The following is a 72089-nucleotide window of genomic DNA, read 5'->3' on the forward strand; positions in this document are numbered from 1 at the left end:
AAAATTGAAATCATATCAAGCATCATTTCTGACCACAACGCTATGAGATGAGAAATGAATTACAGGGAAAAAAACGTAAAAAACACAAACACATGGAGTGTAAACAATGCATTACTAAATAACCAAGGTATCACTGAAGAAATCAAAGAGGAAATCAAAAAATACTGAGAGACAAAGGACAATGAAAACACGGTGATCCAAAACCTATGGGATGCAGCAAAAGCAGTTCTAAGAGGGATGTTTATAGCTATAGAAGCCTACCTTAGGAAACAAGAAAAATCTCAAATAAACAATTTAACCTTACACCTAAAGGAACTAGAGAAAGAAGAACAAACAAAACTCAAAGTTAGCAGAGGGAAGGAAATCATAAAGATCAAAGCAGAAATAAATGAAATAGAAAGAAAGAAAACAATAGCAAAGATCAATAAAACTAAAAGCTGGTTCTTTGAGAAGATAAAATTGATAAACCATTAGCCAGACTCATCAAATAAAAGAGGGACAGGACTCAAATCAATAAAATTAGAAATGAAAAAGGAGAAGTTACAACACACACTGCAGAAATACAAAGCATCATAAGAGACTACTACAAGCAACTCTATGCCAATAAATTGGACAGCCTGGAAGAAATGGACAAATTTTTAGAAAGGTATAACCTTCCAAGACTCAACCTGGAAGAAACAGAAAATAGGAACTGACCAATCACAAGTAATGAAATTGAAACTGTGATTAAAAATCTTCCAACAAACAAAAGCCCAGGACCAGATGGCTTCACAGGTGAATTCTATCAAACATTTAGAGAAGAGTTAACACCCATCCTTCTCAAGCTCTTCCAAAAAATTGCAGAGGGAGGAACATTCCCAAACTCATTCTATGAGGTCACCATCACCCTGATACCAAAATTAGACACAGACACTACAAAAAAAGAAAATTACACACCAATATCACTGATGAATATAGATGCAAAAATCCACAACAAAATACTAGCAAACAGAATCCAACAACACATTAAAAGGATCATACACCATGATCAAGTGGGATTTATCCCAGGGATGCAAGGATTCTTCAATATACGCAAATCAATCAGTGTGATACATCATATTAACAAATTGAAGAATAAAAACCATATGATCATCTCAATAGCTGCAGAAAAATCTTCTGACAAAATTCAACACCCATTTATGAAAAAAACTCTCTAGAAAGTGGGAATAGAGGGAACCTACCTCAACATAATAAAGGCCATATACAATAAACCCACAACAAACATCATTCTCAATGGTGAAAAACTGAAAGCATTTCCTCTAAGATCAGGAACAAGACAAGGATGTCCACTCTTGCCACTATTATTCAACATAGTTATGGAAGACCTAGCCACGGCAATCACAGAAGAAAAAGAAATAAAAGGAATACAAATTGGAAAAGAAGTAAAACTGTCACTGTTTGCAGATGACATGATACTATACATAGAGAATCCTAAAAATGCCACCAGAAAACTACTAATCAATGAATTTGGTAAAGTTGCAGGATACAAAATTAATACACAGAAATCTCTTGCATTCCTATACGCTAATGATGAAAAATCTGAAAGAGAAATTAAGGAAACATTCCCATTTACCATTGCAACAAAAAGAATAATATACCTAGGAATAAACCTACCTAGGGAGACAAAAGACCTGTATGCCAAAAACTATAAGACACAGATGAAAGAAATTAAAGATGATACCAACAGATGGAGAGATATACCATGTTCTTTGATTGGAAGAATCAATATTGTGAAAATGACTATACTACCCAAAGCTATCTACAGATTCAATGCAATCTCTATCAAATTACCAAAGGCATTCTTAATGGCAGTAGAACAAAAATTTTTAAAATTTGTATGGAGACACAAAAGACCCCGAATAGCCAAAGCGGTCTGGAGGGGAAAAAACGGAGCTGGAGGAATCAGACCCCCTGACTTCAGACTATCCTACAAAGCTACAGTAATAATGACAATATGGTACTGGCACAAAAACAGAAACATAGATCAATGGAACAAGATAGAAAGCCCAGAGATAAACCCACGCACCTATGGTCAACTAATCTATGACAAAAGAGGCAAGGATATACAATGGAGAAAAGACAGTGTCTTCAATAAGTGGTGCTGGGAAAACTGGACAGCTACATGTAAAAGAATGAAATTAGAACACTCTCTAATACCATACACAAAAATAAACTCTAAATGAATTCGAGACCTAAGTGTAAGACCAGACAGTACAAACCTCTTAGAGGAAAACATAGGAAGAACACTCTTTGACATAAATCACAGCAAGATCTTTTTTGATTCACCTCCTAGAGTAATGGAAATAAAAATAAACAAACAGGACCTAATGAAACTTAAAACCTTTTGCACAGCAACGGAAACCATAAACAATACAAAAAGACAACTCTCAGAATGGGAGAAAATATTTGCAAATGAAGCAAGTGACAAAGGATTAATCTCCAAAACATAAAAGCAGCTCATGCAGCTCAATATCAAAAACACAAACAACCCAAACCAAAAATGGGCCAAAGACATAAATAGACATATCTCCAGAGAAGACATACAGATCGCCAAGAAGCACATGAAAAGTTGCTCAACATCACTAATTATTAGAGAAATGCCAATCAAAACTACAATGAGATATCACCTCACACCAGTGAGAATGGGCATCATCAGAAAAATCTACAAACAACAAATGTTGGAGAGCGTGTGGAAAAAAGGGAAAGCTCTTGCACTGTTGGTGGGAATGTAAATTGATACAGCCACTATGGAGAACAGTATGGAGGTTCCTTAAAAAACTAAAAATAGAATTACCATATGATCCAGCAATCCCACTACTGTGCATATACCCAGAGAAAACCATAATTCAAAAAGACGCATGCACCCCAATGTTCATTGCAGCACTATTTACAATAGCCAGGTCATGGAAGCAACCTAAATGCCCATTGACAGATGGATGGATAAAGAATTTGTGGTACGTATATACAATGGAATATTACTCAGCCATAAAAAGGAACGAAATTGTGTCATTTATGGAGACGTGGATGGATCTAGAGACTGTTATACAGAGTGAAGTAAGTCAGAAAGAGAACAACAAATGTCATATATTAACACATGTATGTGGAACCTAGAAAAATGGTACAGATGAACCAGTTTGCAGGGCAGAAGTTGAGACACAGATGTAGAGAACAAACATATGGACACCAATGGGGTAAAGCTTCGGGGGGGTAGGGATGGTGGTGTGATGAATTGGGTGATTGGGCTTGACATGTATACACTGATGTGTATAACATTGATGATTAATAAGAAACTGATGTATAAAAATATAAATAAAATTAAATTAAAAAATGAAAAAAAACATTCCCTGATATAAACTGTACCAATGTTTTCTTAGATCAGTCTCCCAAGGCAATAGAAGTGAAAATAAAATAAACAAATTGGACCTAATCAAACTTATAAAAAAAAAAGGAAAGATTGAAACAAATAAATGAATTTAGTAACCATAGTTGAATACTGTAAACTGGTGTAGGTGTAATAGAAGTTGTGCAGATTTTGGAACCAGGCAGGAGGATAAGTGGACTCTACTACTTACTAGCTGTGGGAATATGGACAAATGGCAGACCTTCTCAAAGCTGATTTCTCCATCAATGAAACATTTTGAATAAGAATGCATTTTGATCGTCAAAGCTGGTTCCCTGGCATTTCCTAATTATCTGCCTCCATTGCCAGTTCTATCCCCTTTTACCATTATGAGTATTCCAAGTTAGTATAGTCCTAGGGTAGTTTCACTATAGGTTAAAATTATATGTTTAAGAAAGTACTCTGATTTGGAAGCTACCCCTGAATAATCATTCCACTTGTGTGGGAATGATCTGATCTTAGGCAAAGGATCAGATTTAAGAAAGCAGTGCAAATTTTAATCTGTGCAAAATATGATCCCAGTAAGCTTAATTCCCAAGACTGATGCCTTAGATCTGTTGAACTGAAATCAAAGTGAAGTGTACACGTGTGCTGGGGCCTCCTGTGGGGCTTCGTTCTGGGTTGGGGTGTGTGTGAATGCAGGGGTGAAGAGTGGGGGCATTCAGACTGGATCTCATGTTTGCAACATCCACCAATTTACCATTTTAGATACTGTTTTACAAAAATACAATCATTGTAATATGTGTTAAAGTGCTGATTTGTTAAATAAAACTTTTTAGGTAATATTCCACAAATTTTGTAACTCTCTTTTGGCATTCATGTTTGAAAAATAAAGTTAGATCCTTATATAAATGGCTTTCTTTCTTTCAAGTTTTGAAAGCTCAATCCTGTGTGAGGCCACTTTTGTGCTTATGTGACCAACTTTTTCACAAGATGATGTGCTCTGTGACATGCCATAGAATTGCTTGGATTCCTTTTACCTCTGAGAAAACTAGGGCAAAGATTCCTTTACCACATTGCTTTTTAACCAGCCAATCACTATCCAGTAGTAAGATCAGTGATGGTTAAACCTGATGTGAAATTGAGTGCTCTTGACATGTTGCACAGCTATCCCTAGTCCCTGAATGCCAGAGCCAGGAGTTCCCTGGAACTATCTACTAACTGGGTGTTGACATGCAGAAGCCTAAGCTCTTAAGAAATTTCATGTGAAACATTTGTTTCTGGCAGTGGTGGTTTGGACCAAATTGACATATTTTAGGAAGATGTTTTTAAAATATGTGGACTTGTCTATTTTTCCACATGTCAATTTTGCTTTATGTACTTCGATGTCAAATTAGTGTGTATAGCATATATATAAATTTAGAGTGTTTCTATCTATCTTCCTGATGAAGAAAACATTTTACCATTATGAAATGACCCTCTATCTGTAGCAATGCTTTTTGCCTTAAAGTAATTTGTTACCTTTCTCTATAGCTTTTCTAGATCTTTTAGGTTTCTCTTTTTTATTTTTTTAACATGTTTATTGGAGTATAATTGCTTTACAATGGTGTGTTAGTTTCTGCTTTATAACAAAGTGAGTCAGTTATACATATACATATGTTCCCATATCTTTTCCCTCTTGTGTCTCCCTCCCTCCCATCCTCCCTATCCCACCCCTCTAGGTGGTCACAAACCACCAAGCTGATCTCCCTGTGCTATGTGGCTGCTTCCCACTAGCTATCTATTTTATGTTTGGTAGTGTATATATGTCCATCAGTGAGCCACTCTCTCGCTTTGTCACAGCTTACCCTTCCCCCTCCCCATATCCTCAAGTCCATTCTCTAGTAGGTCTGTGTCTTTATTCCCATCTTACCCCTATGAGTTTCTCTTGATTGAACTAAAAATATTTTGTGATATTCCAGAAGTGGAGATCATAAGACTCATGCAAAGACAGATTAAACTTATTTTATTCAAATATATTCACCACTGATGCTCTGTGAACAACCATGATATTTTGTGCTCTGTACCCCTAATCCATATGGCTATTGTAAGAGCTGCCTACTCTCACATGACCTTATCCCTGTGAGTGGGCATTTGACCCAAAGTGAGGCAGTACTATTTTTTCCCCCCAGATTTTGAGTAGAACTGAGAATTTCAGTCTTTATTTTGTGCTAGAAATTGTAAAAAGTAATACCTGGGAGATTTTGGTACCCATGTTTCCCATGATGGGAATGTCAACGAAAGAGAATAAAACTTACCTGTAGAAAGAAACAGGTAAGGGGTAGAGAGAAGGGGTAGATGGGATCCTATTTGGGTTGCTAGTTACAGTAGTTCCTGAAGCCAGCTGTACATATGATATTGCAAAATCGTCTTTTGTCTCAATCTTTCCTGGATTCTGAGACAATATGCCAATCTCTAGCTCAAACTATTGAATTGAAATTTAATAGACAGAAATTAGATTTCTATCATTTGCAACTAAAAAAGTCTTTATTAATATGGTCAGGGATGAATTAGCCATTTTGGCTATAGGAGGATATTAGGCCATGGTTTTCAGAAAAAGAATTTCAGCAGGAGGCGCTGTGGTACCAGTTACAGCTTTGCTCTGGGATTTTAAGAAACAAGATGGCAGGCAGTGCCACACAAGGATTGTCACAATGTAACTTCTTTTAAGCAATGATGTCTGGGAAAAGTGTTTTATTCCATAGGGTGCTCACACAAAGCCTCACCTTTGGCTTAGTGCATAACCTGAAATCAGTGAGCACCAGTCGTGAAAAATCACCCTACAGGCATGATCCCAAACTCTCTAGGCAAATGGAACAGCCAAGGGGATAAAAAACAAAAAAAATGTGCATGATTAGGTGATAACTAAATGAGTTTGGATTAGTCTCACTTTGAGGCTTGAGTATTTATCAAATCCTATTTCTTCCTCTTTGAATAAATGAAAATTAGTTTCAGTGGTTGAGATCTGCTTTGCTCTTTGAAGTCTTGATCTGTTACTCTTGCTTCTCTCTCTGGATTCATAGATAGCTGCCTGGTTCCTGTAATACTACTGAAAGCACATCCTGCCAAGGGGTTGGTACCGCTTCCTGTGGCAGCAGAAAAATAGCACAACCAATAAATCAGAAACATTCCAAACTGACTCTGAGTCCAATATTTGTTTGTATTTATTTAATTGTAAGAATATTATGTTTTTCTTTTTGTCAAGAATAAGAGAGAACTATTATAGGAGTTGGTGAAATCGTAAGAAATGAGGCCAAGACATAAATCGGTCATGAATTACTCTTTTCATTTCTGCCTTTTACCCTGGCCTGTCAAATTAGCAGAAATTAGAAATTCAGATTATATAATATAATTGGACTTGAGAGAAATATTTACTTCAGTAATCCCTTATGAAACTGTATTTGCAAACTTTATTTGCTCACTTTGAATAGGAATGCAAATTGCATGACTCAAGCTGGCACTGGAAACCACCAAAGTACACAAAAAATAATAAGTGACAATAATGATGGAGTAGCTCCTTATCTAGCTACCACAATTAGAAAATGAGATATGCTGTCTAAGTACATTTTATAAATAACTGCATATTATTTTTTAAATCACTGAACCTTAAAAATTAAAAATATTTTTATAAAATATTTCTAAGACAGATTACATATTTCCTTGTCTTACCATGTAGGATAGTAACTACAATAAAATTTATTTATTCAGTAAATACTTATTAAGCACCTACTATGTGCTGAGCACCGGGAGAGGTCCCCAAGCTATGAAGAAGAGCAAGACACACATTGTCCTTGACCCCATGGAGGTACATCTTAGGCACTATTTAATGACTCATTTGTTATTATGAATATGCAGTATAAAAGTGATGTTTTCAAGTGCTTTTGACTTAGGAGTGAACATATTTTAACAGTTAATTTTGTTGCAGTCTAATCCCAAAACTTTTTTTTGTCTCATGACTTCTAATTTTGGAGTTTTGTTTTATAAGACTTTCTACAAATTAGGTTACAAAAAGTGTTCTATATTTTCTTTTTTGCTTATAGTTTTATACAGCTGGAGTCAAGTTCTGTATATTGTACAAGGAAGAGATACAATTTTCTTTTGGAATTTTAAAAATTGAGGTAAAATTGACATATCACATTATATTAGTTTCAGGTATACAACATAATGATTTGGTATTTGTATATGTACATTGCAAAATGATCACCAAATAAGTCTAGTTAACTTGGGTCATCACACATAGTTACAAAAAATTTTTTTCTTGTGATGAGAACTTTTAAAATCTACACTTTTAACAACTTTCAAATATAATACAATAGTAACTGCAGTCACCATGTTGTACATTACATCCCTATGACTTATTTATTTTATAACTGAAAGTCTGAGCCTTTGGACACTCCTCACCCATATCAACCACCCCCTGAGGGGTACAGTTTTGTTTTTTTTCCCTATCATCAGCCAGTTTTTCTGTTAACACTTATTTAACCATTTATCTTTTCCTGTAGATCTGTGGGGCCAACATTATCAGTTGACAGTACTCCATGGATCTATTTCTGTTTTCCATTCCTGTTCCACTGTTTGTCTCTCCTTGTGCTTCTGCAATCCTGCTTCTTATTACCCTGGTTTTGTAGGATGACCTAACCTCTAACAAGCTAACCTCCTTTCTTTTCCCTTCCTTTTCATAGTTGACTTAACTATTAATATATCTGTGTTCTTCCCTATAAGTTTTAGAAAGTCAAGTTGCCCCAAGAGCCTATTGTAATTTAGATGCGAATTGCATTAAAGTTAGAAATTAATTTTGGGGAGAACTGACATCTTTACTACAACACATCAATCCTCCGGGAACATGGTGTTTTTGTTTCATTCGTTTATATCTTCTTAATAATTAATTTTAGAACTTCTGTTTTTTGTAAATGTCCTATGTATTCTGTTAAGTGACATCCTAAATATTGTATGGGCTTTATTGTACTTGTAAATGATATAATATTTTCTAACTGATTATTACATGTGTATAGAAATTCTATTGAATTTTGTAAATTGATCTGTCTGACAATAAAACTGACTTCCCACATTACCACTTTGATTTGTTGATTCTGTTGGGTTTTCTGGTTATATGATTATATCACCTTCATATAATGGGAGTTTTAGGTATTCTTTACAATCTTTATATCTCTGAACATTTTTCTTTGTCTCATAGCTAACTAACCAGGACTCTGAAGAACATAAACAGTAATAGTAAGCATCCTTGTTTTTTTTCTAATCTTAGTGGGAAGTTTTAAAATTCTTCTGCTAAGAATAATGTTTGTTTAGGTTTTTGGTACATGGTCTTTATTAAGTTAAGGAAATTCCCTTTTATTCCTAGTTTTCTGAGAAGTGTTCTAGAAATTGTAAGTAGTTATTAAATTTTATCAAATTCATTTTTCTACATCCCTTGAGCTAATCATATGATTTTCTCCTTTAGTTCATTAATATGGTGAATTACATTGATATATTTCTTATATTGAACCAACTTATGTCTCTGGAATAAACCGTACTTAATCATAATCTAGTATTTTTAATACACTCTTGGGTTTGCTTAGCAAATATTTTTATTTAGCATCTTGTACTAATGTTCCTGAATTGCCCTATAATTTTCTTTCTCTGACTTGTTTTTACCTAAGAATCAAGATTATACTAGTCTCATAGAATGAGTAAAACAGTGTTTCCTTTTTTCCTACATTTTATAATGACATATAAAATAAGGATATGTTCTTTGAATATGTGATAAAACTTAGCTATTCAATTATTGGGGATTGAAGCTTTTGTTGCATGGAAGATTTCATTATCATTTCACTTTTTATTTTTATCTTTTAAATTTAAGTATAGTTGATTTACAATGTTGTGTCAGTTTCAGGTGTACAGAAAAGTGATTCGGTTCCATTTCACTTTTAAAATTACTGTTTGTTTATTCCACTTTTTAATTTTTTAAACAAATTTTGACACTATATTTTCCTTTGTGTCTACATTACCAAATTAGTTACTGTATGATTATTATTCCCTTAATTTCTGTTGCAACTATTGTTATTCTCTTTTTCACAATGTAATACTTTGCTATATTGTGTACTTTTGCAATATATACTATATATATTGATGAATTAGAGGTAGTATATGATACACACAATACTATACAAAATACTACATATAATATATGCACAGTATGTGATGTATATTCCAAACAAATGTAAAAATACATTGTATTACATATGATACTATATATTTCTATATACTAGCTCCATTACCATAAGTACAATATATAATAGAAATGTAAGTGTAATATATATACTGCATATAGTATAAATGAACGTTAGAAGTTATTATATACATTATTCAAAGTTATTACTTTTCATTCTGTATTTATTTATCTCTGCACTAATGTTCTCTTTCTCTCTCCACGCCTCACCTCCACACTCCCACTCTTACTAATGGTTTGTTTATATTACACATTTTTTCGTATAACCAGTTTCAGGCACAGTTAATCTCTACTGTTCTTTTGTTCTATCTTTCACTGAGTTCTCCTTTTATCCTTACTGTTTCCTATTTTGTTCCTTTGGGTGTGTGCTTCTTGATCTTTTTTCCAGATTCTTGAGTACTTAGTACTTGTTTTCAATTTTTCCTGTTTGTTGGCAAATGTATTTCAAACTAGAAATTTCCCTTTAAGTATTTGTTTGTGTTCCAAAATTTTGGCATATTTCTTTGTGTCTCAGTTCTGAGTATTTTGTAATTTTCTTTATGGTATTCTTTACAATCCCAGGGTTAGTTGATAGTATGTTACTTCATTACCATGCATATGAGATTAGAAAAAATCCTGTTGTTGGATTCTAATTTTACTGTATGATGAACAGAAAATATAGTCTGTATGATGTTAATTTTTGAAATTTAATACATAAAGAGTTTTATGGATATTCCATATTTGCTCAAAAACAATGTTCATCTCCGTTTGGTATAAATTTCTATACATCTATTGGTTTATGTTTATCAAGCATGTTATTTAAAACTGCTATAGTCCTTTGCTTGTTTTTAAAACTTGATTTAAAATTTCTGAAAGAATTGTGATAAAATCTACAATTATTGATTTTAACTCTGTATAATAATGTTTTATATATTTATATATTTACCTTAGGCATGTATATGTTCATTATCCTTATATCTTTTGATTTATTTTTCCTTTTACTAACATATACCATCTCATATAACCCATGCTTGGAGACAACAAGGAAGAGAGAAAATGCTAGATGGTATAAACATTAAGGGATTTGGTGGCCAATCATATATGAATGAGAAGGTGGCTTCATGAATTACTCTCCAGTTTTTAGCTTGGAAATCTGGATGGATGACAATATTAATTACTGTGATAAAATACACAGAAGGTTTTAAGGGCAGGAAGGGGTGAAAAAGATGAGATGAGCAAACATTTATTCATTCATTTCTTTCCTTATTAAGTAAATATTTACTGAGTGCTTATCATATGTCAGGCATTATACTAGGCACAGTTTTGCAGAAAGTTTTCAGGGAAGGTTTAAGATGAATCAGTCCTAAGGCTCCATAAAGGTTTCCTCACAAAGCACCAAAGTGTAGGGACAAATCATGATGTAGATATTCATATGCAAGAAATTGAATGTGGTGGGTTTTATATAGTGCATAATGGAAGTCAGTTCAACAAACTCTCCAATCATCTTTAGGGAAGTTTTCAGGCTAAATAAATTTAAGGCAACAGATTAGCATTCTTTACAAACTACAACTTGATTCCAAAATTTTAAAAAAATTCAATTTACTCTTGTATCTGCAATAATCCCAGCTGTTAGCATGAGACTTGACCTACAATACAGTCTCATAAAAGCAGCGGTTTTCAAACTTCAGTTAGCCTATGAATTACCTGGATGCTTGGTAAAAATGCAGTTTCCTAGACTGCAACCTCAGGAGGTCTGGAATCAGCCAAAGAGTCTGTCTACATTTAACAAGCTCTTCAGCTTTACATGATACTAAAACTATATTTTGAGAAATGCTGCAGTAAACTTTACTACTTCAAATTATAGAGTGTTAATAAACAAACAAAACCTCCCAAAACTTACTGCCTCCCAGGCTAGGAATAGACAATTGTAATACCTGTAGACTTATTTGGATGTGATCTTGTTTTTCAGGTGCTGCAAATTTGCTTCTTAAATACATTTAGAACAGTTTTTGCAGTGTATTAATAACCTAAGGGAAATATTCTTCATAGAAAATATGAAGAACATAATTTTCTTACATTTCCAGCTGCACAGTCTCCAAGATGGTCTAATTTCTATACTTGAGTAAAGGCTTTATTTTCTACTCAGATATTCCTTTTAAAATAATCTCAGCCTCAGTGGCCTCACACATTCTTTACTAGCTCATTCCATTGTGGAAGGGGGGCATCTTGTTGGTAGTTTCCTGATTTAGGGAAAAGAAGGTAATGAACAATCTTTCTAGTTTTCTTCCTTAGCTGAGAAGATTAAATTTACTCATGTTGACCCTGCTAAAATCTTATTTTCCCCTTCATATATCAGATATACACAGCAAGGCACAGTGCCCTTTGATTTCTGTAATCATCTTGGGAGCATTTTTGGGGAAAACACCATGTCACCCCTTATCCATAAAGAGATTATTTTTTCCTCCCCCACTTAGGAAAACTGCCTTGAAATTGCTTCCCGCTGACAATTGAAACAAGTTTGGAAAGCTATTCAACTTTAATAATAAGAGATTCTATGTAGATTAAGACCTGCTTAAATTCAGAACTGTTTTAAGATTAAGAGGCAGAAGTATAACTGAAAATAAGGTTAAAATTGAATCTAATTTAATATCCATGGCATTAAAGGGATAAAGTCAATCATCATGTATTAGCAGACATAGACCTTTGGACTAGGATAACATGATTGCCCCCAAACTGAACATTCAATAGATAATGTAATGAATAAGCATATATAATAGACCATTGTGTTTGAACTTAGAAAATTATAAAAATTTATGGTCAAGCAATGTACAAGTGGTTTTTCATAAAATATCCTGAGCTGACAACTAGATTAAATGGAAAAACACATAGAAGATTGGAAGAGGGCCATTGTGAATGGAAAAGTACACACTGAAACAGAAATTAGAGTCATCAGACATGAGGCTGTTGGAGGACCTGGATTTAACCCAACGACAAATGAAGAGACCCTGCTGTGGCAGAAGGAGAGTGAAGAGCCATAGAAGGCTGGAAACCGAGGAGGACACAGAGATGTTAAGGACTTGGAAGCCCAGCAGCACACAAGTATTTCCCATAATGAAAACAACTGTCATGTTTGATGACTGTATTTAGTATTTGTAGCCTACATTGTCTCTCTTATCTGCTGATCTAGTAATGCCTGATCAAAATATTAATAATCTTTGCTCAGTGTGAATTGTTGATAGAAGGCCTAGGTTGCAGCTTGTGATACTGCCAGCCTTTTCTAACTATTTATTAACCAGTTGGTTGATTAATTGTTCTGGAATTTTGACAGGGACTAGTATTGACTTTCCTGTCTTCTCATTTTCATATTCCATTTGATCCTTCTCTTTGAAAAGCAGAATAACATTTGCCAGTCTTAAGTTCTGGTTATTAGAAAATGTATATTGAAAGCATAGGGAGATACACAAACACATATTAGAATGGCTAAAATTAGAAAGATTGACCATAACAGTACTGATGAGGTTGTGCAGTAACTGAAACTCAGACACTGATGGTGGAAATGTAAAATGAGTAAAGACCATTTTGAAAAACACTTTGGAAGCTTCTTAAAAAGTTAATGTCCACACTTACCATAGGATCTAGCCATTTCATTCTTAGGTGTTTACCCAAGATAATGAAAAGCATGTAACAGAAGACTTGTGTGCAAATGTTCATAGCAGCTGTATTGGTAACAGCTGGAAACTGGAGACAATCCCAACACCCATCAATAAGTGAATGGATAAACACATCTTTTATATGGATCGATATGTTATGGTGTATCTATGCAGTGGAATACTACTTGGCAATAAAAAGGAAAACTATTGATACATGCCACGACATGAATGAATCTCAAAATTTCTGAATGAAAGAACCAGAAAAAAAAATATGCTCTATTATTCCTTTTATTTGAAATGCTAGAAAAAAATGAACAAATCTATTGTGACAGAAAACAGTTCAATGGTTTCTAGTGCCAGGGGTGGGTGGGGAGAGAAGGGAGAAATTACAAAGGGACACAAGGAAACTTTTGGGCTGATAGATATGTTCTTGATTATGACAATGGTTTCATGGATGTACATATATGTCACCAGTCATCAACTCGGATACTTTAAATATGTGTAGTTTATCATAAGTGAAATAGGGCTCAATAAAGTTGAACAAAAAGTAAAAACAAAAAAGTTACCATAAGCTTTCACCATCAGTATCAGGAAAAAATAGAATGCATCTGGGTAATGTATGCATAGGTGGCCCAGCAGTACGTGTGGAAGCCATAAGGGTTTCATGAGCTCCATTCAAATTGGTTTCACCTGTAATATTTTTAGCTAACAAATGTATATATACTTTGCTGGCAAGCAAGGTAAATTGTATGGTGACCATAAAAGCTTTGGTATGGTGATAGCCACAAAAGCAAATAACTAAGTAAGTAAGTAAGATTGTCATGGTTGGTATATAAAAATAGCACCACCTGAAGTGAGGGCTGACCTGTGCTCCTGTTGGAGCTTCCTCTGACACATTATTGACAAGCTGCTAGTGCTGGGCTGGGGGAGACTCTGTTTTCTGCTCTGAAATTGATTATTATGTATACAACTGCATAGAGAAATAGATGTGTGAAAACCCTCATTCTTGTGAAGCTTCTTTGCTCTAACTTCTAGCACAGGTTGTTTGCCTTTTAGACCCCAAATGTATTCCCTTTCGGTGGCTTTTAAACCTGTGGTTCAGATTTCAAATGCAGATTCTGAGGCCACTGCCAAGATATTCAGGAAGTCTGAGGACAGAGAGGGGAATATGCATTTTATAAATAGGTGGTGTGACACAGAAGGGCTGAACATCATGCTTTATCTGCAGCCAGATAATAAAAAGTTTATCTCATCTCTATCATTTCTCCAAACTATAGATTATTAAAGCTATTACACAACTCCTCAGTACTATCCCAGCTTTTAAAATTATAGGTGAAAGTCTTTCCATGTCATATCCCTTCATGAGGAAAAGTTTTTAAACCAATTTTATTGTTTCATCTACCAGAAAAGTCAGTTAAAAATAGAAACATTTTTCACAGCATTTATTGCTCTATCATCAGCCTTTGAGTTTATAGATTACTGAAATAAATGCACTATCAGAAGATGGGCCCCCAGTCTGCATCTGCTATAATCTAATTACTCTGCAGGTGTAATGACCTTGATAAGCTTGTGCATTAGCAATTCAGTTTCTAATGTGGGTTGGTTAAGGAACTGAGTACCCTAAGTACAGATTCCAGAACATGCTAGAAATAACCACTACAAGATATTCTGGAACTGAGCTATAATATTAGCTTAATAGATATTGGCAGGCATTCTTTTATTTGATAAAACAAATAAGGCAGTGGAATTTATTGTACTATTCAGTAGGGGGAAAAAATAAAAAAACCTGTACAGAGAAAACAAAGAACCTCTTTTGCTTTTAATAGAGGCACTAAAATATGTGCCTAATAAAAGGGGCTGCTTCCACATCTTGACCTCAGCATCCTCATGGACCTCCTCCTCTGCCCCCTTCCCCAGCCCTCTCTTCAGCCAATCAATTGCAACGTTCTTATTTAATTGACCTGCATAGCATCTCTCAGCTTGTTCTTGTCTCTCCATTCTCACCTGGGTCAGACCTTCCACGCCTCTCACCTCACCATGTACCACAGCCAAATCTAACGCAGAGTGTGTCTCAAAATGTGGTCTTCAGACCAGCAGCATCACTTGGGGACTTGTTAGAAGCACAAATTCTCAGATCCCTCTCGAGACCTCCTGAATCAGAAATTCTGGGGGTGGAGCCCAGAGACTCTGGCTTAAAGAGTCCTCCAGGTAATTCTGATACATATTCAGTGAGAACCATTGCTCTAACCATTCTCCCCTTTGCCAAGTTCTCCTCTCAGCCACAATTATTTTACTTACCACTGTCGGAGAGTTTCCAAAGCACAGATATGATCATATCACTCTCTAGGGTAAAGACCTTCAATCCCTCCTTGTGTTTATACCAGTAAAATGTATCATCTCCTGAACCCTTCCTTTGTGCTAGGCAGTGCAGCTCCCAGGTGGGCATAATAAATATTTGAGAAATGGGTGATGCATGGATGTCTGGCCACCTGCTCTTGTGTGGTGTCAGAGTGCAGTGGGCCCATCAGTAGTTCTTAGCCCTGGTTACACATTAGAATCACCTTGGGGGCTTAATAAAACCACTCCACCCAAGAACAATTAAACGGGTCTTCCATCATATTTTTAAAAGCTCCCTGAAGTGACGTGCATGAAACAGGGCTTGAGAGCCACCAATCTCTGTGACTCCTGCCTTCTGGACATGTTTCTCCCACAGTGAGAGTTGCTTTGTCCCCCATCTGCAGCACCTACTGCCTTGCTCCTGGCTCTGTCATCAATCTTGTTCTTAGACAAAGGAACATAAGAAACCAGGGTGCAGTGGCTGAGCTGATTCAGCATCATGTCATCCACTACCTAACTAATGTCTTGAATTTAGAAACTGCCCTGGCTTCCCTATAGTCTGCTATCTACAGAGAAGCAAGATTGAGCTTGTTTAAATCTAAAATCATGGCAGTCCTCTGCTCAGAACCCTCCAGTGGGCTTCCCATCTCACTGACAGCGAAAGCGAAAGCTCACTCAATGACTTATGTATCTTCTTTTCACTCTACCCCATACACCCATTCACCCTCTGGCCTCAGCAGCTACAATTCTCCCTCCAGCCACATTGATCTCCTTGCCTTTCCTTGGGCACACTCCTGCCTCAGGACTTTTGCACGTGCTTGTTCCGCTGCCTCTAGTCATTCTCCCCCACTTAGTCACATACCTTCCTCCTTTACCTCTTTCAGGTCACAGCTGTCACCTTCTCAATAAGGCCTACCCTGACCAGTCTAAACTTTCAAACATCTTCCCAGTGTTCCCTAACTTCCTTCTTTGCTTTATTGATTTATTTATTCAGTATTATGTATTTTATTTATTTTCATTTTTTAATACATCTTTATTGGAATAAAATTGCTTCACAATACTGTGTTAGTTTCTGTTGCACAACAAAGCTAATCAGCCATATGTATACACATGTCCCCATATCCCCTCCCTCTTGATCCTCTCTCCTATCTTCCCTATCCCACCTCTCTAGGTCATTGCAAAGCACTGAGCCAATGCTTTATTTATTTATAATGTTTATTATGTACCTCTGAGTGCAACTCCATAAGGGAATTTTGTCTGTCTTATTCATTGCTGTATCCCCAGTACTTAGAACAGGACATGACACATAGTGAGTGGTTAATAAATATTGATAGAAAGAATGAAAGTCTAGCTCCCATGGTCAGGCTGCCAGTTTCCTAGTCCACTGTAGAGCCTGGGCTCTGTCTTGACCCCTAGGTGATCTCTCCTCTACCCTGGGCCATCTAAGACAGGATCCCAGATCTCCTCTGGCCTGGCTTGTAGGAGATGTAGAGCTGCTCTGAACATCACTCAAGTTTGCATGCTCACAACTATTGCCACACCTCCTAGCCCTGCCTCTACCCTGCCTGTTGTATTCCTCTGTTAGCCCACATCGGCTCACCAAATTCTGTTGCCTATTTGGACAGCTGCCTATCTCTAGGTGTCATATGTAGTCTATACTAATCTGGTGGGGGACATCTGTGGGTGGGCCTAGTGTCCATGTTCTTAGCCTGTTCCATTTATGTCTTGAGCTCCAAACTCCTTTTCTGACAGAGGATCTGTTGTGTATTGGAAACATTCAACCAAGATCAATCATTATATTTATTTATCTATCTGTTGTCCATCTCCCTTGACTGTGAGCTCCAAGAGAGCAGGGATTTTCATCTATTTTTCATTCATTGTTGTTTCTCCTGTGCCTAGAACAGTGACTGACAATATTTATATACTGTAGTCACACAATATATAAAAATCTGTTGAACGAATGAATAAATGAATTCCACTGTTATTGTTTAAGATCTTTGCTGCCACTGCTGAATTATCAAGTTATAAAAATTAAGTAAGAAAATCAACACAAAGCAATGATTCTGTTTGAGAGAAGTTACAAAGTAAGCTGCCATGATTTTGATTAGTTCTTCGTCATTCAAACCCTTTGTTGCTTGGTCCTGAAAAGGCAGTAAGCAAGAAATAAATCAAATGTATGGAAAGTCACTTTAGGAGTGCTAATAAAGGTATAAACTAACATTAATGGAGTTTCACAGCCATAATAAAAAATCAGCAAGCATCTATTTTAAAATTTGAAAAATTGGCATCTAGAAGTTTCCAAACATCCAGATGTTAGATGAGATGCAGTACAAGCAGATATGTAATTGACACTTTTACTTTTCATGGTGAGACTCAGCCTTAAGGAAATTAGAAGAGAAGCAAGCTATTTTCTCTTATGTTGAAAAAATGGCAATTTGGGATATCTTCCTATGATGATATTTCTCAGGTACCAACAGCCTTGGGAACAAAACCAAAACCAAAACCAAATGAAACCAAAATAAAATAAAATATCCGAAGCTTCGGATGGTTCCAGAAGTGCTGGTTCTCCCTCTTGCCTCAGATAGGAAAAAGAACAATAATGACAATGACTCTTATTTGGAGGTGCTGTGCAGGACACTTACATACATCATCTCACTTGGTCATCCCAATTGCCTACTGAGAAAGAAGTCATCATCCCCAAGTAAAAGATAAAGCAAAATCTTAGTGACTTTCAGGGGGAATTAGTGGAGTCAGGAAGGAAAAACTCTTCCTTGCCCCTGGCTTCCATTTATCGCCCACCTCCCAGTCTCCCCCTCCTCAGCTGTTTTCATCTCTCTGCTCATGGCAGTGGACATCCTTACCCTAACATATAAGCATAAATTACTTGGTATGAATGTGAGACATATTTATACTAAAAAATCATTCGTTGTTTATCTGAAATTCAAACTTAACTGGATGTCCTGTGTTTTTATTTGCTGAATCTGACAATCCTATTCCTGGTTTCTCCTTTGAAAGAATATTATTTTGTGCTGTGATATACGAGAGTTAAAGAATAAAGAATAAGAAGGAAAACTGTAGGAAGACTTATGCATCTTCTTAATCTGCTATCTCTTTCACCTCATTTGCCTATAACACCATTTACCAAATTGGGTCTGAAGCCAACCTTATTTGTGACCCTTTTCTCCCCAGGAGATGATGAGCATCTGGGGACAGAGGGTTCTTTGGATGTCCTACTGCAGCCTCTCCCCAGTGCCTGGTTCGGTGCCTTCACAAAGGGGCTCCATCTGTTGGCTCCGTCCAAACCAAACTGTGCCAACCCAGAGGGGCTGAGCAGGACAGGAATGGGTGCCTGGTGGGGAGGGCTGATCTGGCCCCTTGCTAACACTTATTTGTGACCTCAGGTCAATACTTTCATCATCATTTGCAGACATGGCAGAGCTCTTTGAGTTACCTGACATGTGTGTTCCCAGCTGAGGGGAGCTAGGCTGGGCTCCACCTTCTTGTTTCAGCTCATACTGTAAACAGCTGTCCTCTCCACAGTGTATTAAGTGCCTTTTTTTTTTTTTTACATTTTTGTGGCTGATTTTGCTGTTTAAAGTGGCCTAAAACAGCAGTGCTGAAGTGTAGTGTGGTGTCCCTCAGCACACTAAGTGTGCCATATGGAGAAAATAGGTGTCTCACATAAGCTTCGTTCAGTCATGAGTTAGGCTGTTGGCTGAGAGTTCAATGTTAATGAATCCTATATATGGCCTTTAAACAGAAACACACATAAAACAGAATATGTATCCATCTGCTGATGAAGATGTTGTGACCAGAGGCTCACACAAACCTAACCTACATTTCCCTGAGGAGCAATGATTCTGAATTTTCTAATTTAGTGTTTGTGGTGACTTGATAAACATAACTGTTGTGAATAATGAGAATCAACCTGTATATCCTAATTTTCTCATTTCTAGGGTTGTGACAGGCAATTCATCATGCCGTCACAGACACCTTGAGGGTCAGAGAGACAGATTACTAAAATACTTTTCTCAAAAGAGGGAAAAAGCTGGTAGACTGTGATATTAAAATCTGGAGAGGGGATGTCAATGGACTTGCTAGTTTTTCCACACGTTGAAGGTGATCCTTTTGAGAAAATACCAGTGGCAAGCCTTCCTGTTTCTGGCATTTATTTTTCCTTTACAAACTTAATTTTTATTCCTACTTTTCTGGAAGAAAGTTTCTGGGCAACAGTTGATGCTACTTTTGGGATTTTATCTTGGAATCAGATATCTTTTTGTTCTGCTCTTAGAAAATCCAAGGAGAGAAAGAGCAATGGATTGCTTCAGAGCTTGACAAGCATAGGGTTAAGATGTTCCATGAGATTTTTATTAATATAGCTAGGGAGGGCCAGAAAGAGCAGTTTACCCACCTCAGTCCCCTTAACCCCATTTTGCCTGAATGACTCAGTTATCTATTGTACTGGATCTTGTTTCTTCTGGGAATTCTGAGGGGCATTAAAATTAAATCAACACCACTCAAAACATTTTATAACTGTTGCTTTCAAAAGAAAGCCTTGTCCAAATGGCCTCTCATCTCCTGAAGTGAGGTGCAGAGATCCTCGAACAAAACCACAGGTAGATTAGATGTTCTCTCTTCAAGCCCTCTTCCTCCCTCCCTCCCTCCCTCCTTCCCTTCTTTCCTTCCTGCCTGCCTGCCTCTCTCTCTCTCTCTCTCTCTCTCTCTTTCCTTTCCTTCTTTCTTTCTTTCCATTAAAGAGAATAAAGCACATCTCGCTGAACTGGCTTGTAATGATGTCTGTTAAACATGACAAGTTGTAGGAAATACATAGTATAGTTTTGTTGTAAGAAGAACATTTGTGCATAGAAAAAGTATACAAGGATAATACCAATCTGTTGATAATGGTAATCTTGGTGGACATTTGAAATGGGTCTGGGGGGTTGCGGGGAGGGGAGAAGTTGAGGGTGGCTTTTATTTGTATTATTTATATGTTTTACTGTTTATTTTATTACAATAAACATTTGTTACTTTTATAATGATATAAAAACTCCTGAAAGGTTTCCAAAAGTTTGATTTCTCATTCCGGGAACTTCTGTGGAGAGGCAATGACTACTTCCCTCTTGAGTGACCACACACGGCAGTGTTAGGCTGTCATCGCGTGGTGCTTCCATCATCCATTTAATTGGTGCTGTATGGATTTAGATGCTCTGCACCTCATTTCTGAGTTACCTGTATATGGGTATCTGTGACACATCAACACACAGGTATGCAGAATGTGTATCCGTGAAAAGAGCAGCTGGCAAGAAACGAGGTCCAGTTAAATGGCGCCTAATTGGTGTACGAAAGCTGGGAGCTCGCAGTGACCACCTGTTCACTGAAACTTGATGACCTTGACCAATGTGATTGTTTCTTAAGTAGCACGACTGAGAACTTGTCTTTGACAGATAGCAGGAGGGGGAAAGATCGCGATTAAAGTGCTGCACTGGCCTGAACCCAGAGTGAGAATTCCAGGAACTCTGCTTTTAACAGTTTTATCCATGATCAGTTCAAAAGATGTTTGAGGACTAGTCAGCATATTTGTTGAAATGGCATAATTAATTATGTGCTTTGTAAAAAGAAATATTCTTTGAGCTTTAATTGATTCATTCAGCTATTCAACAAGCATTTACAGAGTTCCTACTATGTGTTAAGCACTGGACACAATTTAAATATGAAATGGATTATTCAGTTGTGCTTAGCAAAGCCCACGAGGAAATATTAAAGTGTTTCAGTGCTGAGGAGTTGACTGCTGTTGAGGTATGAAACATGTGACTGCCATAACGATAAAACACACCACCATCTGTTATAATAAGAGAAACTCTTCTTTGCTTACTTAAAAATGTTAATGAAGAAACGTCCCCAAAGATATGTAAAGTCTTCATTCAATTTTAAGTTGTCACGTTATAAAACATATGATGAGTCAATATAGTAAAAGTTTTATTTTTGCCAAAGGCTGCAGACAGAACCTGGGAATGGTTTTTATTTCAGATCTCAAGGAAAATGTCAAAGAAGAGTAATTAGTTGCCCTTATTGGGGGGAAAGATTCCATACAAGGATCCTTGAAGGGAAGGAAGACAGGAGAGAAGCAGGAAGAGACAACGTAAGGACTCACGTCTGAGTAATTCAACATGAAATAGGTCAACACAGGTATCTCATATGTGGACTGATTTTAGAGAGGCTTCTGGTACTTTCTAGGAAACATGGTGTTTGTCCTAGCTCCATTATTGGTCTCTTCTGGACTAAACCTCACAGCCTCGTAGGGGAGACAGCCATGCCAGCAATAAATTACAGAATCACCCTTGGTTGTCCTCTTTCCTTCATTCTCAGCATCCAGTCTTGTTGTCTGTACCTTCAGAATGCATTCTCAACATGTCCACCTGTCCCCAGTTCTACTGTCTACATCTGAGTCCAAGCCCCTCTCTTTTCTCATCTGGGTAAACTGGTCCTCCTGCTGCTACTCTTATTCCCTACAATCCCTTTCCCTCACAGCAACCAGAAGAATCTTTAAAAGAATCCAAGTCAGGTCATGTCACTACCCTGCTAAAAACCTTCCAATTGCTTCCTTCTGAATTTGAAATAAGATTTGAATTCCTCACATGACCTGCCAGGCATCAATGGGTCTCTAACTCTTCCACTCCATCTGACATCACTTGGCTTGGTGCTCCCTGTACTGCACATGAGCCTCCTTTCTGCAGCTCATCCTCCCTCATTTGGCATTTGCTCCACTTCTGCCTGAGCAGTCTTTCTTAATCTTTGCATGACTCCTGTAGCTTCAGCACAAATGCTTCTTTTGGGGTTGTCCAAAAAGTTCCTTCAGTTTTTAAGTAAAAATAAAAGACAGGTTTTTCATTTCCACCAAGAACTTTATTGAACAACACATTCACCATGTTTTTCCACTACTTTCTGCATTTTTCAGGCAACTTCATAATTCCATCTTCCAAAAACTTTTTATCTTTTTGAGCAAAGAACTGTCCCAGGTGCCTTTTACAGTCTTCCAGGGAATTGAAATTTTATCCATTAAGTGAATTTTGTAAAGACTGAAATAAATGGAAGTCCGAAGATGCAATGCCTGATGAATATGGCAGATAAATCAGAACTTCCCAGCCAAGCTGTAACAGTTTTTGCCTGATCACCAAAGAAACATGCGGCTTTGTGTTATCCTGATGGAAGATTATGTGTTTTCTGTTGACTAATTTGGAATGCTTTTCGTTGAGTGCTGCTTTCAGTTGGTCTAATTGGGAGCAGTACTTGTTGGAAATAATTGTTTGGTTTTCCAGAAGGGGCTCATAATAGAGGACTTCCTTCCAATCCCACCATATACACAGCATCACCTTCTTTGGACGAAGACTGGCATTTGGTGTGGTTGTTGGTGGTTCATTCCTCTTGTCCCACGATCTCTTCCATTCCACATTATTGTACAGTATCCACTTTTCATCACCCGTCACAATTTGTTTTAAAAATGGAATGTGTTCATTATGTTTCAGTAGAGAATCACATATGGAAATATGGTCAAGAAGGTTTTTCTCACTTAACTTCTCTGGAATCCAAAAGTCAAAGCGATTAACATAACCCAGCTGGTGCAAATGATTTTCAACGCTTGATTTGGATATTTTGAGTATGTTGGCTCTTTCCCGCATGGTATAACGTTGATTGTTCTCAATTAATGTCTCGATTTTAAGGGAATTCCTTTATTTTTATTATTTATTTATTTATTTTTGCCTGCGTTGGTTCTTCGTTTCTGCGCAAGGGCTTTCTCTAGTTGCAGCAAGCGGGGGGCCACTCTTCATCGCGGTACGTGGGCCTCTCACTGTCTTAGCCTCTCTTGTTGTGGAGCACAGGCTCCAGACGCACAGGCTCAGTAGTTGTGGCCCACGGGCCTAGTCGCTCCGCGGCATGTGGGATCCTCCCAGATCAGGGCTTGAACCCGTGTCCCCTGCATTGGCAGGCAGACTCTCAACCACTGCACCACCAGGGAAGCCCTAATGTCTCGACTTGATCACTATCAACTTCAACTGGTCTACCTGACCATGGAGCATCGTCCAGTGAGAAATCTCCAGCATGAAACTTCACAAACCACTTTTGACATATTCGATCAGTCAGAGCACCTTCTCCATACACTGCATAAATTTTTTTTTTTTGCATTTCAGTTGTGTTTTCACCTTTCTCAAAATAATAAAGCATAATATGCCAAAAATGTTGCTTTTTTCTTCCATCTTCAATATTAAAGTGCTACCCCCAAATTCACCAATTTTGTTAAATTTTTTTTTAATGCACGCTAATATGACAGCTGTCACAATACAGTCTAACAAAATTTTTTCAAATGAAGTTAAAGACAAATAAGCGCTACTAGAACCATCTTATGCAAAAAAAAAAATGAACTTTTTGGCCAACCCAAATACCTTCGATAGGCCTTTCCTAACCACTCTCTTTAAAGTATGCCTCTTTTAATTTCTCTATATCACATTTGTCCCATTTTATTTGTCATGGTACTTATTGCAATCTGAAAACAGCTTGTTTATCTCTTTGCTGCTTGTTTGTAAGCAGGGACTGAACTGTCTGGTTCTCTATTTCCTGGGCACAGGCCAATATCAATATGTATTTGTGGAATAAAGGAATGAATATATGTCATGGGAGTATCCATGTGTATTTGCACTGTCCCCTGTACCAGCAGTGTTATTTGTAGATTAATCCTAACACTAACAGAAATAGAATCGTATGGCTGTTTACAGAGCTGTAAGAATGAGAAAGGGTGTTGTTAGAGGTTTATAATCCTCTGTCCTTTCAGAGTGTCCGTAATCAGTGGTTTGTTCCCATTTTATGACCTGTTTGTGGTTCTGAGTAAAGCCCTGGACTCTCTCTACAAGAAAATGTGCGTTTGCACACACACCAAAATTTTACACAATTTCAGTGAATTACGCAGGTTGACAAACTACCTAGTGAATCCAGGTCTGCAAGGCTTTCTGCGACACAGGACTTGCAGTTCTAATACCAGGACAGTCCTGGGAAAATTGCAAGGGTTGGCCACCATAGATTTATATCCCCGCCAGCAGCCCTTTTTGAATTCCTTACATGCCCAAGAATCCTTCCTGAAGGTGTTAACATATCAGAAATGTTTGAAGTAATTACTGAACATCTACAAAGAGCAGAGAGAAAAGTGGAATTGATGAAGGAAGTGTTGGATATGAGCAACTGTCTATGGTAGGACTACATGCAAAATAGGAACTTAGAGAAAGCAGGTGCTCCAGATGGTCATATCACCACTCTAAGTGACGTGATGAGCAGGGGTTTATCACTTTATGATTGTGTTAGCATAGTAATGCCGCCACTCTCATCCACTCATCAAAAATAACCCATAGTGCAAGTTTTCATACTACAACTTCCAAATATTGGTAGGAGGTGAGGATGCCCTCATAATGCTGGAAAATGAACATGATAAAGAAAATTTAGACTGTCTTTTCTGTAAAGCCTTCTTTAACATGTGGGAAATTGTGGAAGCCCAGTAATTATCAGATACCAGTAATTAGGAGATATGAGTGAATTGTGGAACAGTCATTTGATTAACACAAGCCCTCAGGGAGGCTAACTAAGTAATTCCTTGCTCTTGGGAGTAAGTCATGTATTAACTTGGTATGATTTTTTGACAAGTTACAGCTATGTGGTTTTCATGATACTTTTTATGGCCTGTCTCATTAAGAAAGTGCATTCATCTCATTGGGTTTGAAGAGAACTTTCAGGAAGTTTATTTGGGGCATGTACTGGAAAGTTGTCCAGGAAGCTCTAACAGACACCTTACAGGAGAAAGAATTCTAAGTCATTCTTTCTGCATAAAACTTGCTAGGCTGGTACCATGTGCCTGGAGAGTAAAGCCATTTCTACTGCCTTCACCAAGTTGCCAGGTGTAGGGGCAAGTGATTCTGGTAGACTTAACTGGTGCTCCCCATATCCAACCCTCTTTCCTTCCTGGTAGAAAGCTAGTCACATGACCTCACTTTTAGAAGATGAGGCCATTTGCTAGATCTGGCCAATGAATCTGTGAGATGTAATGCCCAACACTTCCGGGCTGAAACACAGACATTTCCAGGCATTCTCTTTCCCTGCCATCGAGGATGAAACCTCATGTCAAGTTGGTGGCGCCCCAAGATTGAAGTAGCCTGGATCCTTGAGTCTTTGTGTGAAGAAGTGCTGTCCCAGGGGGGTCACCTTGCCCCAGAGTGGATGCTGCATGTGTAAGAAAGGAATCTTTGTTGTGTCAAGCTCATAGAATTTCACGAGCTTTAATTTGCTTCCACAGTGTCATCTGGTTTATTCTGACCTATCCTGCCCCAAACCACAAAGTGCAACCACGGCTGACCATGAGGGAAACTGCTGCCTCTGAAACGACTTATTTCAAAGGTTTCCTCAACAGAGGAGTCCATCTGGGACATTAGCAACCCAATTCAACTTACACCTACTTCCTAAGGGTACCCAGGAAGGATGAATCATAGCTAGCTCAGAGTTTGTATCCCTGCAGGTGATCCTGGGAACTCCATGTGCTGCTCCATATCTCAGCCCTGGGGCGCTGGACAGAGAAGCATACAGCACCCCATATTACCCTCTAGTCCCGAGTCCTTGCAATAACGCTTCTCAAACTTTTCCAGCTACGTGCTGCTGGCATCAATGGAGAGAAAACAATTGAGAGCAGAGCTTGTCAGAAACTTAATTTTACCACTAATACTATTGAACATTTATTATGACACAGTCTGTTAAGCATTCCATATTTTTTTCAACTGTTTGGTGAAGCCTTCTCTGATCACCCATTTAAAATGGCAAGACCTCCTCATGCGGTGACTCTTATTCCCCTTCTCCACTCCTTTTCCCCCATGGCTCTTGTCATCTCCTAACCTACTGCATGTTTTGCTTAGTTGCTATGTGGACTGTTTGCTCCTCCCAGGAGAACATAATCTCCCCAAAGGCAGACAGTGTTGTCTCCTGTGTCATCATTGTATCTCCAGCACCTAGAAGAGTTTTTAGCACATGGTAGGTGTTCGTTGACTCTATTGAGTGCTCTGTAAGCAGTCAGAGAACATGTTATTCACCAGAAGTTCACTGTGTGGTTGTGTGGGGTTGGGAGAGGGTAAGGCACGTAGCCAGGCAGTACTGCTCCCTCCGCAAGGCAGCAGCTCGTGACAGACAAGCCTGCCATTCTTGGGTGCTGAGCATAAGCTTCAAAATGAGCTGGGAACAGGGGACAGGGGCTGAGCAAGGGGGCACAGAAGGTGGGAGACAGCAGCACAGCTGAAACCCATGTTGTCTGCAGTGCAATCCCCCTCTGCACCCAGGATTTCAGAAAAATCACTACACTTATGAAATGCTGACTGGTATTGACTTTCTTATGGAAAACAGTGAAACAATAGAGCTTTGAGTTTTGACTCGGGGTCCAAGTGCTCTGGAGAGAAGAGAGACAAAAGACACGTGAGCTCCTCCCTCATCCTGCTGCCACCCCGCCTGGAAGGTGAAATCTAGGTCACTACTTACAGTGCCACAGGCAGCGTGCTAAGCACTTGAGGAAAAACAGCCAACTTTTACTGAGCCCTCATTAAGTTCTGGGTCACATTTATTAACTGTTTTACGTAGTTTAAGTCACTTGATCATCCTAGCACCCTGGTAAGGTAGGTGTTCCTATTGTCATCTTGACTCAAAGAGGAGAGAATTGAGGCCCTGAAAGGTTCACTCGCTCGTCTGAGATAACAGAGCTGGGAGGCAGCACAGCCAGGATTTGAACCTGGGCACTCTGACTCCTGAGTCTGCCCCTGTAATGGTTGTGACAGTACCTTTTCACTTTCTACCCTTTATCTCACTTAATTCTTACACTGGACATATGTTTTAGGGACAGTTAGACCCCGAGTTTCACAGATGAGGAGGCTAAGACTTGAAAAGGTTGAGTAAACTTGTCCAAGGTCACAAAGCGTTTCAGCATTGGACTCTGGACTCAGATTAATTTAGTTCCAATTGCTGTCTTTTATATCATCCTGTAATTTCCCTTCACTTATTTCACTTATTTGCTTACCAAGCCTATACTAAGATTGTCTAGTTGGTGAAGAGAGCTGTGTTGGACAAACAAGGTGAGATGAGTGAGGTCCTAGTTTTCCCTCTGAGAGACTGAGTGACTGTTGGTTATTCTCCTTTTGCACCCCTCACCTGCCATCCATTGTTCACCCTCCTCTGCTCTTCCCTGTGCCCAGGGAGGCTGACCGAGTGGACCGCCTCATCCTGGCTCACTTGTCCTTTGGCTTCCTATCAGGTTCAGCCAAGGGGAGGCACCAGCAACATTTCAGAGGTTGAGAGGAGAGAGAGGTTGGTGAATGGGGTTTTTAACCCAATGCACCTGTTAACCTCCTTCCTTGCCTCCCCGCTGTGGCCTGAGGTCCGCAGGTGGCTCCTCTTCTATGTCTCTGGCTCTCCCTGGAGTATGATAACATGACTCCTCCCTGCTACCCTCCACCCAGCCCCTTTATCCCCCTTTAAGCCCAGAGATGGTAATAGCTTTCCATTTTTGTTACTTTCTGGATGTTTCATCATCTCTTGTAGGCAGATGTGCTGTTTCCTGTCAGGGCTCTGACCCTTAAACAAGTCATGCAAGTTTTCGGAGTCTCAGTTTCCTTTTATGTAAAATAGGGCATGTAATGCCTACCAAAATGGTACGGTGACATTTCAATTGCTCAGTGCAGTGCCTGGTCCCAGGTGAATGGCAATAGATAGTAGCTGCTTAATGATCATTACTGGTATGAATATTCTATGTCTTGAGGACCTCAAGCACTGATCATCAGTGGTATGTGACTATGCAGGATCATCTGAAACTGCACAAATGTACTCCGCCTTTACAGCCTCCATGGGAATACAAATGTAGGTCTTTATGGGTTGACAATTAAACGCTTCACTTTTCACTGGTTGACCATTAGAAATGACAATAAGAGTTAGCTTTTTTGAGGTCATACTTTTTTTTTTATTTATTTACCACACACTGTGACAATTAAGTAGTCAACTAATTCTCAAAATGACCTTAAGGGGTAGTTACCAGTCATAACTCAGGCAAAGTGACCTGACTGACCCAGGTCAATCTCAGCCAGGCAGAGCTGAGACCTAACACGGGTCTAACTCATATATCGTTGTCCCAGAAGCCTGAGCTCTGCCATCCCCACAGGAGCTAGATGAAGCTGTCAACCACAGCAGCTCTCTCCACTTCCTTGCAAGAGGAAGCTTGGTTTTCTTGGTGGTGCATGTCCAAGAATAAAACACTCACTTCCCTTCTTTTCCCCCAAACCTACTTATTATTCTGTCACACAGAAGGCAAACTGGGTTCCCTGGGGTGCTTAATGAGTTTAGTAAGCCAGCGAAAGGGGCAGTGCTGTGGCTCGAGGTGGGCGTGTTTGAGGAAGCCATGGAGACTTCAAAGTGAGGTCAGGGGTCTGTGGAATCCATCAAAGGAAGCCTCTTGCCAGGAGCCACACAGAAGGATGACAGAGCAGGAGGGAGTCCTGCAGAGAGGGAGGGCTTGTCTGGGCGAGGGAGAGGGGATGGGGGAGGCTGGCAGGGGGAGCACAATAAAGGCGTCAGCAGGAATGAGGCCTCTGCATCCCACGTGAGTGGTGGGGTTTGTACTAATGAGAAACCCGGGGAGAGAGAGGGGCCCCATCGAACCTTCGAGTCAGAAGGAACAGATCAGAGTGCCATGCCAAGAGCTCGGCTGTGAAACTCCTTAGGACAGCGAGCTCAAATTTGCTTTCTCGTTAGCTGAAATATTTGGAATAAATAAGCTGATTTCTCTGGAGCCCACTTTATTACATTAGGAGTCATCTTTCCTCAGGGTTGGGAGGGGAAAGACACTTGTATCTCAGAAGATTAACCATTTTGAAAATACTTGAATAGACTATTTAATCATTTATGGGAGAGAAAAGATGATATACTTAAAACTTTTCCCCTTTCCCCCACCCTCAAACAAAGAAAACACTCCATGTGTATTTTAACCATTAAAAAAAGAAAAGAAAAGAAACCCCCAGCCTTTCTTGCTGACTAAGAGAGAAGGAGAGGACAGCTGATACATCAGATTCAAAGGTTGCCTCACTAGGAAGAGCTTAGCAGGGAGCTGGGAGACTTGACATAACCTTAAAATATTCAGTGAGGGGATTTTCTCCTTAGAACAGCTCTGAAGATGGTCTTTGATAGTCTCTAAATAAACCCAGCATTGAGTAAATACTTGTAATATTTTTTACCTATACAGGTAAAAATTGGCTTCAGTCATCTGTGTGGACCTATGGGCGGGGAGGGGTGTGTGTGTTACATTCTTTTAGTCGTCTTTAGGTCTTCCTTAGCTTATGCATCCTTGTATTAGCCTCTTAGCAGAAGGCCAAGACATAAAACTAGGCTCCTTCCTTGATTTCCACAAAAAGACCCACTTCATGGGGGATATTGTGTGTGTAGTAAAATCATCTGGGAACTTGGAGGATCAGAGTTGAATGTTAGGCATCCCATCCCTGAAAGACCTCTGGGTACCCACCCAATGACTCCCAGGGGATTTTCCCCTAATCACTTCACATCACAAGGTGACCCAGCCACAAGTCAGCTTAGTGGCCTCCCTCTCCCAGCTTCTCACATGTTTCTGTTGTTTCTTTCTTATACCTTTTACACACACACCACCATCAAAACCACCAAGTTACTGTTCTTTCTTACAGAAGTAGTTCTTCCTCATTTAAAACAATTTAATGGTCACTTTTGCTGCTTCACATCACAAGTGTCTTTAGAGCCTCATCTTCCTCCCAAGTGCCTTATGAAGGTATTGCTATGGACTGAATATGCCCGCCACAAATGCATATGTTGAACCCTGACCCGCAGTGTAATGGTGTTTGGAGGTGGGACCTTTGGGAGATAATTATGTCTGATTTATCATTCCTTTTAGGTTTAAGTTTATCTGCTGATCAAGTGCAGTAGCTGGAATAGATGAGTTATAAAGTCAGTTCTTGTGGTGAAATGCATGATTTGATGATTTAACCAAAAATGGCAACCTTTAGATAATCTTTGAACAATAGTAAAACCTTACTAATAAAGACACCATAAAGGCTGAGAATGCAAATTGTTGCATCTTCTCTTGAGAGTTTATCTTTGAATCCAGAAACATGATTCTGGGAAGTTGCTTTTCAGTTCATCTTACTTGAATTTCACGTAATATTAAAATCAGAATTGAGTATGAAGGAGGTTGATAATTTGCTCTCCTCTTCATAGCCGCATCTCAGGGCCTGTCTGTGTATTTTTGTGCAAGGATCGGAATGAAATAGTTGAGATGTCTTTTTAGTTATTCCATTATTCTGAACTTTTATTTTTTAGGGGAAGGATATTTTTCTATCCTGCATCATTTAAATTCTTTGTCATTCTCCAAGTAGTTATGGAACCCTTAATAATATCTCCTATTACTCTTGGTAACATGATCATTTATCTCAAAAATGTGTGCTTTGAATCTTCTGAGGATCTTGATAAAAATAAATTCCCTAAATCCCTTTTTAATTAAGGAGGATTCAGAAGCCCATTGTACGCTGTGTTGAAGCACACTTCGTTCTCATCATTTTTCTCCTGCTCTATGTATCCAGAGAAATGTAAAAATCCAGATAAAAACCATTTGGTTTTATCTAGGTCAGGCCTAAAAAACTCCTCATGGGAAGCATAGATTTCCTGCATTGACAGAGACAAAATGATTTGTAACTCCTATGAATTTGTAAAATAGAAAAAGGTTTTGGAGAGCAACAAGAGGGAACAAAAAGCCAGCCAGACAATCCCTTTTAAGAAAAAAAAAAAAAGCAGGATCTTGAGTTAGAAGATGAGAGGTCTGGCCTTGGCTCTATCCCTTGGGCACAATTTCCTGCTGTTTATAGGGACATTGATAATACTTTCCCCATAGTGTTGTTCTATAGGTTAATCATGGTAGTACAGGTGATTAGGTCTCCGAGAGAGCCCAACAAATAGCCCCATCTTCCTTGATTAAACTCTGAACCAAATGAGAAATAAGATGAAAAGAGTCAGTAAGCTTTTACTGACGAAAGCTAGCTTGGTAGGTGTAGCTTAGTGTAGGAGCCAAAATTAATGTGCTAATTCCTGACACCCCAATCTCAACCCTAGAACAATAGGAGTTGGGAGAGACATTTCCTTCTGACATTGCTAAATCATATTAGGATACTTTATATGTTAGGTTTCTAAGCTGTGTACTGTGTTTATTGGTGGCAGTGACACCAAAGATAGAGGCAATGTATAGAAGCTTTGAAACTGGAAAGAAAACATGAATTACACTATGTTTTCAAAGTCTCTTGTAATTATTTAGGCTATAACAAAATTTGATTCATCTGTCTTATTCCACTGCTAGTCTTTTAAATATGTCTTTAACACAGTGTATCCTTCAATTCTTCATTAAAATGTATGTAAGTGGATGTTTAAAAAAAATTATTTTTAGTGTTTTTAACCCAACGAGGTTGGATTGAGGAGGGCCACAAGACAGTCTCATGGCAGGAATGTTAGGGTGAGGGCCCTGACCTGCTTATGACTGCAGTGACAGCCATTTGTTGTCTCCTTGTTTTTCTGTTCAAGATTCAGGATGCAAGGAGGGAGCATCTGAATACCTTTGCTTGGGTTGCCTGGCTCTCCTTGGACAAGGGCGAGTGGAGTCCTGAGTGGGTCCCATCACTCTTCATGTAGTGCCAAAGAGTAAATCCTAATGAAAGAAAGCAGGCTTCTTTCTTTAGTAAATCCTAAAGAAAGAAAGCAGGAAAGGGAAATAGCTCTCCAAAATTAATAAAGATCCAATGCAGTCACTATCATATTATGAATTTGTAACTGAGCAGGACCCTATGGGACCTTCCCAGACAGATCCTTCTCCCATATCTTCTGCTTTAGCTCCTCTCTGAATACCTAGATAATAGTATCTGATGGACATTTCTTGAGTTGCTCTACAGATGCTATATCTTTCACCAAATGGAAGAAATTAACACATCCCCTCTGGAGTCTGGCTGGAACCAGGAAATATTTGCAATTTCTTATCGTCTTTTTATTTTACTGCCCATCAACCAATTAGAGAATTGTGCATAAGGTGATCACATACCCTGGGACTCTCCTCCCTTATCTTGCCTTTAAAAATTCTTTGCTGAAACCCATTGAGTTTGAGCTTTTTGAACATTAGCTGTCCCAGACTCTTTGCTTGGCACCTTACAATAAACGCTGCACTTTCCTTCATCACAATCTGGTGTCAGTAGATTGGCTTTACTGAGCACGGGCAAGCAGACCCAAATTTTGGTCCGGTAACAAATTTACCTTGCCTATGGATCTAGTCTGGGGTTTGTATACAAGGACATTTAGACTTTTTTCCTGAGCCAGAATTTCTAAATTTCTAGGCTTATCTTTCACTTTCTTGCTCTTTCTACTCTGATCATTTCTTGTATGCACCATGTCCTTTCATGCTTCTGTACCCTGGTTTTCATCTGCCTCTCTCACGCTCTACCTTCTATCCTTATACCTGGAAAACTCCTACTCATCCTTCAAAGCCCAACTCCTATGTTAGTTTTTACCTTCCTGATAGTGCAAAGCAGAATTAAACCACCCACTTTTCCCATTTTTCTGTGCTACCATGCATTTGTAAATGTCTCTACCATTATACTGTAACCATGTTGTATTATAATTATTTATTTATGCATTTGTCATCACAGCAAGGGCAGGGACTATGTAAATCTCACAATTGGGTGCCTTGTACACAGTAGTAATTCAGTATATTTGGTTTTTGTTTTTTCCTGAAATCTGCATGTTAAGACTGTTGATGTAATGAGTACTAGACTGGAAGTCAGAGAACTAACTCTGTCCTGACCTTCCATATTTATGGCTACATAATCATAAGTTCTCAGTTTCCTTATCTGCATAAGAAGGAGGTTGTACTATATCAGTGCTTTATTAAAAAATGAGTGTCTTAAACAAGATAGAAGTTAATTTATCTCCCTTATGTAGGAAATCCTGAGATAAGCAGTCCAGGTCTGCTATGGCGGTACCAAAAATTTACCAGGGACATAAATTTATTCCAACTGACGCTCCATCCTACTTAGGAGCTGCCTTATAGTCCAAGATGGCTGCTTGAATCAACCCAGGCTCTCTTAATACAGGAAGTAGAAGGGAGGAAGGGGTGAAGGAAGGCCCACCCCATCTCTTTAAGGAACTTTCTAGAAGTTTCACATCACATTTTTACATCCAATTGGCCAAAACTTAGTCACATGGCCAAATTTGTTGTAAGGAGGAATGGGAAATATAGTTTCTTAGCTGGGCAAAAACACACTCAGCTAAACATGTGTTCTCTCTGCCAAAGACAAAGGAGAGAACAAATAATGAGAGGTAATTAGCAGTCTCAACCATAGTGATTACTTTGGTTAAAGTGATTGGAGAAGACTTCTCAGAGATTAAAACTAAGCTTAAACTTGAAAAATGAGAAGAATTCAGCTATGCAAAAAGCTATGGGAAGAATATGCTATGAAAAAAATAGCCAATGCAATTGCCCTGAATTAGTATGCAGAGATCATGTTATATGTTCATCGATTGTTTGCCATCTCCTATGTCATTTTCCTTTTCCTGGACATTCTGGAAGACTATGTATCCCAGCCTTTCTTGTAATTCGATTGAGGTCTTGTGACTGAGTTCTGACCTATGGCTTTTGTTCCGTTTCCAGGGCTGGTCAACTCCTCCCTCCCTTCCTTTTTCATGGCAATCGTGAATCCATGTGTTGGAGATATGATGTCCCAAAATGGAAGTAGCCTGGATCCCTGAGTCACTTCTCAGAGTTGAGTATATCAGACTCTAAGTGATAAATAATTTTATTAAACCACTGCTATTTTGGGGTTGTTCGTATCCTTAGCATATCCTATCCTATTTTGGCTAATATAGGTATGTTTAGAGAGTAAATAAAAAGCAAATATGACTTGAGAACAGGAAGTGAGGTGTAGAGTGGGAGTGGTATAAGGTGAAATTGAAGAAAGAGGCAAGAGTGGAAGCAAGGAGACTAGGTAGTAAGGTTATGACAATAATCTTGTACAGAGCTGATGATGTTTGGATTAGAGTGATGGCAATTGAGATGGAAAGAAGCAAATGGACTTCAGATATATTCTGGAGCAAGAAACATTCCTTTTATTTAAAAGAGGAAATAGAAGAGGAGATATTTTCATTAAAGAAGAGGTGGGATTTAGATTCATACCCATTTGGTCTCCCCTTTTTCCCCAAGGTTTATCTATACAACTCTAAGATTCATGGAGACACAGTCTGAAAATCAGTGGACTAGATGATGTTGAAAATCTTTCCAGATCTAACATTCCGTAACTTTATTGACTTCTTACTTACAAGATATATAGCTTGGTCTTTTTTCAGTTTGGATCTTTTGTAAATTAAATGTTAATTTGAGGAGCCAGATTAAAAAAAATAATTACTGAATTAAATCTTTGGAAACTAACTATTGAGCAGAGTACCAAAAAAATTAGATGCCTGATAAGAACACATTTTTTAAAATACATGCTTTTTTTTCTGATTAGATAACTAATGCATGCTTTTTATGTGAAATCTAAAAAAAACATGGAGAGACAGAGAGATCATAAAAGTCACTTACAGTCCTGCAACTTCACTTCATCAAGGTGAAGATTAGAGTCTTGGAGGATGGCCATGCAGTGATTTGTCTGTGGAAAGGAATGGGTGCGATAGAGCAGGCCTTGAAATCAGAAAGAAAAACATATAGGATGTAGGAATCTACTTGTACCTTTAGGCACTCTGAGCTAGATTCTAAGTCCAGCCACACCTAGCCCTGTGACTCTTCCTCTCAGGCTCCAAAGACTCCTACTAGGTGAAGAATCCAGGTAGAGAATCATGGTTTTCCAGACAAAATTGTAAAATTAGAACCAGAAGGACCTGAAATAAGCATTGATTCAGTTCAACCCCCTTGGTTTACAGATGTGGGTGGCCCAGTGAGTCACCATTCCTTTGTCTGGCAGGGAAAGCACTGTGTGACTTCCCTGGGACATGCAGTAGGTCATGAGAGGCAGAGTAGGATGGTAGAGGACAGACTCTGAAAACAGGCTGCCTGGGTTAAATCCCAGCTCTGTAACTTATTAGCTAAGTGATCTGAGGCAAGGGTACATAACCTTTCTGTGCCTCAGTTTTCTTCTCTTTAAAATGGGGATAGTAATGATTCCTACCTCATAGAGATTCTGGGAGAGTGAATGAGTCATAATAGGTAAGACCCTTCAAACAGTGCCTGGCATACAGTAAGCTGTTAGTAAATGACAACCATTATTATTATTTAGTAGGGGAGTTGAGACTTGATAACTGGCCTCCTGACTCCCTGAATTTGATGTTCATCACCAGGCTTTTCTTCTTAACCTTCTTTTTTTTTTTTTTTTCTTTTTTTTTGCGGTACACAGGCCTCTCACTGTTGTGGCCTCTCCCATTGCGGAGCAACAGGCTCCGGTCGCGCAGGCTCAGCGGCCATGGCTCACGGGCACAGCCGCTCCGCGGCACATGGGATCTTCCCAGACCGGCGCACGAACCTGTGTCCCCTGAATCAGCAGGTGGACTCTCAACCACTGCACCACCAGGGAAGCCCTCCTCTTAACCTTCTTGTACTGAACAGACTGCATTACAGTCTCTATGTGGCTAGTATAGTCAAGTTTAAAAACATAAGCCTGATCATGTGACTTTCCTAGTTGAAGCCTTCAGTGGCTTCTCATTGACCTGGGATTAAGTTTTCATTGTGACCCTGGATTGCTTGGGCCTCCTCTGCCTGGTATTTTATTTCCTACTTCTTCCTGCACGCCTCTCTCCCTGGGCTCCAGTCATTCCATTCTACTTGATTTCCTTGTAAGGCTCCATGTTTCTTCGGTCTTGGAACTTTTGCTTGTACTGTTCTCTTCAGAGCATTCCTCCCTCCCTCCACCCCTTTTTATCTTGCCAGCTTCTATTCACCCTGCAGAATTCAGCTTAAGTGTTACCCTCAAGTGTAGGTAGACTTTAGCCTTTATGGGGGCTTTCTTGGATCCCCCATTACTTTAGCTGCCCCTCCCCACATGACATGCTCCTGTGATTCTATATGTATTATACTCTCTATGCAGAAATAATGTGTATTCTACATAATGTATATACATGCATGCATCCATCAACAAGAGGCTGGAAATGATGAAACCAAGGTCAAAACGTAATTTAATTGGGATTATTTCTGAGTTCTGGGACCCTGAGTGACTTTGGTAATTTCTCTTTATCTCTCTCTTTCTCTTGTTTCTCTCATAAAGAGTTTTGTAAAACCATGAAAGCCTTTTCTTTCCCTTTCCTTCTCCTAACAATTTGAATAGTTCCTTCCCTACTAGTTTGTAAGAACCATGAATATATCATTAATATTATTATCATAATTATTCTATCATTGTATTTCTTTGTACCTAGAATAATGTACATAGTGGTACTGAATAGATATTTGTGGAATAAATGAATTAAAAAATGAATAATAATACGTTTACTGATATAGCATCTATATGTGTACAAGGGGTGACACTTAAGCAGAGTACTTCTTGATTACCTGTCGCCTTCGAAAGCGTACACTTGTAGATTTTTTAAAGTATTATTTTAATTCATTGCAGTACAACAAGATGGTGGTTAAACAAGATTGCAGTTAGTATGAAATGGCTCCTATATTTTTTCCCTCTGCCCCATGCCAGTTTATATAATAAAAGCATATTCCTGCCACTCTCCAAAAAGCATAAACTGCTTTTCTGGAGCCTCACAATTTTTATAGATCCTTACTTTCTGTATAGGAAAAAGTATTTTCCATCTTTTCCCCAGATTACAGCATGCATTAGTTTCCTATTTTTCCTGCAGCGAATTACTACAAATTTAGTGACTTAAAATGACATAAGTATATTATCTTACATTTCTGGCTGTGAGAAATCCAAAATATGTCTCATCAGGCTAAAATCAAGATATCAGTAGCTCTGCACTCTTTCTGGAGGTCAAGGGGAAAATTGTTCCTTGTCTTTCCCAACTTCTAGAGGTTGCCAGCATCCCTTGGCTCGTGGACATATCACTCCAAACTCTGCTTCTATTGATTTCTCTCCTTCTCTGACTCTTCTCCTGCCTCCCTCTTTATAAGGATCCTTCTGATTACATTGACCCACCCAGATAATCCAGGATCATCTCCCCATTTCAAGATCCTTAATCACCTTCATAAAGTCTCTTTTGCAAAGTAAGGTAATATATTCACAGGTTTCAGGGATTAGGAAGTGGGTATCTTTGGTGGGGAGGCAATATACCACCTAGTATACTGCACTCTTCAGACAGGGAGCACATCTAAAACTGTTCTTTAATCAAATAGATACAGACAGAGACTTAGAAATAATACAGTTCAATTCTTTCCTCTTATAAATGAGAAGACAGACTTGTTCAGGGAAGATGCAACTTGTCTTTGTCCTTGTTCACAGAGAGAGTGGGTGATTACCGAGGTCCCTGACTCCAAGCCAGGGCTTTCTCACTGCACAATGTTGTCCTAAGAGTGAAAGAGCACAGAGGGGTGAGTTCACTTGCAAGTACCAGCAGGCATCTCAGTGGGTTTGCATTTCATAAGGTAATATGAGCAGCAGACTTTTCCAATTAGAAGTATTAGTTGCTGGAATCAGAAGGAAGAGTTCAGAGTCTTTCATATCCTGGGCTATTGAAATGAAATATCAATAAATTTTACCCCAGGAGTCGCTCCATATTTATGCCTTGTTCTAAGCGAGTTTTTTAGCAACTTGATTAGAATCTTACTCATATTTGAATTTGCTCCATTTGAGACACGGCCTTTTACGGCATGCCCTGAGTTTTGAGTTGGTTGCTTGCCATCTGTAACAGAGCATCTCTAATAGACTGCCCTTGGCATAAGCCTGTGATCTTGGGCCCAATCAGTTAAGACTAACAGAGTAGAATTGCTGTGGTTGTAAGCATGTTGCTTTGCAAATTCCAAAGAGATGTAAGAGGAGACTGTTCTTGTCCAGGCCAGTAGGGAAGCACGGTCATAGCCAAGCACCCTGAGGCCTCATGGGCCATCTAGAACAGTATAATTCTATGAAATACAGGGCAGAGAAGGGGACTAGCCAGGCTCCCCAGTTTACTTGCATGCTTGTTTAACACCTAACTTAGTTGATTTTTTTGGACTATCTTTTGATAAATTGCAAGAGTTTATTGCAAACTCTTGACTGGCAAGAGTTTATGTCCATTAGTGTACATAAGATGTTAGGTTGACTTCCAATTATAGTCTTAATAGAGGCTCTTTTCACAAGTGGCATGAAAAGAATGAGGGGCCACTAAAAAAAGCCTTTTAGTGCTTTCTTTTTGAAATAATCTTTTGTAAACTTTAGTGAGGAATAATTGACACTGCAACTATATATTTACAGTGTAAAATGTGATGATTTAATATACATATTCATTGTGGAATGATTACCAAGACCAAGATGCTTAACACATCTATCACCTCACATAGTTAACTTTTTATTTTTTGTGTGGTGAGAATGCTTCAGAACGACTCTCAGTGAATTTCAAGCATAAAATATCATATTATTAACTATAGTCATCATATCGTACATTGGTTCCTCATAACTTATTCTGCTTATAACTGAAAATTTCTATTTTTGACCTACATCACCCCAATTCCCCCTTTCTCAACCCCTGACAACCACCATTCTATTCTTTGTTTCTATGAACTTGGCTTTTTTTTGGATTCCACATATAAGTGATACTACACATTTTTTGTCTTTTTCTGTCTGGCTTATTTCCCTTAGCATAATGCCCTCTAGTTTCATTCATGTTGTTGCAAATGGCAAGATTTCCTTCTTTTTAATGGTTGAATAATATCCCATTGTAAATATATACCATATTTTATTTATACATTCATCTACTGTAGGATATGTAGGTTTTTTCTGTATTTTGGCTATTGTGAATAATGCTGCAATAAACATGGGTATGCAGATATGTCTTTGAAATCCTGATTTCAATATATACCCAAGCCTGGGATTTCTGATCAAAATGGTAGTCCAATTTTTAAGTTTTTGAGGAACTGCCGTACTGTTTTCTACAATAGCTGTACCAATTTACATTCCTATCAACACTGTACAAGGGTTCCCTTTTCTCCACATCCTTGCCAGCATTTGTTATCACTTGTCTCTTTGATAATAGCCATCCTGACAGGTATGAGGTGATATTTCACTGTGGCTTTCATCTTCATTTCCCTACTCATTAACGATGAGCACCTCTTCATGTACTTATTGGCCATTCGTATGTCTTCTTTGGAACAATGTATGTTTGGGTCCTTTGACATTTAAAAATTTTGAAACCAGAGTTCAAAAGAGGTATTAGTTGGGTTGGATGTTTTTAGAATTACTAAATATAGACCACTGAGATAAGCAAACCCAGTAAGGATGTTTTTTTAGGTGCTCAGAAGGTAAGATGTTATCTTCAGCCATTTGGAAACATAAATGGGCATGTTTAAGTTAGAAAGAAGCTTTTTTTTGATTAAAGGGAAGTTCGTCTACATTAGCATTCCAATACTTTTAACATAGTGGTCTTCTATGAACTCAAGCCGTGGTTGGTAGTCAAACAATGTTGGAATTTCCCAGATTCCATGGAAAAAAAGAAGCTAATGGGTGGACTAATACATTTTTCTCCCATGTATGTCTTTATGTCTGATGCTACTTGTTTAATATCATGTAAGCACATATCTATTTAATTTTTTAAAACCCCTTATTATGGGTAGGCTTATTTTTTGCTATTTGATGGTGTTCCACAAAAAGTATCATGACTTTCAGCCCCTTTATTACTTGAATAGATTTTAGAATATAATTTGAGTGTCCTATTCAAGGTCTTTCTTTTGATCTATAGGCCTAACTCCCCATCTACCTAACTGACATGGTCAGTTAAATATCTCTGAGGCCCCTCAAACATGATTCTAAAGTGGAAAGCTTTTTTTCAACCTGCCTGTCATCTTGTTTCCTCACCATCCATCCAGTTTCCCAAGCTTGAGACTGAGAGACATCCTTGATTCCTTTTTCCCCTAATATGTAAAGGGTTGCCAAGTTCTGTCTAATATACCTCTTCAATGTCTCTGTAATTCACCTCTTTACATTGCTGATTTTATTACTTTGATTCCAGTTTCTTGCTTGAGAATGAGATACTAAAGCAATTCCCCAATCTTTTCCTACACTCTTGCCCCGTACATCTTTTCTCTGTGCCACAACCCAGAGGGATCTTTCAAAAACACAAATGTGATCATTGTACCATCCTGCTGGAAAATAATTTGTTGGCCTCAGGAAAAAAGCCTGAACTCCTAGCATGGTCTGCAATACCATCTGTGAATAGTGAACACTCTCTGCACCCTTTGAAGTTAATGGCACATATGAATTATCTCATTTAACCCTTACTATGAAATAGGTACCATTATAACTACCATTCTATAGAAAATGAAGCTAAAACCAAGAGTAGTCAAATAACTTGCCTAAGACGACACAAACAGTAAGTGACTGAGCTATGACTTTATTCCAGGTCTATTAATCCCCCCTTTTCTATGCTTTTAACTACTATGTATTGAAAATTAAGAAGACAGGTGTTTAAGAATGCCTCTGCTTGCAATTGCATACAGTTCCTTAAGAAAATCCTTACTTACAAAATCTCAAAGTAAAATCATGAAAATTAAAAAGAATATTGAATTATATTATAAAGTGAAAGGGATTATTCCAGATAAACATGATAGCATAAAAACATGTATTTTTTGTTTACATCTTTATGGAGTATAATTGCTTTACAATAGTGTGTTAGTTTCTGCTTTATAGCAAAGTAAATCAGTTATACATATACATATGTTCCCATATCTCTTCCCTCTTGTGTCTCCTTCCCACCTTCCCTATCCCACCCCTCTAGGTGGTCACAAAGCACCAAGCAATCTCCCTGTGCTATGCGGCTGCTTCCCACTAGCTATCTATTTTACGTTTGGTAGTGTATATATGTCCATGCCACTCTCTCACTTTGTCACAGCTTTCCCTTCCCCTTCCCCATATCCTCAAGTCCATTCTCTAGTAGGTCTGTGTCTTTATTTCCGTCTTACCCCTAGGTTCTTCATGACATTTTATTTTTCTTAGATTCCATATATATATGTTAGCATACGGTATTTGTAGTTTTCTTTCTGACTTACTTCACTCTGTATGACAGACTCTACGTCCATCCACCTCACTACAAATAACTCAATTTTGTTTCTTTCTATAGCTGAGTAAAATTCCATTGTATATATGTGTCACATCTTCTTTATCCATTCATCTGATGATGGACACTTAGGTTGCTTCCATCTCCTGGCTATAAATAGAACTGCAATGAAAATTTTGGTACATAACTCTGTTTGAATTATGGTTTTCTCAGGGTATATGCCTAGTAGTGGGATTGCTGGGTCATATGGTAGTTCTATTTTTAGTTTTTTAAGGAACCTCCATACTGTTCTCCATAGTGGTTGTACCAATTCACATTCCCACCAGCACTGCAAGAGTGTTCCCTTTGCTCCACACCCTCTCCAGCATTTATTGTTTCTAGATTTTTTGATGATGGCCATTCTGACCGGTGTGAGATGATACCTCATTGTAGTTTTGATTTGCGTTTCTCTAATGATTAATGATGTTGAGCATTCTTTCATGTGTTTGTTGGCAATCTGTATATCTTCTTTGGAGAAATGTCTATTTAGGTCTTCTGCCCATTTTTGGATTGGGTTGTTTGTTTTTTTGTTATTGAGCTGCATGAGCTGCTTGTAAATTTTGGACATTAATCCTTTGTCAGTTTCTTCACTTGCAAATATTTTCTCCCATTCTGAGGGTTGTCTTTTGGTCTTGTTTATGGTTTCCTTTGCTGTGCAAAAGCTTTTAAGTTTCATTAGGTTCCATTTGTTTATTTTTGTTTTTATTTCCATTTCTCTAGGAGGTGGGTCAAAAAGATCTTGCTGTGATTTATGTCATAGAGTGTTCTGCCTATGTTTTCCTCTAAGAGTTTGATAGTTTCTGGCCTTACATTTAGGTCTTTAATCCATTTTGAGCTTATTTTTGTGTATGGTGTTAGGGAGTGTTCTAATCTCATACTTTAACATGTATCTGTAAACACATGTATTTACCACCACTTTTTCCCTGTCTCACTAGAATGATATTAAAAGGGAGTTTTAAAAAAGCATATACTGGGCTTCCGTGGTGGCACAGTGGTTAAGAATCCACCTGCTAATGCAGGGAACATGGGTTCGAGGCCTGGTCCGGGAAGATCCCACATGCTGCAGAGCAACTAAGCCCATGAGCCACAACTACTGAAGCCCGTGCGCCTAGAGCCTGTGCTCCATAACAACAGAAGCCACCACAATGAGAAGCCCACATGTCGCAACAAAGAGTAGTCCCCACTCCACGCAACTAAAGAAAGCCCACGTTCAGCAACAAAGACCCAACGCAGCCAAAAATAAATAAATAAATAAATTTATTTTTTAAAAAGTTAAAAAAAAAGGCATATACTTATAAGGCCATAAAAACATGAATTTACATCGGATAATTCATTTCAAAATATTTGGAAGCAGGAATTTGGAGGAACCAGAAATAACTGACTTAACTGACTTAAAAAATCTGAAATAGAAACCTGTGGTATAGGAATCCAGTAAAAAGCAAACTGATTCATCCTACAGAACTTGAGAGGCTCAGGAATTTGGGATCATTGTTACCTGGAAAATAGGAGGTGCAGGGCAGGGATAAAAACTGTTGGATTTGTGGAGTCTTTATTTACATTAACAGTTAGGACCCCATATTTTCCTCCTCAGAGCAACTGGCCCTCCCTACTCTGGCCAATGGATTGAGATTTACTGTTTAGAGAGGATGAATCACAGGAGCTCCAAATTGGAGAGGCTACACATGGTTGAGGGTATAAAAGGGGAATTTTACTGAAAACAGGATGTTAGGTGGAGATCTGCATTCTAGAAGTAAGACCTCCAACATCCAGCCCCATTCAGCCTCTCAAATACTAATAATGAAGCTTGTAATCATCTCCCTAATCCTAAACCATAGGACTGGAAGATTTTTTTTTTAACATCTTTATTGCAGTATAATTGCTTTACAATAGTGTGTTAGTTTCTGCTGTATAACAAAGTGAATCAGCTATCCGTATACTTATATCCCCATAACCCCTCCCTCTTGAGTCTCCCTCTCACCCTCCCTATCCCACCGCTCTAGGTGGTCACAAAGCATCGATCTGACCTCCCTGTGCTATGCGGCTGCTTCCCACTAGCTATCTATTTTACGTTTGGTAGTATATATGTGTCCATGTTACTCTCTCACTTGGTCCCATCTTACTCTTCCCCCTCCCTGTGTCCTCAAGTCCATTTTCTATGTCTGCATGTTTATTCCTGACCTGCCCTTATGTTCTTCAGAACCTTTTTTTTTTCTTTTAGATCCATATATATGTGTTAGCATACGAAGATTTTTATTTGGCAAATATAACTTGCCCAAGAGTGAAGTGCTGCAGAGACTATTTTTGCAAATCTTTAAAAGTACAATTGTGTCCCTGGATCATCTTGCACTGAAGCCCAACAAGTCCCACACTGAGGCATTTAATTTCTAATAAGACACCTACAAATCAACAAGTGTTTGAGGAAAGACTCTTAACAATGAACTGAACAAGCAGAAGAAAAGTGAACCTTTTAATATTCTCAGAAATATGAGAGAAGAAAATGTATCTGTGAAAAAGAATAGACTGCTTTAAAAAGAAAGACCTTGGATATATATATATATATTTTTTTTTTTTGTGGTACGCGGGCCTCTCACTGTTGTGGCCTCTCCCACTGCGGAGCACAGGCTCCAGACGCTCAGGCTCAGCGGCCATGGCTCACGGGCCCAGCAGCTCTGCGGCATGTGGGATCTTCCTGGACCGGGGCACGAACCCGTGTTCCCTGCATCGGCAGGTGGACTCTCAACCACTCTGCCACCAGGGAAGCCCAGACCTTGGATATTAAAATGTGATAGCAGGAATTAAAAATTCAGTGGAAGACTTGGAAAATAAATTGAGAAAATATTTCAAAATATATCTCCCTAAAGTGGTGAGAAAAGACAAGAAAATTAAAGGATAAGTTGAGGAGTTCCAAAAGACATGAGTAATAGAAATTCCAAAAAGAGACACCAGACAAAATATAGAAAAAACTTATTAAAGACCTATTCTAAAAATATTTCCCAGACTATAGGAATTAAGTTTCAAAGAAAAGTTCGAATGATTGGCCAGCAAAATGGGTGACAAAGAATAAAAACTAAAACCAAAACAAGGCATATCATCAAAAAAAATTTAGAGTACTAGAGATAAAAATAGAATTCTAAAAGCCTCCAGAGAAGGGGGAAAATAGGTTACATACAAATGGTTGGGAATCAGAAGAAGGTTAGGTTCCTGATAACAATATGCTAGGAAACTATTGCTGGAGGCAATGAAGTTACAAAACAAAATTCTATATCCAGCTGAACTAACAACCAAGCATCAAGGTGGAAGGAAGATATTTTTGGACCTCCAAAGTTCTTAAAATTTATTTTTGGCCTCAGGCACCCTTTTCAGGCAGCTCCTGAAAGATGTGCTTCCCTAAAGATAGAACATCATCCAAGAGAGAAGCAAGGTGTCCTAGAAACAAGGTTTATAACAGAGGAACAGGGTGAAGGCAATTCTGAGGATGACCCAGAAGTCTTAGGACAACTGATGTGTGGCAGACCTCTGGAGTCCAGTTCAGAGCAGGTCAGAGAGATCCAGCAGTGGTGTTTGCAAGGAACAACAACAACAGAAAAAGCAAATCTGATGGATTTCCTGCTGTGCTGGAATCCAGCTCTGTCAGAGTTGAGGAATGAATTTGTGGCAGTTATATAGCAAATGAAACAATTGGACTAAATGAGGAAATTATTAATTCCAGGGAGGACAATATTATAGAAGATAGGAAATGAAACTGTAATACACTATATGGATCTACTCTGCATTATTTTTACATAAAATGTAAACAATAAATGTTGACTAAACTGAAAAGGGTGATATAGATAATTTAGAAGAATAGGAAAAGATGAAGATTATATATTTGTGTGTGAGAGGACAAGGGAAGTGGCTATGAGAGTTAAAATCTCATCTTGCATAGTAGGAATCAATAGATATCATTTAAATTAAAAAGAAATCATAAAAGAGCAGTGTAAAGAAGCTATTTAAAAATATGGAAGTAAACACCAGAATAAACAGTCAAAAATATTGAAAGTGGTTGTTTCTGGGGAATTGGAATTGGGAAAGAAGATGGATGGGCCAGGTGTCCACTATTTTGTGCATTATTTTCATTAATAAGAATTAAAAATTAAATTAAAAAGGAAAAAACACTGTCCTAAAAATCTAACATTTTGACAAACATCTTGTTATATAATTCTTATGGAATCATAAACATCCTGACTTTTTAGCCAAACATCTAAATGGTGAGGTAACTGAAAAAAATTCCAAAATAGTAAAGTAGAAAAGCTACAAAATTTCCTATTCCTATATTACAAATTATTTGAAAGAACATGTAGTCTGTTTGAAAGTATTCCAATAGTATCTAAATATATTTAGAAAGACATTCAAAAATATTTTTGAGCAAAAAATTGAGCATGAGAAGTAAATGTTCCAACTTTTAAAAATAATGAAGCCATATTTTTTTCAACTATAAAAATTATAGATTGTGTTCTGTCTGTATTTAAGTTCAGTGCTACTTAACACAGGGTCTAATCATATGTATGGGAGATGATTGCTAAGTGTTTGGATGGAACTGAAATTTTTGAGTCCCTTGGAGACCTGATGGAGCCAAGAATTAAGGGAGGAGGTGCTCTTGGTTAACTTGTTACAATTAGATTTCTCACTTTTATTTTGGAATGAAAATGAAATTTACAAATTCCTAGAGGCTTTTACTAGGAGTGAAATTCCAAGCTTTTATGATCCTTGTCTGTAAAGGAACTTACTGGACTCCATGCCTTAGATTACTGACCTACATCTGGATTCTAGATGGATTCATGGTTTTCCTCATAGTCTATAAATCACACATCCAAAATGAAACTTCTTTTAATCTATTCCAGCCACAGCCACTTGTCAGTATTTTGTTAGCAAGTGAAGAATGGATTGAATAAAAGGTCTTTGAATTTAAGGAACATTTTTTTCTCTTTCCTTCTTATTTTATATTTGAATTAATTTTGTTCTCCTGCAGTTAAAATCTTCCTTTTCATCTATTAATTAGTAATTCTGATGATAACATTTTCTCCTTTTAAGTAGTCTTTTCACAGTTACTTTTAGGGTAAATATTTAACCAATACATATGCCTTGCTTATTGGAAAATGTGGTAGAAAACACCTCGCAAATATTATAACAGCTTGTAGAATGTTCACCACGTGAGAGGTATTGTTCTAAACATTTTACTCATAAAAACTCACTTCATCCTCTTGTATTATTTTTCTGTTGTTGCTATAACAAATTACCACAAATTTGGTGAATCAAAACACAAATTTATTTTACGTTCTGGAGTTCAAAATTCCAACATAACACAACTGGGCTAAAGTCAGCAGGGCTGCATTTTTTTCCCCTGGAGACTCTAGGAAAGAATGCTTCCTTCTCTTTTCCAGCTTCTGGAAGCTGCCACATTCCTTGGCTCAAAGTCCCTTCCTCCATCGTCAAAGCCAGCAACACAGCAGCCCTCTGACACTGCTTATGTTGTCACTTCTCTTTCTCTGACTCTCTTCTTCTACCTCCCTCTTCCACTTGTAAGGACTCTTGTGATTATCTTGGGTCCAGATAGATAGCCCTCCATGATCTCCCTATTTTAGGGTCAATGGATTAGCAACTTTGGTTTCATCTGCAACTTAATTCCCCTTTGCTACATAAGGTAACACACAGTTTCTAGAGTTTAGAACATGGATATTATGGGCATATTATCCTGCTACCATACCTCTCAACAACACTATAGTACTTATGGAACTACTATTATTATTACCCCCACTTTACAGATAAGACACAGAGAAGCTATGTGGATTCCCTAAGGTCACAAAACTGATATTTGAACCCAGGCAGTCTGGGTTTGGAGACTTTGCTCATAAAAACTACATTTATACCAAGATAACCCACCATCAACATATTGTTGTACTTTTTATTTTAATGTCTTTTTTTTGGTGCTTTTTTAACATAATTGTTAGATTATAGGCATAATTTTGTAGCCTTTTTTCCTTATACTATTTCTATTTAACATTACTACATGAACTTCCCCCACATCTTTAAAATGTCTATATGGCATCCAATTTCAGCCTCAGGGCCTTTGCACCTGCTATGTCCCCTGAATGCAGTGCCTGTCCTTATATCCGTGTGGCTTACTCCCTCTTCACTATGCAAAGGTCATCTCAACAAGGAAGCCTTCTTTGACCACTGTTTCTAAATGAGCATGTTATCATTTTCAATCTGCCCAATTCTCTTTATTTGCTTCATATCATTTGTCACTAACTGATTTCATGTAATATATTTATCATTTGTCTCCCTTACTAGAATGTAAACTCCATGAAGACAGGGACTCTATTTTTCTCATTGATGTAGACATTTAATAATTATTTCTTGAATGAATGAATGAACAGTGGAAATTTTAAAATTAAGGAAAGCCATTCACAACACCAGTATGTTAACAAGGAACAGCTGTCCTCATGTTGTATTCATTGCCTGTCTGCAAATATAATTTTATGTAATTATAGTATAGAGGCAATTATATACATGTGTGTGTTTAACTAAATTTCAAATCTTACACATTTTCCTTTTTGCTCCATGGTTTTCATAACTATTAGTCTTAATGGCTGTATGGAAAACATTAAATTGATGTACATAATTAATTAAGCAATATTCCATTCACTGTCACTTAGGTTATACTTTGCTCTTATTAACCATGTGTTTAATCTTTCACAGGTAACATAATCTCTTTGAGCTCATTTCCTCATTAGGAAAAGAATATCTAGATTATTACTGTTAAATATAACTTAGATAAAGTACCCAGATAATGCTTGACAAATAATTGTTATTCAGTAAATTATAGTTTCCTTTATTTTGGTTTCATTTCTAATATATTCCTATTACAAAATAGTGCTTCATTGAACATTTGCTGCTGTTGAAAATTTTGTATTCTTTACTTTAGAATAGATATCCAGGAGTGGTATTACTATGTTGGAATGGTTAAAAATATTTGCTAAATTAATAAAACTGAATCAATTTAGAGTAAATATCCATATCTTGGTTTTAAGTATGAATTTCCCTAAAGGCAGATAAGTGATATTATTCTTAATATTATATTTTATTTAGAGTATAAAGTTTTTATTATTTCAGAAATATTTTTTTCTATTCCCAGTAATACGTTAATTCTTTCAAGGTATAACTCTCCTTTATGCCTTAAAACATTCAGAATTTTGTTTAAAGTTGCAAAATGATGATCTCACCTCTTTCTGGGCTGAGTGGATTGCTCATTTACTCTAGTTCTGAATCTCCTTTGAATTTCTTAGAATTGGTGCCTAAATCATTTCCTTCTATGTTTTTTTCTTTTAATTTGACAAATCTTTCTAATTTAACAGTTGCTCTTAAAAATAGATTCATCATCAGTTTGTTGCTATAGTTGTCTGCATCTTTCCTGGTCTCAATTTAGTCACAGCATCTGTGCAAAATGGTATAAAGTTATTTATTACTCTACGATCCAAAGGGAATGCTTGATTTCTGACATTTATATTCCCTTGAACATAAAAGCCAGATAAAAAGAAAATCAGACTTCATGCTCTGGGGACTGAACAGATTGCTCACCATGGTTAGGGGGGACTATCCTCCCCCGCCTCCTTTTCCTGAATTATAAATACATTTTCAAGGCTTGTGTCCCCAAGTGACCAGATATTTTCCTTCTAAATCACATTTGAACTGGGGGAAAAACCTATTGGGCTGGTTGCTGAATGGTTAAGAAAATAGTCTTCAGAGGCCTGTGGACCTGAGTGGGTCCTCAGCACCTCTGTGACTGGAGCCAGTGCTCTGCCACTGCTCATCAGATTCCTGAGCTGTCAGTGTGATGATAATCACTAGCTCATAGTTTGTGTAAGGAGTGAATGAATGCAAAGTGTATGCAAGACAATGGAGTAATTTTATATGTTTGATGTAGTAAATTTTATATCCAGACAAACCATTATTTAAGTAGTAGGATGTAATAAAGATATCCTCAGGCATATATGACCTCAGAAGGTTTACTACATAAAGATCTTATAAATCCAGAAGAAAATGGTAAGCTATGTGGGATAAAAAATAAGCATTATAGATTGAATGTGTCATCCCAAAATTCACCTGTTAAAATCTTACTCCCTCCCCAAAGTGATGGTATTAGGAAGTGGGGCTTGAGGGAGGTAATTAGGATTAGATGAGGTTATGGGGGTGAAGCTCTTATGAATGCAGTTAGTATCCTTATAACAGTCACAAGAGAGATTGCTTCCTTTCTCTTTCCTTTATGTGAGAATACAAGGTGAAGGAAGTAGTCCGCATCCCAGAAGAGGCTTCTCAGCAGAACTTGTCCATGCTGACACCATGATCTCTGAATTCTAGCCTCTGGGATTGTGAGAAATAAATGTTTGTTGTTTAAATCACTCATGTTTGGGAATTCCCTGGTGGTCCAGTGGTTAAGACTCCATGCTCCCAATGCAGGGGACCCAGGTTCAATCCCTGGTTGGGGAACTAGATCCCGTATGCCACAACTAAGTGTTTGCATGCCGCAGTGAAGATCCCATGTGCTGCAACTAAGACCTGGCACAGCCAAATAAATAAATAAATATTAGAAATAAATAAATTGCTCATGTTTGGTAATTTGCTATAGCAGTCCAAACTGACTGAGGCAGTTAGTAACTTAGTAAAGTTCACTGTTGTTTCAAAAGAAAGGACCATAAAAAGTATATTCATAATGATCTGGAACAAAATTATGGCTGTTTAAAAACATAGTTGGGAGAAAGAAAGGTGTAGAAACCAGAGGTGAAGAGATGCAAAGTACTTGTTTTATTTATGAAGTGTATATTGACATTACTAAGTTAAGAAATTAAATGATAAATATAAATAAAACTTTTGGTTTTAATAAATTTGGCATAACCATCAAATAATAAGCATAGAATATGTAAACTTCAAATGAGAAGATGAGAACCCAATTTATCTTTTGAAGGGCAGCAAAAGAGAAAAAGAAGCAGAATAAAAACGTAGTAAATTGAAAAGATGAAAAGGGTATTTTTATATTTTATCATATAAAAATTTTTATATGATTTTTTATATGATTTTTCATATAAAAAATGATTTTTATATGATTTTTCATATAAAAATATTTTTATATTTTATCATTTAAAAATAATACTAAATGCAAATGGACTTAGCTTACTGGACAAAAGACAGAGTTTCAGAGATATATTTTAAAAGTATGTCCCGCAGGGCTTCCCTGGTGGCGCAGTGGTTGGGAGTCCGCCTGCCGATGCAGGGGACACTGGTTCGTGCCCCGGTCTGGGAGGATCCCACGTGCCACGGAGCGGCTGCGCCCGTGAGTCATGGCCGCTGAGCTTGCGTGTCCGGAGCCTGTGATCCGCAACGGGAGAGACCACAACAGTGAGAGGCCTGCGTACGACAAAAGCAAAAAACAAAACAAAACAAAAAGTATGTCCCACAAATAGAGATTTTAGAAGAGGCACATTTAAAACTGAAAGATAAAGAAAATTTGAAATTACATGTATGGCAAAATATAAGCTGGATAAAGTTGTGATAACAATTTTGATATTAAAAGAAGAATTCAAGGTGAAAACATAAGGGTAATAGTGTAGCATAAAAGAACAATAGATTAAGAAACTAATGAGAAACATATATGTACCTTACAAGATAGGGTAAAAGAAAAGCCACAGGGGCTTTCCTCGTGGTGCAGTGGTTGAGAGTTTGCCTGCCGATGCAGGGGACACGGGTTCGTGCCCCGGTCCAGGAAGATCCTGCATGCAGCGGAGTGGCTAGGCCCGTGAGCCATGGCCGCTGAGCCTGCGCGTCCGGAACCTGTGCTCTGCAACGGGAGAGGCCACAACAGTGATAGGCCCGCATACAGCAAAAAAAAAAAAAAAAAGCCACAAACAGAATTATGGGGGAAAATGAAGTAACACATTTAAACACACTCCTTTCAGAAACTGCTAGATCAAGCAACATGTAAATGCATTACTAAAAACTTTGGTGAAAGAGAAAAATTATAAGAAAAATTGCAAAATACTTAAAATTGAACAAATGAAAACACTACAAGCTAAATTTGTGGACCCAGCTACAGTAGTACATAGAGTGAAATTTATAGCTCTAAAAATGTTTATCACTAAACCACACAGATGAAAACAAATGAGCTAAAGATCGACAGTTGTAGAAATTGGAAAAAAGTAACAGAGCAAATTAAAACAACCAAAGAGAAAAGATGTGTTAGATATAAGGGAAAAAAATCAATGAATTAGAGAATAACAATAACTAATGACTGCCCACTAAGAGGTGAAATAAAATTGAAAAATCAGAAAAGGAGAAACTAAATAAAAGAACTGGGAGTAGACATCAACTCTACTTAAATATGGAACTGAGACTAAGTAATTGTGAGAATCACAAGTACAGAAGAGAATGCAAATACTGTAAACCATCACTTGTTGGAACAATAATAAAATAATTGTGTTAGGCTGAATAATGCCCCCTAAAAGTTAGCTATGTCCTAATCCCCAGAACCTGTGAATTTTACCTTAAATGGAAAATAGAACTTCATAGATGTGACTAAGTTAAGATGGGGAGATCATTGTGCATTATCTGGATCAGCCCTTAATACAGTCACATGTGTTCTTTTAATTAGAGATAGAGGGAGATATGACAGAAGAGGAGAAAACCATGTGACCACAGAGGCAGAGATTGGAATGACACAGCCACAAGCCAAGGAATGCTGGAAGCCACCCAAAGTGGGAAGAAACAAGGCAAGGATTCTCTCCTAAAGCCTTCAGAGAGAGTGTGGCCCTGCCGACACCTTGATTCTAGCCCAGTGAAATTGATTTTGGACCTCTAGCTTCCAGAACAGTAAGAAGGTAAATTTCTGTTGTTTCAGACACCAAGTCTGTGGTGACTTGTTATAGCATCACAGGAAAATAATATAATAACCAAGGAAAATTTGAGGTGGGGAGAGGGGAAAGAGGGAAAGGAAGTGCAATACAGTAATTTCCTCATCTCTAACAGAGAGTTAATAAATATTGTCTAAAGCTAAATAAAAAGAACTTTAATGACCTTACCCCTTAATGTTTTCATATTTTTAAAGAAATTTTTTTGGTATTATCTCTGACAGTTATATGGATTTACTTCAGTTTCTTTTTAATCCTGTTAAAATCAAGCAGAAATTTATTATATCTATTTTTTCAAGACCATATACAAAGCATGATTTTTTTTGTAAAATACGTTCATCTATATTGCTCTGTACTTATTCTTCCCTTTCTGTGGGACATAGAAAAATATCTGGAATAAGATGATCAAATATTAATGATGGTTGTTTTAGGTAGTGAAATTTTGGATGAATTTTAAACATTTTTCTTTGTACTTTTCTGTATTTAGTTGACTTTTAAAAAAATAACAAGCACACTATCTATCTACATCTATCTATCTATCTATCTATCTATCTATCTATCTATCTATCTATAATTTTTACAAATACAGAGTCAGTATTCTTTTTTGGGGGGTATCTAAGTGAATGTTTATTTACTTATTTAAAAATTTTTAAAAAAATTTTATTGGAGTATAGTTGATTTACAATGTTGTGTTAGTTTCAGGTGTACAGCAAAGTGAATCAGTTATACATATACATATATCCACTCTTTTTAAAGATTCTTTTCCCAAATAGGCCGTTACAGAGTATTGAGTAGAGTTCCCTGTGATATACAGTAGGTTCTTATTAGTTATCTATTTTATATATAGTAGTGTGTATATGTCAATCCCAATCTCCCAATTTATTCCTCTCCCCCTTTTCCCCTGGTAACCATAGGTTTGTTTTCTATATCTGTGACTTTACTTCTGTTTTGTAACTAATAAACTTGGTTACAAAACAGAAGACTGATTTAAAATTATAAATTATTTTTTAAATTATTAAAAATTTTAAAATTATTTTAAAATTATTAAAATTATTTTAAGAAATCTGAAGTCTCTTTTTTGTGTGTTCTTTGCAGACTAATCATTTAGAATTGCCTCAGTCATTTCTCTTATAACCCACTTTTCAGACCCCTCAGTTCACATGCTGGATTTTCCATGGCCTTCTTAAAATGAAATGAATATAAAACAATACACTGAATGGTTTGACCCTGTCCAAAATCAACAAGACTTTTTCTGTATATTATCCTGAAATGCTTGAGATACTGCTCCCTGAAACTCCCTAAAAACTGTGACAGAAAATACTAGATATGTGGAGAAGAAATCAGGGGATAAGGCTGTCTGAAATGTCCCAAATTTAATATTACTGTGGATTTTGTCTCTGGGGAGATGCTATGATTCAAATGTTTGTGTCCTCTCAAAATTACTATGTTGAAGTCTTAATGCCCAATGTGCCTTTGAGAAGCAGTTGGGTCATAAAGATGGAACCCTCATGAATGCAATTAGTGCTTTGTAAAACAGACCCCAGAGAACATGTTTGCTTCCCTTTCACCGTGTGAGGATACAGAGAGAAGGTACTGTCCATGACCTAGAAAGTGGGCCGAACAATGAATCTGCTGGCACTGTGATCTTGGCCTTCCCAGCCTCCAGAGCTGTGAGAAATACATTTCTGTTGTTTCTAAGCTACTCAATCTGTGATATTTTATTATAGCAGCAGGAATAGACTAACACAGGAAATTTATTGAGGATAGAAATCGTATAGTTAAAGAGCCCATTAGCATCCCTTCAATAGTTTGCATCCTGGTCAGTGAAGATGGGGGTGAGCAGTAATATTCTTCCTGGCATACTGGCTGTCCTGCAGCTGAGTAAGCATAGTGACTCTGTGAAGTTTCCAAAATAAAGCAAATGACACTTTGTGCTCCCTCACAATGACCATATTCATTCAGGATTTTAGCTGGTATACATCCTGCTTGCAGAAAGCACCTTTGAGTGGCAGACACTTTGCTTCTGTTAGTGCCCAAGAGGGTTTGGCATTGACTGTGCACTTATCATGGTAGGCCGTGTGCCTGTCAATCTCTGGGTGATAGGGCTGCCTCTCTAGGCTCCTCTGATTGACTGAGGAACAGAGAGTGTTGTTGTACACAGCTACCCTTTTGATACCTTTCTTTTCTTTTGTTGTTCTGGCAACTGGGACCCCTGCATAATAAGACTGCCAAGCCAGGTAAGGAAATGGCTGGTGACGTGAAATGACCCTGGAGTGGGAATCAGGAGATTTGGGATTTACTTCTGTTCTGCCACTAATTTTTTATGTGCCTCCTGAAAAATAATTTATTTCCTTGTGCCTTTTTTCTCAGCTGTATATGAGGTGGTTGGACTGGAGCAAAGTTCTTTACAGTTTTATCAGTCTGTCACCCTCACACTTAATATTTAATCAGCAGCAATAATAGGGATGTTTCTATCTATGTATGTGTTTTTAATTTAGTGTCATTACCATAAATAATAGTGGTCAGGAATGATCCTTCTGGAATATTGGAGCTGAAGCTCCTCTGACTGCTTTTGTGAAAACATTATCTCAAAGTAAATGACATTTATCTCTCAGTTAGGTGGTAAAGGACAGGAATGGAATTTACATTCTACTGATTTATGCCCTTATTTTATTGACTTCATTAAACTTTGCATTTAAACACTGTATATGTGTGTAATTTATTAGAAAATTAAATGGCAGTGACATTTGATACAGGCAGATGAGATGGAAAGGTTACATTTGCATGAATCCATGCTTTAGTTTTTAGTTTTAAGTTCTGAATTATAGCAGAGTCTTTTCTCTAGTTATTAACCCATTTTGCAATATATTGATTAAACTATCATCTGCTTGGAACTAGGAACTGTTTTTCATGGCTTTCAGTAAGCATTCCATAAATCGTTGAAAGAAGGAGTGCCAGAGGCAATCATGCAACCATGTGGATGGACACTGGTTCCATCCATGATCTAATCTGAGTGAAGCCAGCCCTCTGTTGGTGGTAAATTCTTTAGGTGCTTTTGGTCACTTTCCCTCATTTCCCTTAGATATTTTTCCAAACTTTCATCTTTAACCATAAGCCACTTATACAACTCTTGCTGCCTCCACTTTCAGCAAATGACTCCCACACCTCCTTCCCTAAGAAAACTGAGGTCATCTCAGGGCAATGATGCTGCAACTCACTGACTTTGATGCTCTACAGACAGTAACACCTTGTTTAATGCTATTAAGTGGTCGGGAGTTCTGGGGTCTGGGAACACAGCACCCATCACATTATATCTGATTGTGTTATTGCCGGGTGTGTTACAGTTGAGTATGCCAATCAAGTATTGCACTCTTTCTCACAGACCTGAACTCCTCCAATTCTTATCTTTCTTTCATTACAAACCAGAAATATGTCTATACACCTATCCATTCTTTCCTCCCTTCCAGCAGAATCCTTCCTTTTCAAAGTCCACTTTCCACCAATGCATTTGATCTCTTCATCCCCTGCCTTCTCCAAGACCATGCTTTTTCTCTTGTGTCTTCGATTTCTCTCTCTCTGCTGCTTATTTTTGTCAATCTAATTCACTTTTGCATTCATTCATTCCGATCAGATTGAATTATTGATCTTAATTCTTCCCTCCCCTTTAATAGGATTATACATCCACCCCTTTGCCATATAACTTGGCAGTGTTCTCTCGCTCTCATTTCTCTGGGTCTGTTTCCTCATGTGCAAAAGGAAGTAGTTGAATGAGATCAAATTTTTTATATAGTTTAATATCCTGTGACACACTCAATATTTAATCAGCAGCAATGATATGTGTTTTGAGTTGAGTGTCATAATTCTGAATAATAGTGGACAGAATATACTTTCTCACTTCTTTGGTGTTGGACTTGGTCCTGTGATTTGCTGTGACCAGTGGAAGGTTCACAGAAGTAACAGTGTGGCAATCACAGCCCAGGCTTCAAGAAGCATGACATGATTTTGCCTGCCTTCTTGTTTTCCAGTGATCTGCTGAGAGAAGAACATGCCCCAGGCAGCCTCTAGCCCAAAAAGAATGAAGAAACACATGGTGTGGAGCTGAACACAACCCACAGCCTGGAGCCAGGCTCAGCAGAGCTCATCTGAGATCAGCTGAACTCAAGCTGACCCATAGATTCATGGGCACGAAAGGAATGCTTGTTATTTTCAGACATTGAATTTTAGGAGGATTTGTTATTTAGCATTACTGTAGCAAAACTAACTCATACACTACCCAATCTAGTTTTCCACTCAACAATTATTTATTGGTAACTAATAAATGCCAGGCACTTATTGTAGGCTTCAGGGATACTATGGTGAATAAAACAAAGCAGGCAAAAATATATGAACAAAGTGATTTCACATTCTGACAAATGCTATGAATAACACAGATTGGGGTGAAAAACAGGGATGGGGGCCATGGAAGAGTGTACTTTTGGTTTGGGTGGTCAGGGAAAGCCTCTGCAAACCCATTTGAATAAGACATACATGACAAGAAGGAGGCAACCAGAGGATGATCCAGCCATAACACATTCCTGCAAAGGAAGAGCAAAGTCCTGCAGTGGAAAGTCCTTGGCCTTGGAACAGACTTGTGTCTCTCAAATAAGCAAAAGCTGTAAAATTAACATTAAACATAATTCCAACCAGTAGAAACTGGGCTGATATCTAGAAATAAAACCAAGCTTCAGGCAGCAGCTAAGCCAGAATAGAAAACCAGGGTGGCTGCAGAGAGGGGCCGATTCCGGACTTGCCTTTTTGGCTGCTCGTCACGGACATCTAGGGTGGGTCAGACTTAGTGTGCAGCTGACAGATAGCTGTTGTTACACTGAATTGGATACAGTGTCTCTTCATTGTCTGCATCTTGCTTAGTATTTCTTGGGCCAAAGCTTTTTCATCTCAGCTTGAAATGCATTACATAATTTTCACCGGATGCAAATGATTTCACAATTTTCTATGGGAAAACTCTGTTGTTTTTCTTTTGTTGTTTTCTTTTCCCCCCATTCTTTTAATCAAAGTTACATGCATACATGGTTTGAAGAGTCAAATAAGTCTATAAAGTTTCTTATAAGAAACAACCATCCTCCATGAGCAGCTTCCTCACACTCACATCTACCTATCCCAGAAGCACTTGAACCTCTTTTACTTGATTATTTGGCCTTTGGCCTTCATGTCTTTAAATAACAGACATTGCTACTTCTTGATTTGCCATTTTTGGATATTTTATATTGATTCCTCACAACTGACTATGAGAATTTAATTTTCTTTCTTCCCTCCTCTCCCATGAAATACATATATCTATTCTATCACCTTTTCCTCTCAGTGTAATGCTATGGTAATTCTACTTACATCAGCATTCAGCATTTACATCATCATTTATAGAAATGCTTTTAACAGGTGAATCATACAATAAAAAGTAATTACTTTTCTTTTCTGCCTCTAAGATGGTCCCCAATCATCCCTGCCTACTAGTATTCAAGGCTTTACATATTCCCCTCCCTTGAGGGAGAGCTGGGCTTATATTTGTTGCTTCTAACAAATAGAAGATGGCAGAAGCAATGAGATGTCACTTATGAGATGAGGTGACATAAAGACAGCTTCCATTTGGGGCACTCTCGTTTGTTCACACACTCTAAGTGTGATACAGATCTAAATATGTCCCCCCAAATTCCCATTCCCTAGTTATTCAATCAAACACTAATCTCAGTACTGCTGTGAAGGGATTTTACAGATGGAGTTAAGGTTCCTAATTAGCTAACCCTAAAATAGGAAGTATTATGAACTAAGTGTTTGTGTTCTCCCAGATTCATATGTTGAAATCCTAATACCCAATGTGATTTTATTAAGAGGTAGGCCTTTGGGAAGTAATTAGGTCTTGAGGGTGAAACGCTCATGAATGGGATTAGTAGTGTTATGAAAGGGACCCCAGACAGCTTTCTCAGCCCTTCTGTCATGTGAGCACCCAGTGAGAAGACTGCTGTCTATGAAGAAGGAAGCAGGTCCTCCTCATATACAGAATCTCTCAATGTCTTGATCTTGAACTTCCTAGCCTCCAGAAATGTGAGAAATAAATGTCTGTCATTCAAGCCACCCAGTTTATGGGAGTTTTGTTATAGCAGCCCAAACAGATTGCAACAGGGAAATTATTCTGGGTCATCCAAATAGGCCACTGTAATCACATGAACCCTTGAAGGCAGAAGAGCCAGGTGGAGATGAAGCAAAAGAAACAGGAGATATGTGACAGAAGGGGAAACCAAAGAGATTCAAAATGTTAGAAGGACTCAGTTCCCCATCACTGGCTCTGAAGATGAAGGGGGTCATGAGCCAGGGAATGTGGGCTTTAGAAGCTGAGTGTGACTCCTGGTCAACAGCCAAAAGGAAATGACAGCCCAGTCCTACTACCACATGGGACTGAATTCTGCCAACCACATGAAGAGTCTGGAAGTGGATTCTCCCCCAGAGCTCCAGACAAGACCCCGGTCTGGCTGACAGATTTTATTCAGCTTTTGAGACTCAGATCAGAGACTCTGAGCCTACCTGGACTTCTGACCCACAGAGCTTGAGATAATAAGTGGGTGTATTTTTTTGTTTTTTTTTTTGCTGTACGCGGGCCTCTCACTGTTGTGGCCTCTCCCATTGTGGAGCAACAGGCTCCAGACATGCAGGCTTAGCGGCCATGGCTCACGGGCCCAGCCACTCCACGGCATGTGGGATCTTCCTGGACCCAGGCACGAACCCGTGTCCCCTGCATCGGCAGGCGGACTCTAGACAACTGCACCACCAGGGAAACCCTAAGTGGGTGTTTTTTAAGCTGCTAAATTTGCAGTAATTGTTACAGCATCAATAGAAAACAAAAACACGGCAGAAACCACTGGTCAAGTTGTGAGCATACAAAGGGAATTGGGGAAGTGGTAGTGTCAAGGATCCATCATGATAAGGCTACTTTATTAAATACAATTTTCTCAAAAGATTACTCGAGAGAGGTCATGCATTTACTCAACAAATGCTTATTGAGTGCATGCTGGCAACACTACCATGAATAAGACAATGGTTCTGCTTTTGTGACATTCAAAATTCTAATCAGAAAAGAGGGTGTGTGGCTATTGATTACTTTTGTGTTCTGTTCTTCCAAGTCTACTCATAACCAGGGGAGAATTCATCATACTTATTTTGATACTTTTTAGGAAAATCTAAAATTATTTGACAAACATTTAATAAACACTGACTAAACCCTCAGATTGTTCCAGGTCCCCTGTGGTAAAAAATGATTCCTGGCCTCACAACTCTTACGTAAGGAGAAGACAGATGTGGAAGTGTATTGCTACTGCACAGTGCAATGCTTTTAAGAGGAGAAGGGAAGGGGGCCCAAGGAGGAGCAAGGTTAGGTTTCTAGAGCACTGATCGAGATGCACACTAGTTAGATATTTTTAATTTAGCAAGAACTGACTTTTTCACTTTGTCTTTCAGAATAACAAGGAAGACAGTATTTCCTTCTCATCCTCTTATTTCTGATTCTAGTACAGATCCCAGAGAAAGGTAAGAATGCATTGCCCTTGAGCATTGCCTAAATTTTTACTTCTGCTCATAAAAAGTAGGGGTCTATTAGATATTCGGCCTTGAGCTAGACAGATGTGTTTGTGCAATAGCAAATTAGGATTTCCTGAAAGGCTTGGTTGCTTGTTTCATGCTCATGAGCACTACGATGTTTTGACATGTGCTTTTCCCAGAGTAATCTCATTGCCATTACTCATTTACTAATTTAGTAAGAGACTGTTTGCTTGGGGGAGCCCTGTGTGTATTTAAAAAATAGTTACACTTTCAGGTTTCCTTGATCTTGTAAAAAGAACAAAAAGAAGCTGTTGGTTTTCCACACAGAAATAACTGATTTGAAATCAATCTGTTTTCTTCTATATACAAACCTGGGCACAGATGTGTGTAACCTGCACTGAAAGAGTTTTATATAAGTTTGCATATATAGGTCTCTGTGTTCTTTTTATTGAATATTGCTCTGTTTGGCTTTCTCATTAAGAACCAAAGAGATCAGAGGCAGAGTTTTACATTTGTAACTCTCCTCTATTGTTTACTAATTCCACCAATAATTACCTGCTATGTGCCTAGCACTGTGATAGGTCTTAGGGATATAAACATGAGCAGGAAAGAGTCCCAGGCTTTAAGTAACTCAGTTTGATTGAGGAGCTGACGTCTAAATTAATTTCTGGAGAAGAAGAATAAGTAAGAAATGCTCTCCCCTTGAGAGAAGTTGGACCAGTGACAAGATGATACACCAACCTTGGTGACAAAAATAATTCAAGGTAGAAGAAAAGCTTTCTGCCTAGGAGAGTCCCTCCCTAGGAGATAGAATTGTGGGAAATAGAATTCCATTAGAATTAATCAGGTAGGAATTAGAAGTGAAAATTTGATGGGGAGCCCTATTTAAAAAAAACTGTATTAGTTAAGACAATGTTAACTATTACTAAAAAAAATAAAAGCAAAATGTGTAATTGTTTAAATAGGATAAAAACATATTTCCCAATCATGTAAAGTCCAAAATAAACATGCCTAATTGGTGGAAACTTTCCTCCATGTAGTGACTCAGGGATCAAGGCTCCCTCTATCTTGTGGCTTTACTACATTGAGCCCTGGTTTCCAAGGTCACTGCAATTTGCACCAAGTCCAAAGATAGTGAAAGAGTACAGATGCATGGGGAGGTTGTTTATGGTCCAGGCTTCAAAGTGGCACACAGAGTTCCATGCTATTGGCTAGAATTTAGTCATGTGAACTCACCCAACTAGAAGAAAAGTTGAGAAATAATAGTTTAGCTATGTAGATAGAGGGAAGAAAGAGACAAACAGTTAATTTCTGTCACAAAATCCTTAAGCTGAATCATAATACTTTAGGGTTGGAAAGTACTAGAGGGTTTTGCATCTATTTATTCTCTTCTTCCCTGGCTGGAGAACCCTTCAACTATTTCTTAAATGATGTATGTTCTAGGCTACTTTACATTTTTTGTCGCCTGAATCTGAACTCTCTGTAATTTGTCAACATCCAACTTTAAATAGTGGTGTCCAGAAAGATCATATTATTCCAGATATGGTTAGCCAGAAAGAAGCTTAGTGGGGCAACATTTTTCCTCATCAATTTGAAGACTGATGAAGAAAAATGTTGCCCAAGACAACCAAATAGCCCAAGATTAGATAACCAGATAGTTCTTCTTACATTTTATCATATAATTTATTCACTTAATTTGTAGGTGTCATGGATTAGAAACGTATGAACCACATTTTGGTGAAGTCACAATAAATGGCTTGAGTAAATGTTACTCTTTCTTGTTCACTATTGTGTTCCCATGTCTAGCATAATACCTGGTACATAGTAAGTATTTAACAAATATTTAATGAATGAAAAGAATTTACCAGCATCTTACAAGTTTCCTTGAACTTAATAGACAAATTTCATATTTTCCATTTCTTATCTTTCTGGGCTGCATTCCAGGTGATTTCTGCGTATCAGTTTTCTAATTTAGTCCTTATTCTCTTTAACTGTGTGCTGTTGAGTGGGTCATCAGTTGAACCACTTTTTTTTTTTTTTAATTTCGGTGTCTGTACTTTTAATTTCTAGAATTAATTTTGCTCAGTTTCCTTTTTGGATTTTGTCCCTTCCTTTATTTCTCTGACTATTTAAACATCTTTATCTTAAAGTGTCTTTCAGTATGCTCCAAGTTTGTAAGGTTCTGGCATTTGAAAGTTCTTATCTTGATCATCGTCACTGCGCATGAGTGCCATCTCTGGCTGATACTGCTGACCACAGGCACCTCAGGTACACCAAGCCGGGGACAACAGTGGTGTGTTTTTGGATGTGCCTCGGTTGAGGCTCTGTCCATAAAGTGACTTTTGGATCAATTTTTATATTAATATCTCATTTTAGGGTTCTTTCATCTTGATGATAGTACAGATTTCGGCCACACGCTCCAGACAGGAGTTCGCAGTTCTTGTTTCTGGTGGATGACTGGGAATGTAGCCCAAAGCCTTCATTTCCTCCTCGCTGGGCTTAAAACCATATTCCCCTAGGGCATATATCTGGTTCTTATGCTTTGCCTGTCAGTTCCTTCTTCACTTTTGGCACTGTTTCTTGCTGTTTTATGCTTGACCATGTATTAAAAACATTAAAAGAATACATTCTCTCCAGCATTTCTATGGGCTTGGAGCAGGCACTGGGGTTTCCCACTGCGGTGGACACTGTGATACATGGCCCAGAAACCCCCTCCCTGAAGGATTTGTTGACCCAGCTGCTGGCAGTGCTGTCCGTGGAGAGTCTTCAGCTGTCAGCCCCTTCAGGGATTGCCTCAGCTGTGGAGAGTCGCCTCGTCCAAGGTCACGTCCTTTTCCCTGGGCGGCCCACATCCAGTGATGGATTCATGTGGGAGTATAAGGCTGGACCATCTTGGCCCAACTTGGTACTCTTCAAAGAGCCATTCTAGTTTTAAAGCTCCCCATGAGTTTTGTCAAGGCAGTTACTGGACCTGCCTCAGGTCAGCTGGTCCCTTTGCCAGCTCCTGCTCCCTTCCTTGCCCCTCCACAGGTGTTGATCGCAAGGTCACTGCTGGTACACAACCTGTCCTCTAAATGCCACTTCACTGTCTGCTTCCTGGGAGCCAACCTGTGACACCACATCCGGCCACTGTATATGGACCACAAGTCTCACATCTGAAGGCATTTAGGGAATGTTGTTGTGATGGTGTTGATGATAAACAGCTGCCAAGCCAGTGGCCTCTTCTCCCATACTAGGTAATAGGATCTCACCCATTTTTCTAAGATTTAAAATTCTCTTTAAAGAGTTATACCATATGTTGCAAGCCATCAAGATTGTTTAAAATTTTGATTTCGTTTTTTCGCCATTTGATTTCTTCTGTTTTGCAGCTTTATAACATATTGTAGTGTGATATGCATACCCCTTATATCATCATCTGAATAACTGATAAAAATATTTCATAAGAAGGATTAAGAACCTTTCCTGATAATTCCTCCTAGGAGCACAGATCACTATTCAGACTCTAATTTCAAATAGCTGCAAATCTACACTACAATCTGTCTTTCATCATCTTCCCTAGAAGAACATTTAGAGAGGCTCGACTAAATAAATGAATTCATGAAATCCAGGTTTACTCTGTCTACTGAGTACCCCTCATTTAATAACTTTATAAAACATATAATCTGACATGTCTTATTCTCAGTGAATATATATTGGCTGTTGCTGATGCCTTGTTTTTTCCTAAATGTTCACAAGTGCTGAAAATATTAGCTGTGATTACTATGATTATGGAATTTAAAAAAATCGATCATGTCTCCTATTCTAAAAACTGAACATATATACAACTGTAGTGATTAGGAGTTTTATTGGTCCATTTATTAGTTCTATATGTGCCTTAAAAATCTGTAAGAGCTGACAATATTTTATATCTTTATTTCTGGCAAAACAAAAGCATGTAGACTTAATTCATAATATAAAGTTTAAATTATGCATAAATAAGAGTGTTTAAACACTGGAAAGAGCTACTACTTGGGGTGTTGAAATGTCTTTCACTGGAGGCCTTTAAATATCTTTAACTGAAGGTCTTTAAAAAAAAGTTTAGATATCCGTTCTTGACCTAATTTTTATAAAACTAGGAGTAACATTTTAATTCCTTAACACACAAAGGACATCTTTCTAAAGACAATAGCCAGCATCATTCTCAAGATTGCATAAGCTACTTTGGTAACAGAAAAGATTCCAGTTAAAATAAAGAACAAGACCTACCCGATGTATATCACCATTGATGATGCAGTAGAACACAGCAGTAGAACACAAAGCAGAAACAAAAGCAATAAAATGCGGAAACATACATATGATTATTTGCAGATAGTTTAACTGCAAACCTATGAAATGGGAAGATAACTGACTACAGTTTTCTTAAAATTAATAAAAAATTTAGTAGAGTGGTTGATTACAATTTAAAAACACAAATTCCTATATTTAATTTAAAACTCAATAACCAGTTTTAAGACACAAAAGAAAAAATATTGCATTCATAGTAGCAATAATAGAAACATCAATTAAACAAATCATAAAATTTATTGAATTGAAACCAACAATAATTGTGTAGAATATAATGAGGATGACTATTATTAAACTTTATTTGTATCCAAAAATAGTTGGATAAAAGGAGAGGCACCATATTCTAGATGGTAACATGTATATTGGAGAAAAGTAAATTCTCTCCAAATTGAAGGTCCAGGACTATTCCAATAAAAATCCTAATTAGGAATTTTATAAGAAATTTAAAGTTAGTCTAGAAAAAGAAACAGATTAGAACAGCTGAGAGCTTTTTTAAAAAAAAAAAAGAGGAGAGAAATAACTGGGGTCCTTCTTCTGCCAGATATTTGACTGAGTTCAACTTGATAAGGTATAGGTAGAAAATAACCTTGTTCTTCCTCACTGTTGACTCTTGACCCCTGGCTTTGTGGACTATTTCTTTCTCATCAGATGAAAACATGGGAGACTTTTGTAAGTTTCCAGTTACTTGAATGATAAGAACAGTCTCATTTCAGTGATTATAATGTCCAGTCTAGGTTAAAACTCTAAATTTCATTTAAAATTATATCTTCTCGGCCATAGGATTCATGACTGTTAAGGATACTGCTCATCTGCTCTTTGATTTACTGCAGGCTCTGGCTCTTCCAGTGGTGAAGAGAGAGATGAAGGAGAGATGAGGGACCGAAAATGTCTTGCTGGCTGGCACAGGCACGATTACCCATCATGACGCCATCTAGATGTGCTGATTCTTTGTCTCTACTGCTGATTGTTCCTTTCAGGGGGCTCTCAGATGGTAAGTTCTTAACATGCACTGTGGTTTTCCTCTATGAACCACTTCTAATTCTTCCATCAGCTCCCAGGCATCTGGCCACCACCCCTGCCACCTTCCACTGGCTGCACCACCTCTCCAAGTGCGCATCTTTGGCAGGAGTCAGGACATCTTCCAGTGGTCCCATCTGATTGGTGAGATTCACTGTCGCTCCCAATAGGGGGTAGTGTGGTCAAGCTGAGGGTGTTTCCCTCTCTTCTGTCTCCTCAGGCAGCTTGTAGGCTCAGCTTCTCATAATCTGTGCCCCAAATTTCAGGGGACAGAGTTAAACTCTCTGAGTGGTGTTCATGGAACCCTCACTCTCACTTGGTTAAAAGTGAGGAAACTTTTTCTATCCCCATCCTTCCACAGGGATGGTGGGATGGGGAGAACAAAGTGTCTTGACAACTCTCTAAAAAGAAATCCTCCTTCTGGGCTTTTAAAATTTCAGTACTTTTATGCCCTTGAGCCAGGTGAGACTAAAGTCTCAAAGTCATTTTGAGCTGGTTGTGACAGACAGACTTGAAGGTAGACCCAGGACCCCTGCTTCCTGGTGTCCATGCCTTTGTGTAGTCCTCTCCTGCATAGGAAAAAAAATCAGCAAAAGCCATTAATTCACAAAAGAATAAATGTAAATGACCACTAAATGTAAATATATATATATAAGAACAAAATAAGATATTAATTTCCAACAACAAATTATACTTAAAAAAATAAAATGTCAACAAAAATGACAATACACTATATTAATTAAGATGCAGTGTGACAGATATTGCCATAACCTACTATGGAAATGTAAATTATTACCAATGTTTGTGAAAGCACTTTGATAATAACTATTAAGAAATTTAATGGAATTCATAACTTTTGGTTAAATAACTCTGCTTTTAGGAATCTATCTTAAAGAAATCTGAAAAATGAGGAAAGCATTATGTAAAAGCATTTCCCAACAGCATTGTTTAAACTAGCTAAAAATTAGGAAAGAATTAAATCCTTAATAATGGTAGACTAGATAAAAATAGACAAATGATTTAATAATACATATATGTGATGAAATAGTAATCAAACATTAAAACATTTTTAACAACGTGAAAATACTCATATGAAATATTCATTGAAAAACTGGATATAAAATGGAATATGCTCATCCACTCATTAAAATTCTTTATTAAGTGTAAATGTCTACTATTTTTTAGGCATTGCGTTAAATCCTGAGTATGCAGTGATCCCAATTTTGTTATATATCTCTATAGAAATAAATATCATCATAGTTACCATTGTTTTGAGTCATGGAATTATATTTTTTTATTAATTGCCTAATATTTCTCTTTATTTTCCAAAATTTCTCCATGTAGATGGAAAGCAATAAATGAAAAGCTTTAAAATGTCATTTCTTGTAGTACTTTCACCGAGGCTCTGCCTGAAGATTAGGCGGCCTCAAGCCCTCAGTGAGGCAGGAAATTTGGTAACACAAATCTTCTCCTGGTTTATCACTGGTTAATGGGGTGTGGGAATGGTGGGTAGTTAAAAACAAACAAACAAGAGAAGCTTACATTTCTGGATGCAGTAGAAGATCGCAAGGGTTGCATAAGGAGAGCTTTTTAAAGAGGACAGTGGCTTCCTGCTGAGATTCTGCAAAGCTTCATGAGTGTTTGAGCTCCCTGAGAGCCTGGCTGCCTAGCAACCACCACATAAAGTCATCTTTCTCTACTTTACAAAAAATTCCAGGCTATGCATGACTTATATGAAGATGTTCTAATTCACTGGAGCTTGGAGAGCAATTACTTGTAGCTGTCTTTGGCATTTGTGCCAGGCACATCAGAAAATAAAATGAAGATGCTGTGCACGCCCCGTGTCTTCATCTCCAGCATGCAGAAAGGGGTGAAATGAAAGGGCCAGCTGTTCTCCCGAGGCCTTATTTCTTCTCTCCTGCAGACTGAAACTCTCAGAAAGTGCAGAGCCGCAGTTTTAGACCCAGTGGGCCTGGCAAACTTTGCGTTCTAAAGGCAAAGAGTGGGGGGAGGGTGGGGGCAGAGTGGGGCACACTTAAGTTTACTAAGAGACCCTTCAGCTCCAGGCTCATTTTTCTGCCTTCTTCAAGGGCAATACCCTAGAGACACTTTCTAAGAGTGAGATTAAATAAGGCATTCTTTTCCCTGAAGTCACTCCATCCCTCTTATCCATGTCCTATAGAAACTTAACATGGCCCTAGAGCCTTCCCCATTCAAATTTTGCCCTGCTGTCCGCACACCCACACATGTTATGTTTTAAAACTCTTCACTGGACATTCCTGGATGATCCTGATCAACACCTTCTCCAAAGTGACTGATGTACTTCTTCCCGTGTCACTCAGGTCTCCAAGGCCCCTTCATTTGCTGACTCCACTCTTGCTTCTGGGTTGTCTGCAGAATAGCACCTCAGTTATGAAGCCATCTTTTCTGTTACCAAAGTAGCTTATGCAATAGGGTGTTTAAAAACAGCAACAGTGATGACAAGGAGGGACAGATGAGGGAGAGGAATGGCCTCTGTGACAAATTGGCTCTCCTCTTTTCTTTGTGAAGGTAACAAGTATTAATGACTTCATATGCCTGCACTGCCTCTCTATGTAAAATTAAAATTAATTTTAATTAGTGACTGTCTATTATTTGTAAGGGGTATTTAAAAAGAATTACGATATCCTGCTCTCCAAATTGCTTACAGGCTAACGCGAAAGACATACTAGTAAACAAATAATACAAAGGACAAAGAAAGAAGGGATAGAGGGGAGAGTGTTTAATGCAAACAGTGGCCTGGGGAGAACCGCCTCTGTGTCTCAGGCAGGGAGGCTGATATCATGGCACAGAAGGGTTCTGGTGGAACAGCTAAATGAAATGTTCCCCCTGGAGCTGGGGGCTGAGGAACAGGCCACACGGAGGGCTGAGAAGCTGAAGACCAGAAGAAAGATTCTTCAGGGATCAGAAATGGATGGTACTAAACATAATGGTAGGACATCTAACATGTGAAGCCTGAGAACCTACAGGAGGGCAAGGATCCTGCAGAGTGGAGGAAACTTGAGGGATCAAAGAAGCAGAAGCCTTCCTTAACTAGAAGAACCCAAAGGACCAGCCTGCAGAGCAGGGAGGAGAGAAACGGACCGCACTGAGAGGCCACCTAGGATGTGGGCCCTAGAAACAACAGACCCTGCTGCTGCTTGCAGGAGGGCGACCTATGTGAGGAAACCAACATTTACTCAGCAACCTCTGTATACCAGCCACTGTGCTGTTGCCAAGAATTGTGAAAGGTCTGAGATTTTACCCTAACAAGTTAGCCTGCCAGTTTCAGGGATGCCTGCCAGAAGACATGGAACTCCTGGGTTAGAGAAGACACAGCCTGTGGCCTGAGCATCTGCATATTTGCATCAGTTCCCTGCTCAAGTTCCATGAGAATGATGCAGATGGGACCAAACAGCCACCTGTGCATGTAGTAGGTTTCATTACAGGGGAGGAACCTGGAGCTAAGGGGCCATATCTCTTTTTTTTTCTTTTCAATAATATAAGTGCTTTAAAGATACAGCATGTGAATTACAAAAAATTGCAAAATGCAGGCTCAGAAAAAAGCCCCCTCTCCTTGTGTCATGACTCTTTCATGCCCTCACTCCACTGGGGTCACGTGGAGCTCTAACGGTTCTTCTGAAGAGTTTTTCTCAACTAACCTCCTAGAGGATTTTTTTTGAGGTATAATTGACATAAACATCATGTTAGTTTCAGGTGTACAACATAATTATTAGGCATTTGTATATATTGCAAAATGACCATCAAATAAATCTAGTTAATATTTTTCACCATACATAGGTACAAAAATGTATATTTTTAAATGAACAGTATCTTTTTTAATGAGCAGTAAGCATGTTTGCTCTTTTCTCTGGAGGGAGACATTTTTCCAAGGCTGTTTTCTGTACACATACCCTTTAAAATATAGTCTGAAAGAAAGGATAGTCAATGCTTCTGCCTGCAAGGTGTTCAGACATGCCACAGATTCCGGAGAATTGTCTCCTAATAGCTGTGTGCTTAATAACTGTACCTGTACTAGCATTTAAAATGGTATGAAAAAGGTTACTGAGCATACTTTCAAGATGGAAGTTGAGAATTTTAAAAAAGGAAATTTATAAAATTTCTAGAATGTTTATAATTTTCCTCATGTTTCTTAATTTTGTACATGATGTCTTTTTTTTTTTCCCTAGGAGATGGACAGTGATAGTTAGATAAAAGGATTCAGCAAGGAAGGAGAGAAATAGAAAGACAGTTGAGATCTTCTAGCATCCTACATGAAACAGACTGGGGTAATCAGCCTTCCAGCAGGGCATCTGTTTGCCTATTTCTCCAATGCCTTCATGATGGGCTCACCTCCTTGGGCTCTGCACCACTGGGCAGCCTCTGTTTCATTTCAGGTCCTGCCTCCCACCAGTATTGAGAAAGAGGGCAAATAATTGTACCCAGAAATCCAGCCTCAGGCTACAGCTGCATGTGGATACTGTCTGGACAGGCAGTTTCCTGGATATTATACAACAATGCATTTAAGAAAGAATTAATCTAGGCAGCAATGACAGTGCTAATTTTAGGCTCTTTAACATTGATCGTAACTCTCACACTCAAGGATTTCTAGAAAGATTAATTTGATCTATAAGATTCAGTCTTAACCCTTTCAGAAGAGCTGAGGCTTCTGTGGATTTCCAAAGCGTTGCACTCCAATATTCAATTCCTGTTGTTTTGTGCCAGTCAATTATCACATTGTTCTGCTTTGCTAAGATTCCAGTTCCTTTTTTTCCATCTCTTTTTTTAAATGGCCTGCTTAAGACATTTTATTATCCATCAGCTTCTAGACCAGAATTAATTTCATTAAGGAAAGTGACAGGATAGGAAGTTGTAGACTTCTTGATTGCTAGTAGTTGGCTCTTAGCAAAGAAAAATTGGTTGGAGAAAACGGAAAACACCTGACGTCACCTATGATTTCTCACTTCTCTATGCAAAATTAACTAATTCTCTGTCTAAATTCTAGAATTTATCACATCCAGAGAAATAATTAATCAATGATGAAAGCAATGCTATATGATAGCAGTTAAGTTTAATCAACGTTGTCTACTTATAATGCTGAGGGGGAAAAAAACATTACAGAAAGTTTTCTTAAGGCTTTCCTTAGATGACACCTGGAAATTCATCTGGAACTTCTTATTTGGTATGGGATCAAGCAAGAATGTAATATTGAAACTCACCACATTAAAATTTATGATGCCCTTCAGAGAGACAACATTGATTCATTGTTTTTCTGCAGAACCTTTGTTCAAATTTCTTGAATATTTTTCAGAATTAATCAATAATGGCTTTAGACTAGCATATATCCTTGGCAATGGGGTTTGGTAATTCTTTTAGAAGATATAGTTCTTAGGGTTAGACAAACTGGTGACCCATACTGAAGAACCTTTAGTATCTGAGTTAACGTATAACTCAGGTTTACGGGGTAGGATTACATTCATCCTAATAAATGAACATGGACCATGAATCAGAATGGAGCTCAGACTAAGAAGTATAAATGGCTTGGCCATAGGCCATACTTGCTATTAAATAATTATACTGAAAGTATTGGTCTTTGGAGGGTGGGTCTATACAGCATATACTTCATATGCACAGGACATTGTGTCCTGTGAACCTATATTTTTTCCTGTTACTGGGGTGGGTTTAGCACAATGAACAGGAGCTTAAGCTTTGGAGACAGAGAGACAGAGACAGAGACAGAGAGAGAAGCAGAGAGAGACAGAGAGAGAGAGAGAGAGAGAGATAAACTCAATGGTTTATTTGGTTTATTCACTTGCTAGCCAGTAATTTAACACGTTGTCTCTTAAGATTAAGAAGGAGAATATAAGAGCACCTATCTTCTAGAACTTATGAAGAATAAAGTAAAATAATACATGTAAGGTGGTTAGCATAGTGTCTGGCACACAGTGTCTGGTACTAGCATTCATTAAATGCTAGCTCTTATAGTTACCACCATGGGATTTATACCCAGCAGTCCTAAAACAAATTAGTAGTGTCAACCACTAAACACACTCAGCAACAGTTTAAGACTGGGAAACCCAGAGTGAAGAGATTGGTCTTGCTCATGAATCTACCAGGGAAATGCTAAACGCTGTAGTTCAGAATAGTTGACCTACTAAATTAGAAAATTTCTGATACACATGAAATTAGAGGGAGATTATAAAAACAAAATCAACTTAACAAAATTCAACAATCCATTAATTTTTTCATTTAATAGATAGTTTTTGAAGACCTAGTGCCTA

This window comes from Delphinus delphis, chromosome 8 (genome assembly GCF_949987515.2).
Source record: "Delphinus delphis chromosome 8, mDelDel1.2, whole genome shotgun sequence".
Classification (NCBI taxonomy): domain Eukaryota; kingdom Metazoa; phylum Chordata; class Mammalia; order Artiodactyla; family Delphinidae; genus Delphinus; species Delphinus delphis.